Source organism: Mixophyes fleayi, chromosome 4 (assembly GCF_038048845.1).
Source record: "Mixophyes fleayi isolate aMixFle1 chromosome 4, aMixFle1.hap1, whole genome shotgun sequence".
Classification (NCBI taxonomy): Eukaryota; Metazoa; Chordata; class Amphibia; order Anura; family Limnodynastidae; genus Mixophyes; species Mixophyes fleayi.
The window spans coordinates 16,511,950-16,572,897 of NC_134405.1; the positions used below are offsets into that span (position 1 = coordinate 16,511,950).

Sequence of the window (60,948 nt, forward strand, 5' to 3'; positions counted from 1 at the left end):
CTGAATGTAATAGACTCCCACAATAAATGTCAACAAAGGAGTCTAATCACTGCTGATTTTACTTAACCCTTTATAGCTTTTTCCTAAGATCCAGAGCATTGTACACACTTATGGTGAATGCTAGTCAGCTATCTGTGTGCATTTTAACAGTACCTGCAGTACAAAGAGGGGGCAAAAAAAGAGGTGAAAAGTATCCCTCATTCACTGTGGGAAACAAATAGTAATAGTAACCCCTCGTTTTGCCACTTACCTTACCTTGAAAAGCTCCGGCATCCTGCTCCTCTGGGCGGCGCGGCTAGTGACAAGAAGACAGCCGCGGTAGAAACTCCTTCCTCCTCCCCTGCTGAAGTTCACAAAACACTACCGCGCAGGCGCTAAGAGCCAAGGCACGGCTCTCTGCGCCTGCGCGGTAGTGTGTTTCTAACACTGCCGCCGCAGACGACCGTCTACGAGGTGCTCCCTGCAAGCTCCGCCCCAATGTTGGAGGGGGCGGGGCTTAATCGTGGCCGGGCCTACCGGTCTACAGCCCGGCTGGCCGGCAGGCCAGTCCGAGGCTGGATAACTAGGAGCCTGTGTGCCAGTGTGGGACAGTATATTGGGGTCCTATTGCCCGTACTCAATAGGTGGTGGCAAACCTGAAGTGTCTGGGGGTGTGAGAGTGCTGTGTTTGGGGGAAATTCTGTAGGTCTATAACCTGTGTGATAGGTAGAGAGAGATTGCGGGCTGGAATCGTGTGTGACCTCATACAGCGAACACCCCAAAGTCACGGCAGCTGGGAGCGCATTCGTGACACTCTCCCTTTGCTTTTCAAGCTCCTATTTGTTTCTGGCGGGAAAACATGCTTGTACAAGTACCACATTTGGGGGGGGAGGGTATTAGACTCCGCACCTCCAGAGTCAATAGTGGCAGTACCAGCAAGGAGCCATAATTCTACTTGTCCTGAGTGACACTATTGGAATTGAAGCAAATGTCTGTCTCTTGCAGATGGCACAGAGTTATATACAGGATAGATAGATCAGGGCCATGACCCAAATGATTCATGTTGTAGATAAATTCGAGAACTAGTCAAGTGTGTGGCAACTACAGTTCAACTCCAAAACACGCAAAATCATGCACTTAGTTCTCAAAGTGTCACAGACTGAATGTAGTATTAATGACAAAAAATGGAAAATGCTGAAGAGAAAATGAATGTAGGAGTCTCTAATTCTAAAGATTTTAAGAGTGGCCCACAATGCAACAAAGCAGCAATGAAGGTTAGCTAGGGTTGTGAGATTTGTTTGGCTAATCAATCTAGGTTACAAAATGAAGTCCAGCAGCCAATAATATATTTATATGATTCTCTTAGTCTATAAACTAGATTTTGCAATCTGCTTCTATCCTAAATTCATCACTTGCCTGTCTTACGGTTTCTCCTCTATAATTACTCACCATTAAAATCCCCTAGAACATCTCTTTCAGCCTTCATATCTTTAAATATTCTCTTTAAATGTTGTTCAAAGCCCTAACATACAACCACCAGTCATAGTCATACTGGAGCATTATCACCACTTTCACCATTGTCCCAAACTTTTCTCTGAGCCACACTCGCTTATCTTGTTACAACTTTACTCTTGCCCACTAGATTGTGACCTCTTTCACAAGTAGGGCCTTTCATACCAATGATTGTCATGTCGGCATTTATCATGTCTACCTTTCATGATCTAGTTTTATGTATGCTCTGCTTTCCATGTTGTTTGGTACTGTGGAGCACTGTGACACCTTGCACATTTAATAATAATAATAATAATAATAATAACAATAACAACAATCTATATATATAAAAGAGGAAATGTATTTGTTTGTTTATTGGCGAATATCTTCAACACCAATGCACCCATTGTGAAGAAAACAACGCAAGGTGGTCCAGTTGGATCGTAGCCAGGTTTTAGGTTTGGGTCCCACTCGGATCTCCCGTTGGTGTACGCTGGCCATCACTTTGACCCAGAGAGCCTGTTCTGGGCCTTCCACTGTTTGGATTTGGTTTGCTTGTCTGTCCGGTTATACATTCGAACACTCCTGCACCGATTGGGATGAAGCCAGTGTGAGGTCCTCCATTTGGATCCTGCCCAGGTTGTAAGGGGGTTAGGTTACCAGTCGTACCTCCCGTTATTGTATGCTGGCCAGAATTTTGACACTTTTTGGCTTTTTTTAAGCAATCCACTGGATTGCTTTGGATGAAAACTTCACAGCCTGGTAAAATTTGATCCCAGAAGCCATACTAGGGGTTTGAGGTCCCGGTCGGACCTCCTGTTTGTGTACGCTAACCAGAACTTTGACCTGGTGAGCCAATTCTGAGTCTTACACTGGATGGATATGGATGACATCTTACATAAAAAATTCAATGGCCTGTTTGTTTGTTTGTCTGTCCAGTTATACATTCAGACAACCCTGCACTGATTGAAATTAAACCGATTGGATGTGGTCCAGTTGGATTCTGGCCAGGTTTTAGGGGGGTAGGGTCCCAGTTGGACCATCCGTTAGTTTACGCTGGTCAGAACTTTGACCCAGGGAGCTTGTATTGAGTCTTCCACAGGATGGATTTGGATGATAACTTCACAGACTGGTAACATTGGATACCAGAAAACATACTAGGGGGTTTTGGTGCCAGTTGGACCTCCCGTTGGTGTACTCTGGCCAGAACTTTGACCTGGTGAGCCTATTCTGAGTCTTACACTGGATGGATATGGATGACATCTTACATAAACAAATCATTGACCTGTTTGTCTGTCCAGTTATGCATTCAGACAACCCTACACTGATCGAAATGAAACCAATGGGAGGTGGTCCAGTTAAATTCTGGCCAGGTTTTAGGGGAGGTAGGGTCCCAGTTGGACTACCTGTTAGTTTATGCTGGTCAGAACTTTGACCCAGGGAGTTTGTATTGAGCCTTCCACTGGATGAATTTGGATGATAACTTCACAGACTTGTAACATTGGATCCCAGAAGACATAGTAGGGGGTTGAGGTCCTGGTTGGACCTCTAGTTGTTCTGCACAGGCCAGACCTTTCCCCCAGGAGCCTGTTATGGGCATTCCACTGGATGGATTTGGATGACATTTACCTCATGGGTGTGTTGGAAGAGCTGCTAAGCTGATAATTATTTTTATAATGTTGAGCATTACATCCAACTCATTGATAACTTAAAATCTTAAAGATTTAAACTCACGCAACGCCAGGTACTTCAGCTAGTAATAATAAAAAGTAGAATGAGAGTTTTACCAAATATACAGAAACATAGAGAAATTATAGGTTGTGTATTTTTTTCCTAACAATTCCCATAGTTCTGCATGACTAAAACAAGGTTCTATTTAGAAATTATTTTCAAGATTTCATTCCCCTTATGAAATACTTATTGGAGTTTATTTAAATCCGAATTTTATTTTTTTATGCTTTCAAATGATTTTTTTTAAGTCATTAATCATTTGTTCAACTGCTGTCTTTATTTCTTTATTTCTCAGACTGTATATAATTGGATTCATCAGTGGGGTGACCACAGTGTACAACAGGGATAAGACTTTGCTAATGTTCCATGACTGTCTTCTGGTTGGAACCAAATAAACACAATCTAGGCTTCCATAATACATAGACACCACAGCTAGGTGGGAGCTGCAGGTGGAGAAAGCTTTTTGTCTCCCAGTAACAGATGACATCTGTAGAATGGTAACTATAATATAAACATATGAAATAATGATTATCAGGAATGGGACCACACCAATAAAAACACTCAACAAGGTAACTTGTAACTGAACTAAGGTGGTATCTGAGCAAGAAAGCTCTAGTAGTGGAGCAAGATCACAGAAAAAATGGTCAATGATATTTGGTCCACAAAAATGCAATGTGGTTATTGCTAGAATTTGGAATGATACTAATGAAATGCTTAACATCCATGTTACAATAATCACTTTAAGGCATACATGAGTATTCACTATAGAAGAGTAGTGCAGTGGTTTACAGATGGCCAAATATCTGTCATAGCACATCAAGGTAAGAAGAAGACACTCTGAGATTTCTGAGACATCAAAGAAATAAAACTGAGTGATACAGTCAGTAAATGACATTCTGTTGACTTTTACCAAAGCAGCATGAACCATATTAGGAAGAATATCTGTTGCCAGTAAGATGTCTGATACAGCGAGTTGTGTGAGGAAGATGTACATGGGAGAGTGGAGGTTCTTGCTGTAGGACACCAGAGTGATGATCAGGAGGTTCCCACATATTGTCATACAGTAAATAATAAAGAAAAGAAAGAAGAGGAAATATGTTATACTTTGAGGACTCTGAAATCCCAGAAGATGGATCAAGGTGATGATGGTCACATTTGTTTCATGCATTATCTGAAAATAGAAGAAAAAAAATAAATGCTAATAATATTTAGTGTTAACCCAATTAACTATATTTCCCTATTTAATATACTCACCATATAAGAATAAAATCAGTTGAATTTCCATTAATACAGTATATACTAAGGCCAGCAGAAATATTGTATCCAACGTACATATATAAATCATTTTGGAAAGGGGACACAGCCAATCAGAAGGCAAATCATACAATCTCTTATTTCAATAAATCCTCTTCCATCTTTCCCATAAGTGCTGCTGTCATTCTATTGTAAATTAGTGACATAAAAGCATTGTTATTAGGCAAACTACCTTACAATGACAAAGTAGGTGCTCATCTATATATAATACATTTGAACAGTAAGTAATATTATTATTATTTGTATTATTGTCGTAGATTTTTTAGGCGCAACACTGATCCGCAGCACTGTACAGTACACAAAACAGGACATACATAAAACAAGGACATACATAAAACAAGGACATACATAAAACAAGGACATGCATAAAACAAGGACATACATAAAAGAAGGATATACAAGGCAGACAAAATAAATGCAGACATGAAAACAATGGGTAAATGAACCTGCTCATTATAGAGCTTCCATTGTAAGCAGATGGGGGAACAACTAAAATAAGAGGAGTGACTGTTTGCAAAGTGGTGCAGCAGATGTGGAGTGGTGAGAGAGAAAGATCAATCTTGCAGTAACATTTAGGATGAATTGAAGTGTGGATATATGGGTACCAGGAATGCCAGCTAGAAAGAGGTTGCAGTAGTCAAAACGGGAGATGATGAGAGAATGGATAAGAGTTTTGGTAGCATGCGGAGTAAGAAAAGGGCATATTCTGGCAATGTTTTTAAGGTGGTAGTTGGAGAGAGAGGCTGGATCGAGATATTTTTAAGAGTTGGTGAGATGAGCACATATTTGAAGGAAGGTGGAAATGTGCCAGCGAAGAGAGACAGGTTGAAGAGCTGAGTTAGAGGTGATTATTATTGATCATTATGCTGGAATATTGGAGTGCACTGTTATTTTTTTTTTGGGGGGGGTACAATACCTTGATTCTAAAATGTAAATGAAGCTGTGATCAAAATAATTAATCATGTGTTTGCAAATAGATTTTTAAAAAAACATTAATCTATAGCACTGAAGATCTAAAATCTGTAATCTCTCTCTCTCTACTGGTAACTGCATGCAGTGACTACTACTATTCTGAAATACAAAATTCTGACCCAAACGCTCTCTCACATTAGCATCCCATCTCTCAGCTCCCATGCCCCTCCAAACTTCTAGAGAGACTTGTCTATACCCACCTCACATACTTCCTTTCCATAAACAACTGATAGGATCCTCTTCAGTCAGGGTTTAGTTTTCAACACTACACAGACACTGTGTTGACTAAGGTTGTCAATGATATAATAACATAAAGTTCAGAAAAAAATTAAATAAATTGCAGCTGGAGGAACACTACAGAGCTGCAACATTCTGTTCATGAAAATAAATAATAAATTGTGAAAACAGGTACATCAATTTCATTTTGTATTGTCAAATTAAAGAACTATAATATATCAACAAATATTTGAATATGTGGCATCAGAAATGGAAACAAAACTACCAAAATCTTTGTAAATAAAAACAACAAAACAAAACAAAATAATCACATCATATAATGACATAATGTAAGTAGTTAGAATAAAATGATCATATCCAAAATAATCTATTTAAAAATAGCTTGACAGCAAATAAAAATACTGATAAAGTAACACAAGTCACATAACAATACTGAAAAAAATTAAATAGCAGAAACAATCAAAACAACATGGAACAAACATAAGGTCACTAAAAACATACTGGGTATCATATGCAATATACATGCCTGGTACTCCATCACATTGTATTTTAAAGACAATTAAGAACATTGGAGATCATCACTTACATATAATAACATCTGTATCGTATTTGGCAGTGAGTGTGATCGACCCTCTCAAAACATGATTGGTATTCAAACACTTTGAATACACCTTGATTAATTTGTGAATCCAATACACTTTGCATCACAATAACATATTATTCCAATCACGGGTTGAATTTTTGATGCGGTCAATGACCGTCCCTTATAGTTCCTGTGCTTGAAGTTTTGCATTCACAAAGTGCACTAATTTGTTAACAGGAGGATACTTTTATATCCTCCAAGGCTAGATGTTACCCTAATATATATGAAATCTTATTACAATTATATCATTTGCAACTACACTTTGAAGTCTTTTTATTCCAAGACAATTTTATTAAAGACAAAATCCAATGGGCTTTATCTTTAATAAAAATATTGTTTTAAAAAATGCCTTAAAAGTGCCGGGAATCGGCGGCTTTTATGGATCCACCACATAGAAAATACACCCCTTAGAGTCACATAGTAATGACTAAACATACCATATTGCTTCTATATTACAGACAGATCTCTGAGATCACTTTGTCTGCCCTGATTATTTTCTCTTGCATGGGTAATCCAACTTTTTTTGTAGATCATCATTGGTATTTCCTTGCAGGAGAGAGTGACTCTAGGTCTTATGAGGCCAAAATGCCCATATGGTTAGAGCATGGATTAACATGCTCTAACAAAGGTTATTAATTTAGAGGATACCCAAGTTTATTTAACATATATATTATTTAGATTTTATTTTCTAAAGTGTCACAATATTACACACTATATATTGAGGTGAACATGATACAAATAAATTACATACAATGACATAAAACAGAAGATAAATTTGGCCCTGCTCTTATGAGCTTACACTCTACTAGATATGGGGATCACATGATATATGAGGCAGTAGACTAACACTTGTTGCTACTAGTGGCTACTATAAGGCAGAAGCTATATCAGCCACTACATTAAAGCTGCCATTGGATCAGTTTAAATATGGTGAGACAGTGGAAGTTAGAGACATGAAAGATGAATTAATCATTGTAGAAATCTTAAGTCAGTCAATTCTGCATTTATCTTCACTGAGCCTGCTTCCTCTTCTGGTGCTAGAGAAGGGTTTTTTATTTGTGCTACTTGGCTTCACTAGTGATTTTCCATCAGCTCAGTGCAAATATGTGTCTGGTATTTTTGCTTTGGCATCAAACTTGCCTCTGGACACATAGTAAGAAAAATTGTTCACTATCTTCATAGAAGTTGTGGCCAACCGAAGAGGCCGCGGACATCACCAGAGGAACAAAACAAAAGCGTTGAAATTACTGAGTCTAGCTGCTAAATTGAGATTGTATTCTAGTAGGTTTGATGTGGCAGGTGGTGCACAGAGCTGAAGTAAAGAGCGTCCATCCCTAATTGTCATCTGAATATATATTTTTTTCTTATATGAGGATAAAAAATATGAAAAATAAAATACAAGTAAATCACACACACAAATACACACAGAACACTTTACACAAAACCATTAAGGAAAGTAAGGCAAAATAATGAGTAACTCCGAGACAAACCTTGTTACAATGCAAGGGGTGGATATTAGCTTGTTATTTTGCATATAAGTTAAGCACTGGCTGTTTTTTCAAGTAGCACACAAATACTTGATAGTTGTATTTTTACATTAAAATGTAAAGTTGATCGAAGACCTGCCCTATCCCAAATATAAATCTGTCCCCACATTTTAAACTTACCTCCCCCTCCAATGCAACATGGTTTTGTCCAGGTGCAAAGTTGCTCATTTTTTATTCTTTGCTCTCCTTAATGACTCAGGCTCATAGAGTATGAATATATGCACTATCAAAGTCAAAAATAAATTTTGGTGTATATTTTGTTAGTTTAATTAAATTTGTAAATGAAGCCAACACAAGGATTAAGGAAAAATGCAATTGTGAATAAATGTTTCCTGTTCTTCCCTGCATGTTGCCTTTTAATATAAAGATAAAGTCACTACATTATGGTATCAACATAAAAATGGAAAAAAAAATGCGTATTGTAGGATGAGTAAAACAAAGTTATTTCTGCAAAACACACTTCTTGTTTCATATAATTATAAAAAGAATCTAAATAACACACATTTTAAAGCTAAGTGAACAGCTCTCACCTGGTAATGAAGATATTTTATGCCTATTGATTTTATCATAAAAATTCAGCAAGTGCAGCTCTGAATATTTGTCTATAGTAAATGCTGATCTCAGGTAAACCTTTTACAGTATCACAATTTATATAAATTAGCAGCATTAACCATGCAGGGCAGAGGGGAATATACAACACATGGTGTTACAAAGATATAATGACCGGAGTTTACAGGGGAATATTTAATAAGCTATTTTCCATTTGCAAATACTTTCAATGAAATATAGATTATATATTTATTTTTATTTATAAGTATTTGTTTCTGAAATATTGGCTTACCCTAGAACAATGCTATGCTATGCCTCTCCGTTCTGCCTCTGACCGTCGCCTCTCTTCCCCCCTTATAACCTCCTCCCACGCGCGTATCCAGGACTTCGCCCGCGCTGCCCCCCTCCACTGGAACAAGCTCCCTCCCTCCATCAGAACTTCCCCTAATCTGTCCAGTTTCAAACGGGCCCTAAAAACCCACCTTTTTCTTAAAGCCTTTCTGTCTCCCACTTAACTTCCTACCTTATCTTCTGCCTCCGTCCCCCTACTCTCCCTCTCTCCCCTGCGTCTCTCTGTCTGTCCACCCCTCCCCTTAGATTGTACGCTCCTCTGAGCAGGGCCATCTCTCCTCCTGTTTCCACCACTTCTAACTCTGCTCTCCAGCTACTTAGCCCTCCTCCTCGAGGGTCCTCCACCCCACGTCCACTCTCGCTCCCCCCTCCCCCCTGGGGGTCTCCCTGTCTTTCGCGCCCTCCTTCTTGGGCCCCGTCATTTGCGGGTCCTCCCTCCCCCTTCCCCGCCCTCTCTAGCTGTGCATTGAGCTTACTGAGTTGCTGTGTTTACTGTACTGTGCTGTCTCCCATTGTATTGTAATTTTGTTTGTCTCTGTACGGCGCTGCGGATGCCTTGTGGCGCCTTATAAAGAAATATTAATAATAATAATAATAATGTATATTTCTATGCTCTTACTTACAGGAAATTAATTGCAGAAAAGTTAATTTAAGGTTACATCTTAAGCACAGGAAATGGCCTTGTCCTATCAAGGATTGCTAAATTACATCATTCATATAACAAATGACATAAAGATGTCAATCATGACATCACATACAATATTTCAAACATTGCTACATCACAGATGCCTGACATCACACAATATCCCCTATGACATCAACAATCACATCAAGTCACCATAATAAATATTAAGTAAACAACAAATCAGCTCAGTCAGCTGTTCTAAGATCTACTAAACTACCATCTCTATTCAGATGCTGGGCCCACAAAGCTGAACTGTCATTGTTGTTGTCATATCTGTTTGGCTTTTGTTCTCACTGACTTCTACTGTCATCACTGTCACCATCTCCACTGTTATTGCTGTTCAAATATCTGTTCAGCTGCCCACCGAGCTTAATTGTGATTGCTGTAGCCATGTCTGCTGGACCTACTAAGCCCAAAGTGTCTAAGCTGCAGGCACTGCTTACTCTATAATCCCAACCAGGGGACATTAAACTACACTTTACCTCATCTATAGCCCTTCCCAAATTGGATCTACCTATTAATCCAAGTGCATCCACAAATCACATACTCCTCCATGATGCACCTACTCAATTTACACTCACGCTTTCTCCTACTCACTTTCAAACACTTCTCTCCAACCTCCTCATCTCTCTCCGGCATCCTATTACTCCCTCTCCTATTCATTTTTCCCTTCACTTCTTCCCTCCTCACTAGACTGCACTCATGAGTCTTTTAGTTCCTGCACCCACTGCACTCACCAGCATGCTTAAACAGAAATAAATCTTACACCCCCAAAACTTCCCCGTGTCCTGCCTACTCTCATACTAGGTGATTTCCACATTTCCATTGACATCTCCACTGTCTCTACTGTCAAAATAATAATAATAATGTACTTCCTCCTTTAGCTTCTGCCAGTGGACCTCTCGGCCACCATGATGAACACTCCCTTGACCTTATCTTCTCCTGCTTCTGATTTATCTATAGTTTCTCCATTTTGGCCATCCTATTATCTGACCACATACTGCTTTTATTCAGCCTCACCTTATACATTTTCTTTAACCAACTGTCTCTCGGCTATCTCCACATGGCCGTCCCAACGCTGCCTAAAGCTTAACATGCCCAAAACAGAGTCTTCCCTCTGTTAGGACGCATTCTGTATTAGGCCTGTAGTACCTCTGTGCTACCAGAGGCGATGCTGTTGTACTTGGACAGTTGTCCTTGCCTGTTAGGTTTTAAGCCCTAATTAAATGAGCTGTATCATACTTACCTGGTTTTGGCCTTTAAGAGACTGCCTTTTCAAGCAATCTGTAACAGTTTGTTTGTCTTTGCTGCTGCTGGTTACTCAGTGTACTCCTGTGGTCTGATCGTCACTGACTTCCTCGTAATTGACTCCTGCTTGTTTCTACTTTCTGCAACTCCTCTTGTGACCCAGATTCCACATTGTTTTGACCTTGCTCCTGCCTATTCCCTGGTACATTTGTGGATTTTCCGGCTCTGACCCCTGGCTTTTCTGACCTTCATTTTTGCCTGATTCTCCAGCGGACACCAGTCTTACCTGCTCCAGTGGCTAAACCAGTTCATCAGTTGTGCCTGGGACCCTGCACCTCCAGCCTCAGAGCCAAACCTGGCAAATCCTGCAACCCTGTGCTGCAGTTCACCCCTTGTGTCTAGGAATCTGCATTTACCATCGTACCTGTATGTTATTATTGCTATCATGAACCTGCTGCTTCTATGAACTAAGATTGCCAATAACCATTCACTGCATCCATTGCTTTCTGTGTCATCCATGTATACCTGTTATTTTTGCCATTGACTCCTACTGCTGCTATGAACAGAGTTGCTATTTAGAAATTGATGTCAAGATTGCATAAACAACATTTCTAAACCATAAATAAATCATCCATTTACCACAGCTATTTAACAGCATGGAAATTGTGTATATTAGGCACACGGAAACATTTCTCTTCAACTCACAAATAGATTGGCAAAGGCAAGTGCCACCACAAATCTCTTTGTGGCACCTAGAGATGAGCAAAATAGTATCCTTATTAAGGCAACATATTAGGGGTTCTGCTTGCAAAAGTCTGATTAGCTTAATATGGGAAAAGATCACTTTCAGTTAAAATGGGAGAAGGTGAGTTGAGCTCTTCTTATTTAATTGTTTTTTTTTCTGTCTGATTACACTAGGACTTATTAAACCTCTCACCAATGCTAGACTCAGAAAATCCTCTCCTTGTAATTTTCATTTTATAATTGTTTTTATTTTTAGATTTTAACTTTGCTGACTATTTGAGTAATTTAGTCTCAGTCTCCTTTAATTATTCTGTAATCTGCTCCTTAACTTTCCAGATAAAATGTAAGTACCATAAATCCATAATAAGCTGAAAACCAATTGATTTTTGACTTCTCTCATTACATCATTTTGTTGATGGCCAATAGGTTCCTGCTATGGAATGATGTCAGCCAGAAAATATAACAGAGTGGTACATTAATGAGTGTCTGTAGTTATCTGTGAAGATTGGTGGAGGTTCCTTGCAAGTTTGTGGCTGCATTTCATCAAATGGAGTTGGAGATTTGGTCAGGATTAATTGTGTCCTCAATGCTGAGAAATGCAGGCAAGCACTTATCCATCATGCACTACCATCAAGGAAACATCTGATTGGCTTCAAGTTTATTCTGCAGCAGGACAAGGACACCAAACATACAGCCAATGTTATTAAGACCTATCTTCAACGCAAAGAAAAACAAGGAGTCCTGGAAGTGATGATATGGCCCCACAGAGCCCTGAGCTAAACATCATCAAGTCTGTCTGCAATCATATAAAGAGACAGACGGGTTTGAGTTAGAGATGAGCGGGCTCGGATTGCGCTAATCCGAGCCCACCCGAACAGTGCGGATCCGACGGGATCCGAGCACTGTTCGGGTATTTCCAGTGGCAAAAAAAATGAAACAGATGCTCTGACGTCCAAGTCTCGCGCTGGATCTCGCGAGACTCGGATGTCATAAATTCCCCGCTTGCGGCCGCCATTTTCATTTGGGCTCAGATCAGGGAAGGTTGTAGTAGTGGTGCTCCTGTGTCCTGTCTGTGTCCTGTCACTCTGTCCTCCTAATCCAGTGGTTACTTTGTGGTGTGCCCTGTCCTGCTGATCAGTCCAGTGGTGCTTTGTCCAGTGCTCTGTCCTGCTAAGTCCAGTGGTGCTTTGTCCAGTGCTCTGTCCTGCTGAGTCCAGTGGGGCTGTGTCCTGTGCTCTGACCTGCTGAGTAAAGTGGTGCTGTGTCCTGTGCTCTGTCCTGCTAAGTCCATTGTTATTACAAATTTATTAAAAAATTATAAAAAAAATAAATAAAAATTATAAAAAAATTATACAAAAATTATTTAAAAAAAATATTAAAAAATTATAAAAAAAGTATTAAAAATGTTCTACTGCAATATATAAATATGTTCACTGTTCCTGCAGTCCAGAAATATTAGTACTGCAATATATAAATACGTTCACTGTTCCTGCAGTCAAGAAATATTAGTACTGCAATATTACACTACGTTTACTGTTCCTGCACTCCAAAATATTAGTACTGCAATATATAAATACATTCACTATTCCTGCAGTCAAGAAATATTAGTACTGCAATATTACACTACGTTTACTGTTCCTGCAGTCAAAAATATTAGTACTGCAATATATAAATATTTTTACTGTTCCTGCAATCAAAAATATTAGTACTGCAATATATAAATACGTTCACTGTTCCTGCAGTCAAGAAATATTAGTACTGCAATATTACACTACGTTTACTGTTCCTGCACTCCAAAATATTAGTACTGCAATATATAAATACGTTCACTGTTCCTGCAGTCAAGAAATATTAGTACTGCAATATTACACTACGTTTACTGTTCCTGCAGTCAAAAATATTAGTACTGCAATATATAAATACGTTCACTGTTCCTGCAGTCAAGAAATATTACTACTGCAATATATAAAAATACGTTCACTGTCCCTGCAGTCAAGAAATATTAGTACTGCAATAGATAAATACGTATACTGTTCCTGCAGTCAAGAAATATTAATACTGCAATATATAAATACGTTCACTGTTCCTGCAGTCAAGAAATATTAGTACTGCAATATATAAATACGTTCACTGTTCCTGCAGTCAAGAAATATTAGTACTGCAATATTACACTACGTTTACTGTTCCTGCAGTCAAAAATATTAGTACTGCAATAGATAAATACGTATACTGTTCCTGCAGTCAAGAAATATTAATACTGCAATATATAAATACGTTCACTGTTCCTGCAGTCAAGAAATATTAGTACTGCAATATATAAATACGTTCACTGTTCCTGCAGTTCAGAAATATTAGTACCAGAGATTAAACTATAATGAAGTACAAAAATTTGGAGGATAAAGTAGAGAAAGATCAAGACCCACTTCCTCCTAATGCTGAAGCTGCTGCCACTAGTCATGACATAGACGATGAAATGCGCCTACTACTGTCGCTGCTGCTGTTGCTGCTGGTAGTAGGTCATCTTCCCAGAGGGGAAGTCATAAGAACGCTACGTCTTTCACAAAACAGTTGACCGTCTAACAGTCGTTTGCCATGAGCACAAAGTACGACAGTAGTCACCCTATTGCAAAGCGGATAACTGCGGCTGTAACAGCTATGTTGGTGTTAGACATGCGTCCGGTGTCCGCCATCAGTGGAGTGGGATTTAGACGGTTGATGGAGGTATTGTGTCCCCGGTACCAAATCCCGTCGAGATTCCACTTCACTAGGCAGGCGATACCCGGGATGTACAGAGAAGTATGAAAAAGTGTCCTCAGTGCTATGAAAAATGCGGTTGTACCCACTGTCCACTTAACCACGGACATGTGGACAAGTGGATCAGGGCAAACTAAGGACTATATGACTGTGACAGCCCACTGGGTAGATGCATCGCCTTCCACAGCAACAGCAGCAGCTGCATCAGTAGCAGCATCTCGTTCCAAGGCAGGCAACGTTGTGTATCACCGGTTTTAATAAGAGGCACAACGCTCACAACCTCTTAGAGAAACTGAGGGAAATAATCTCACAGTGGCTTACCTCACTTAGACTCTCATGGGGATTCGTGGTGTCAGACAATGCCAGTAACATTGTGCGGGCATTACATATGGGCAATTTCCAGCACGTCCCATGTTTTGCCCACACAATAAATTTGGTGGTGCAGCATTACCTGAAGAGTGACAGGGGTGTGCAGGAGATGCTTGCGGTGGCCCGCAAAATTGTTGGACACTTTCGGCATTCTGCCACTGCCTTCCGCAGACTCGAGCAACATCAAAAAGCCTCAACCTGCCCTGCCATCACCTCAAACAAGAGGTTGTGACGCGCTGGAACTCCACCCTCTATATGCTGCAGAGGATGGAGGAGCAGCAAAAGACCAATCAAGCCTACACAGCCACCTACGACATAGGCAAAGGAGTGGGGATGCGCCTGAGTCAAGCGCACTGGAGACTGATTTCCGTGTTGTGCAAGGTTCTCCAGCCGTTTGAACTTGCCACACGAGAAGTCAGTTCCGACACTGCCAGCTTGAGTCAGGTGATTCCCCTGATCAGGCTGTTGCAGAAGCAGCTGGAGAAAGTGAGGGAGGAGCTGTTAAAGCATTGCGATTCAACAAAGCATGTAGCTCTTATGGATGAAGATGGTGGTCACTCTTTTAAAGTCAGAGGAATACATTCTGGCCACCGTGCTCGATCCTCGGTTAAAAGCGTATGTTGTGTCTCTGTTTCCGGCAGACAAAAGTCTACAGCAATGCAAAGACCTGCTGGTCAGGAGATTGTACTCTGAAGAGGACCGATACATGCCAACAGCTCCTCCTTCATTTTCTTCCACACCTGTGGCTGCGAGGAAACAGCTGAGATTTCCGAAACGACCCGCTGGCGGGGATGCAGACAACATCTGGTCCTGACTGAAGGACCTGCCAACCATTGCAGACATGTCTACTCTCGCTACATTGGATGCTGTCACAATTGAAAAAATTGTGGAGGATTACTTTGCTGACACTCACCATCCAAGTAGACATGTCAGACAGTCCATATTCTTACTGGCAGGAAAAAAAGCCACTGTACAAACTGGCTCTATTTTACCTGAGTTGTCCCCCCTCCAGTGTGTACTCGGAAAGAGTTTTTAGTGCAGCAGGGAACCTGGTCAGTGAGCGGCGAAGGAGGTTGCTTCCGCAGATTGTTGAAAAAATGATGTTCATAGAAATGAATTATCAATTCTTAAATCAAGACCAGCACTGGCCTCCAGAGACTATAGAGGGACCTTTGATTGTGGAGTCCAGCGGGGACGAATTGATAATGTGTGAGGATGAGGAAGTACACACTGAAGGGGGCGAGGAATCTGAGGATGAGGACAACAACTTGCCTCAGTAGAGCCTGTTTAGTCTGTACAGGGAGAGATGAATAGCTTTTTTGGTGTGGGGACCCAACAGGACCAAGGGATTTAGGTGTCCCTGTCGCTGAAATGATTGGTTTGTTAAAGCGTGCATGTCCTATTTCAACAACATAAGGGTGGGTTGGAGGTCCCAAGGACAATTCCATCTTGCCCCTCTTTTTTTTCTTTGCCAGCTCGTTTTGGGGGGGGGGGTCCAAACAAACCAATCATTTCAGCCACAGTTTGGTAGGCCCTTTCGCTGAAATGATTGGTTTGTTAAAGTGCGCATGTCCTATATCAACAACATCAGGGTGGGTGGGAGGACCCAAGGACAATTCCATCTTGCAACTCTTTTTTGGGCATTATGTGCTCTTTGGGGCCTAGTTCTATCTCCATCAGAGATAGTCCTGCAGGACATGTCACCGGCACAGCTATATTGGTGTTAGACGTGCGAACGGTGTCCGCCATCTGTGCAGTGGAATTTAGACAGTTGATGGAGGGATTGTGTCCCCAGTACCAAATCCCGTCGAGATTCCAATTTACTAGGCAGTCCAGAAATATTAGTATCAGATATTAAACTACGTTCACTGTTCCTGCTACATCAAAAAAGCATGAACCTGCCCTGCCATCAACTAAAACAAGAGGTAGTGACGCGCTTGAACTCCACCCTCTATATGCTGCAGAGGATGGAGGAGCAGCAAAAGGCCATTCAAGCCTACACAGCCACCTATGATGGGCCACGTGTTTGTGCCGCCCACTTGTGGCGCTTAGCTTAGACATCCAGCTACCTCGGTGCAACCTTTTGGCCTAAAAATAATATTGTGAGGTGTTCAGAATAGACTGGAAATTAGTGGAAATGATTGTTATTGAATGTTATTGAGGTTAATAATAGCGTAGGAGTGAAAAAAAAATAAAAATGGATTTTAGCACTTTTTATGCTTTTTTAAAAATAAATCAGAACCCAAAACCCTAAATCAGAACCAAAACCTTTCGTCGGGTGTTTTGGCAAAACAAATCAGAACCCAAAACCTCAATCTAATCAGAACCCAAAACACAAAACACTAGAAGTGGCCGGTGCACACCCGTAACAAATCACAGAAAACTTTACACAAAAATATTTGGCAGCTCTATAAATGTTCAAAGTCACAGAATAAATGTTGGGGTTTATATTGTGTGTTTTATTTAATTTATATATATAGTGTGTACCTAACCATAGAATTAAGGAAAGGTGTGCTTTTTAAAACCAAAATATTTCCTGTTGTTCCCTATATGATGCCCATAAATGAAAAAAATATACATTCATTTTACAGTGGTCCCAAAATAAAATAAAAATGGTTATTGCAGGTTGAATTTTTTTTTTATTAATTATTATTATTATTATTAGTAGTATTATTATTTATTTTTACAGATATTCATGCAAAATACACATGGACTTGTTTTAAATAATTGTAAAAATAATCTAAATAACTTACCTCTTCCTAAGCTAAATCAATAGCTAACACCTGGTTATTATGTTATTTTCTTGTTATACATTTTATCATGAAAACTCAAGTTAGGTCTGATTATCTGTCTACACTAAATGCTGAGCGTAGTGCCAGGCTGTTGGAGTGACTGTGCTGTGGTTTACTAACACACTACGATGGAAATATACAATTTATAATATAATCTTTACTTTTATTGTGTGCAAATAAAAGAAAGAACATACTTATGTATCGCTATATGGACAATACATATATGCGTTAAAATTAATTGCATTAAGGTTTATTAATACCTTATGCAAGAGATATACAATTCACAATACAATTTTTGTGTATATTGTGCACAGATAAGGAAAGGCAAATGTTTATGCATCGTAATATGTAGGATGTATAACAAGCGCTGAAATTAACTAATGAACTAAATTAATAAACTTATATTTGGTTGGGAATATTAATAAGGAATTATCCTTGAAATTATTAGTGGAATACACTTTTTTCATAACCTATTTGCCTTATAAACCTAAGTGCAGCAGTCCCTGTTATATTTGTCCTCTGATTAATTTCAGAAGTGACATCCTGGGTTTTATTCTAAACCACATGCTAGTGTTAATTACTGGGACACACCAATCCAAGACCATAGATTTTCATTCAAACTTTGCCTGTCCTATTATAAAATCTATTACACGCTCCAGATAATTTGCAGGATATATTTCCGTCGCAACTGACATTACAGAAGCAATGTTATAAGGAAATCTATCAAATGTTCTTCCCATTCTTTACATAGTGTCTTTAGTAATATGTAGATAATACCAAAATTCACACGAACAATTGCAGCGCTATATAAACTATATTTAGTGAATATCTAATTCACCAGCAACAGATTCCTTTTCAGCCTGCTTATACTCAATAAGCATATTACACTGATTACTCGGACTGCCTTCATATTTCATAAAGGGATCATTATGGAAAACACTATATATTGAGTTGCAACATATTAATTACCCTATATGATTGACCAACAAGAGCTTTATGAGACATGACCAGCTTTTAAAGTAATAATTTCACTAATCTATTTTATTTTTGTTAGATATTTCGCTGTTTTAGTAGATCTTAATATTAATGTAATAAAAGTTACGTTTTATATGGAAGAATCCCTAACTATTTAGAAATCAGTCAAACAAGTGGAGTGCTTAGTGCATCTTATCAAACTAATATCTCTTTCTTCTCCTCTCTTACAATACTGTAGGCTTTGATGCACCCTTTTAAGATAAGATATAAAGGACATTAAAGATTATCCAAATACAAATTTCATATTAGAAGGGTATAATCACTCCCTAAAAAATTGATGCGACCACTCCCTTTCCCCTTATTTTTACATATTTCCAATACCTCTCAGATTTAATGGCACAAGCACAATTTTGAATTTCCATATAACTTACTACACAAATATGTCACAAAACAATGAGTATTGATGTCCTCTTATTAATATAAATTTTGAACACATGGGATTAGTGTAACCTGTATATAGAAGCTTATTATGATTTTTACACTTAAATGTCTGATGCACACTGGTTAGCATTGCTACATCACAGAGCTAGGGCCATAGGTTTCCCTTCAGCCAAGGCACTATCTCTGTGAATTGATGTTCTCCCCATGTTTCCATGGGTTTTCCTGGTTGGTCCAGTTACCCCCAACTGTCAAGAATAACATACTGGTAAGTGAAGATTACTGTGTGTTTGTGTAGTGGAGACTTTAATCTATAAGCTTCACAGGAAGATTTAGTAACTTTTGTAATATGTTATTGTTATATAACAAAAAAGTCATGATAATATAGTCCAGAGTTCGTCTTAAATGACTTACTCTGTAGTTATACATGTCAAGTATTTATCCAACAAACACAGGTCAGATGTCATTGCTCCTTAAACTATTTCAGAGTACTTGAATCTTTCCAGAAAAATGATTTCCTTGTAATGTAGTCTTGGGGCACTCACAAGGTTTTCAACCTGCCGTTTGCTCATCCTCAGTTATCCTCTACTAAGACTGAAATAGCAAGTTTACCATTTACATTTGGTCAACATAGTGAGGGTATTGAACGATTCTTTCAGAGACTACTCATTTTCCTTTCATTCTCATTGTAGTTACACTATGATTTAAATATCAGCATTTACATTTCATCATCATCTATTACACTAATTTTGCAGCGCTGTACAGAGAACTCACTCACATCAGTCCCTTCCCCATTGGAGCTTACACTCTAAATTCCCTAACACACACACATAGACACACAGACTAGGGTCAATTTGATAGCAGCCATTTAACCTACTAGTATGTTTTAGGAGTGTGGGAGGAAACCGGAGCATCCGGAGGAAACCCACAGAAACACAGGGAGAACATACAAACTCCTCGCAAATAAGGCCATGGTTGGGAATAGAACTCATCACCCCAGTGCTGGGATGTAGAAGTGCTAACCACTAAACCACAGTGCTGTAGCAATACTTCTAAAGGCCCTATCAAATGGTCCAGTCATGCTCCAATATACATAATTATTACTAAATCAGAGTAAACATCCTAAATGAACAAGGGAAATGTCAGAATTGCTGGCGGAACCCTTTCTGGCTCTTTCGCAACCTTTCTGTTTCTGGCAAGAACCCATGTGTGTGTTCACTACACTTGTTGTTAATGTTATGAAAGTCATTTGTGAGCCATGCCAAAGCTGTCAGCCATTTTCCTCCTTTTAGAATACAGATTAAAAACAAACAAACATTTAAAGCTTTCTCTTCAACAATTACTTTTATTTAGATAAGGGAATAAAATAAATGTTTATTGAAACAAAATTAAAAAAAATGCAAATTCAAACAATAGAAATTAAAATGTATTATAAGAAAAACATCATCACTGTCAGAATTAAAGAGTGAAATCAGTTCTAAAACAACTGAAAGTGACACCAATCATTGTTGTCACTTATTAAGGTCAATTCAATTTTTCACTGATACAGATACCTTACACCTGTGGCTGACACTTTATCAATCATCATTTTCACTTTTCAGCTCTCCTCCCAATTTTGTGTTTGTGTGTAGGTAGGTAGATAGATAAAAAGATAGATAGATATGAGATGGATAGATAGAAAGATAGATATAAAATTAAAGAGATAGATAGATTTGGAATAGATAGATAGATAGATAGATAGATAGATAGATCCAAACACATGTTCTAGCATATATACACAGCTGTCATCAGCACTTACACCAGACTTGAAGCTGGTGCAAATGATTCAACTGAAAAACATGTACCTTTGAGATGCCCTAAGCTTGAATCGGACACAGCTGGGTGCCCTTTACTGTACATTGACTATGTGCATATGCCCAGTCCCCTCCCGCTTCAGCCCATGAAATCGTAGGATGTCGTAAGGGTCCTTTGCGCTTGAAGATAAATTAGATAAATTGTATGCTGCTGCGTTCTCTGGTGTATGGTTAGTTTCCGGGCATGCGCAGAGTGGTTTACGCAAAATACATCACGTATCGCCATTTACATTCCTAAATGAGTCAGACCATGTATGTTCTATCGGTGTTAGTGTGGTTTCCCCCGTTGCTCCGGTTACCTCCTACTGTCTAAAAACATACTAGTAGGTTAATTGGGTCATTTAGATTTTTGTAAATTATTAAAATTTTATTGCATAATATGTTGGTGCTATATAAATTAAATAAATAGTAATAATAATAATTATAATAAATTAATATTTAATTTAATATACTTATATGAACTGACTCCTATTATCAGAGTAGAGGGGCACCAAATGTATTATTGAGATATTACATATAACTCAGAACTGCTCCAAAATAGACTAAAGTTGACCAGTTGACCAAGGACTTTGGTGCAGAGATGAAGGTATGAATTGTGCATGATGGTAATGATTCATCTAATCTCCATGCAGTCAGTCGTTTTCTCCACCTTAACTCCCCTCCATCCACACCCCACTATGGATAGTTACTGAAAGCAAACAGGGAAGAAAGAGTTCAAAGCAAGCCACTCTTTCCTCAATATTTGCCTTGATACATCGACCCTTAAATGTACTAAAACATATGAGAACAGTATTCGGTGAAACAATTGATGGCCTTTTTGAAAGCATCATTCATATCTTTATTTCTCAAGCTGTATATGATGGGATTAATTAATGGAGTCGCCACTGTGTACAGCAATGATACAACTTTGCTTGTGTTCAAAGATTGTCCATTGGTTGGGAAACCATACGTAGATATCAGAGTGATATAATAAGTGAACACCACAGTCATATGGGAGCTACAGGTGGAGAAAGTTTTCTGTCTCCCGTTGACAGATGGAATCCTTAGTATAATCAAGATAATATGAACATAAGATACTGTGATGATTACAAAAGGGAGGACAACTACAGGAACACTAAGAAGTGTAACCTCTAATTGAACTATGAAGGTGTCTGAACAAGATATTTTTATTAGAGGAGAATAATCACAGAAAAAATGGTCAATAATATTAGGCCCACAAAACTGCAACAAACTTAAAGATACTGTGTTAATCATTGATACAACAAAGCTCAACAACCAAGACATAATGATCAATTTCAGGCACAACATACTGGTCATTACAGTAATATAACTCAGAGGGTTACAGATGGCCAAATATCTGTCATAAGACATCACTGTCAGAATAAGACACTGTAAACATTCTAAAAATGAAAAGAAAAAAAATTGAGTAATGCACCTTGTGAAAGGTATAGCAGTCACCCCATTTAGCACAACGTGAAGCATATTGGGGACAATGTCTGTCGTCAGCATGATATCTGATAGAGACAGTTGTGTGAGGAAGACGTACATGGGAGTGTGAAGGTTCTTGCCGTAGGCCACCAATGTGATGATCAGGAGGTTCCCGCATATTGTCACACAGTAAATCACAAGGACAAGAAGAAATAGTAAAACTTTTAGTTTGTGTAAATTCTGGAATCCCAAGAGGATGAATTCAGTAGCCAAAGTAGTGTTTGCCTATAGATGCAAAAAATAAAATTACAGATATATAAGAATTTTCTTCTTAGTACTATCATACACATAAATTTAGTATTGTCTTCTGATTATAGGGTTAAAGAACTTTTGCTACATTTGGACACATATTTTAACCAATCTCTGTTAACTGATGTTTATCCAGGTTCATCTTCAGAAGAAAATCAGGGAGGAGGACTAGTATGTTATATTCCCATATGACTGAATCGGTAGTTAGAGAACTTCATGGAATCACTTCTTTAAAATGTCTCACTGATCATTTATAAAAATACTTACATGATCCAAGCAGCATGAATTTACATGTCAAATGTCAATGAATTTAGAGGATTTGTTTTTACTGGGTGACTATAGAATTTATCACAGTATTTGATATCATATATCATAATCATTTCATGAAGAACAATAAGTCTGAAAATGTGGAACCCAACTTCTTCTTTATTTGCCCAAGTGTGTCCTACTTGTCCTCCCAGCACATATCTGGACACATGCCAAAGTCCTGGTCCTTGTGTCTACTTTTGTGGATCCACTTGAAAATGCACATGTTTGGAAGAGTAATAATGTGACTTCAATGTCCAACTTACCACCAGTACCACTCCCTTCATTTATTACACCTTTTCTGCCTTTCTAGTAAACTTAGCACTTACCAAGGTGCACCCCTATCCAAGCAAGTCCTCCCTTTGGAAAGAGCAAATGTTTGCACCTACCACAAACGACGACATATTGGCCATCAAATCTTTACTCATTTTCATAAAACAATCCATAATTGTGCAACAGTAGAAGTTTGTGTGCTCAAAAATTACCTTTACAATATTGTAGGCAATACATATTGGTATGTACTTCTGCAAATGTCACTATGAGTTTTTTTCAATAAGAGGGAGGATACTCTAGATGTAGTAGTGATTTACAGACAATAGTGTAGAATAAAGGATGGGATTTATCAATAACAACAAAGAAAAGGACTCAGAAGTTTCCATTTCAACTGATGAATTCAATGAATTTTAGCAAACAGTGAAGTAAAGCAAAAGGAAAATTGGAGACCTTACTTCGGTAATGTGTGTCCCGAAAAGACGTTTAAAAAATCTATATTAATTCAGTAATAGGGCTAATAAAATGGTGGATGGACTTGGAAATAAAACTGATTTGGAAAGAGTTCTAGAATTTGATGTGTACAGTGTAGAGCAGTAATGGGCAACCTGATTAACTTCAGGGCCTCTAACCTTCAGAAAGGGCCACACATTACCCTAAAACTCATTAATAATTTAAAGCAACACATTTAAACAATTAAAGAGACACCTATCTGCAGTAACATATCAGCAGGCATATACAAGTGTTACAAGCTATAACAAACTAATCTGACAATAAAGCAGGAAGGAGCTGGGGCTGAATGCGAAGGCTCGGAATTCTGCCTGTTGCCCATCACTGGTGTAGTAGAAATAAGGGACAGGGGTGATACGATACAAACTTTCAATATATTAAGGGTATTGACAAGGTTTAGATAGGAGCCATATTTAAACATAAAGGAACATCTAAAACAATAGGCTATAATATGACAATGAAGGGAGGGAGACTAGAGAGCAACAGACATAAGCACTTCTTACAGAAGGGTGATAATTACATGGAGCAACAGAGGTGCTGGGAAAACCTGCCACAAAAAACAAACACACATCAATTAAAATTTGCAAACATCAAATTATCTACTTCTTTATTGTCACTCAGTGATCTGTAGTTATATGGGGGCCTATTTATTAAACCTTAAATTGGCGTCTATTCTCTGAAAACAGCCGTTTTCAGGGAATAGACACCAATTAAAGTATTTGCCTCATCTATCAACAGTGCATCACAGCAGATATCATAGATATCTGCTACTTTGTACTTTTTTTCGTAATACATAGCAGTCCCCATAGACATCTATGGGGTCTGCTATGTACCGCAATTTAACAATGAATTGAAATGGTTTAACACATATGATAATGTGCGCCAGCTCAGGCTGACATACATTACCATGTCTGCTATTTTTCAGCACTGTTCAACTCTGTTTCGAAGAGCAGCATTTTACAGCGCATATGTGGAGGGATCACATGACCCCTCCCTGTCATACAGCGCATGTGTGGAGGGATCACATGATCCTTCCCTGTCACACTCCGCTCTCTGCAACATTGAAGTGCAGAGAAGTTTTCAGACGGATCATGCTCACAAGACTTCTGTGAATCGCACAGCAGCTTCGGGAACGGAGAGGCAGTGAAAAAGTACGTTTTTAACTTCACAGGAACAGCAGTTTTTTGTGACTGCTGCTCCTGTAGAGATTTTATAATAAATATGAGAAATAGTTCAAACCTTATCAATGCAATAAGGATTGAAAACTATTTTTCATTTTAATGCGGCTGTTGATGAATGTGCCCCATGGTGCGAGATGGAAATGAAACAATGAAATGAACAGTACAGAGATCAATTAGTGTTTTGCAGGTTTGTGAGGTTGGGATATTAATTGCACATTAAGAGGGACACTGAACTCATATAGAGTATCTTCAGATAGTGATGTCCACTGATGGAGCAATTCTCACCTTAGTGAGAATACTAGTGTTAATTATATATACGAAAACAAAACATTGTATTCCAAAACAAAGAACTATTTCCATGGAGGTATGAATATCTTGGTTAGAGGATGAATATATGTAGACTATTAGTGAGCGGTGGCATTTGTACCCATAATAATCATTGACAACTCTTTGGCTGGTTGGTGTCATAGTGGCTGATTTAGAGTTAGGTGCTAGTGTTGCACTGCAGGGGGTATGAAATAAAGCATTTTTTGTATGCAAAATAAATACAGCATCTCTTGCATCCTGCATTCACATACTGGTCCAGATTTTGGTTTAAGTTGTATTTTAAAGCTGGGCTTAGCTGTGTTCCCCTCTGTCAACTCTAAATCAGTTTATGCATTTTTCTTTTTCCACCTTGCAGCACAAAATGATGTTTCCAGAGGCAAACTATACACCCAGTAGCTGAATTTGTAACTAAGGGGTATATTTACTAAACTGCGGGTTTCAAAAAGTGGACATGCTTCCTATGGCAACCAATCAGATTCTAGTTCTCATTTATTTAGTACATTCTACAAAATGACAACTAGAATCTGATTGGTTTCTATAGGCAATATTTCCACTTATTCAAACCTGCAGTTTAGTAAATATACCCCTAAATCAGGCTCATTAAGTAAAATTGCTGATGCTGCAAGTTTTTGAAACTACCCTTCTCAGAAACAATAGACACCACATAGAATATGTCTTCAAGGAGTACACATTTATGCGCAAAATGGTACCCATTGACTATAAAATGCAGATAGCATCAAGTTAAATTAAGCTGGTTAAGAATTATATCAAAAGTGACAAGAAATGGTATATTAAATAAATAAGTTTTTTTAAAACAAAATATTTATCTAGCTATGTTTTCTGTCCGTAGAGTCCAGGAACCTCACCTTAGAATTCAGCATCATGTTTTGAAAATGTTGTCCTGATGATACAGATTTCTTCTCACTCTGATAGTGCGATGCTTTACTCAATGTCACATGAAAAACACATAACACTGTCTTCTACTACTTCACTTAACACTCTATTCATATTATTATTTCTATAGTATTAGTAAGATAAGAAAAAAAAACTTTAGTGCAAAGTTGAACCATTTAGGTAAAATTTATGGTGGTTTGTGATGAAATTAAATAGAGAATAATTGCCTTCAACAAGTCCAATTTAGTGAAAGATTTAAAATGTCATAAAATATATAAAAATAAGGTGTTACATTTGCTTTTACGTATAATTAATGATACATTTGTAAATAAAAAATCTAATTACTACTCGAGTAAACAATGATCTTTAAAGGTCTGGGTAAACAAAATCAATAAACAGAGAATACAAACCCAAAATATATTGTGTAGGTGATAGCTGAGATGTAAAACAAAAAGAATACATTAATTTTTATTCAAATTTTGTTTCAAATATATACTGTATACAGTCAGTCTTATGCATGAGAGACGTATTACTTACTTTTCAGATGGAATTCTTCTGTAGTTCTGTTAGAATAGTAAACACACATACATAATAACTAGATTTTATAAAGATAAGGATTATAAAAATGTACACACAACTGCAAAATGTAACAGGAAATAATAATAATAATACTACTACTAATAATAATAATAATAATAATAATAATAATAATTCTGCATGTATCCAATGCCCTTTACATGTAAAGCCTCGTGGAGATTACCATGCAACTTAATATTCGGCAAATAAGTAACATTGTCATAATACAGTGCCAAGATACCTTATATACATTGCACGGTCAAGGGCAAAACTGTATAAACTAATGATGAGTCTATGGAGAGTCTTGTTACATTCTCATGTGTTCTTTTAATCAAACCTCTCGACACGTAATTTGTGGTTAATTAAAACACATGAAAAGTTATTTACTGACAAAGTGCAAAGGTGAAAATGTACAGTAACATATATCAATACATCAGTACTCGGTTCATTATACAATAGATCAATCAATAGTACTTCCTGATTGGATGTTATGGGTTGCAACAAGCTTGCAGTATTTTGCTAGTTCATAACCCTCTTCTTTCTATAAATGCATTTTAGGAATATGCTAAATTCAGGATTCGGTCTAACAAGGAGGATTATTAGGGAGATCCTGGATCATACAAATTTATATTAACATTTACAATGTTGTATTTAAAAAAAATGCTCTGGCAAAATAAGAAAAAAACAATTGTTAACATTTCACTAACGACAGAGTATCAGGGAGGAGAGCTCAAGTTAAATATTTCAATGTGTTTCTTTCTGGTAGACCAATCATTTTCATCTAGAAAGTTGCCCATTTTTTCATATAACACTTTAGTATTATGGAGATGGTGATTAGTAGAATAATATAATTCACAGACTAAGTGATGTAACGAAGACCCTCAAAGACCCCAGTTCAAAATTAGAACTAAGAGCCATCCTCACTCTGCCGGACAAAACTCCCAAACAGCCACTCACAACACTGACGCCAGGATAAAGCTCACATTATATCTAGGACACACACATTATATATAAAATATATAAATATATAAAATATATGTAAAAACACATACATATGTATGAAAACTGTTACCCACTTATATCTCCTATAGAGGTTTATGACCAGTTGTATGTTTTGCATATTTCACTTACCTCTCTAAACTATACAGTTGTCCTATAATGAGCCAATCCTTTCTGCTTATAATATTGTAATATTTGATATTTTGGGGTATATTTACTAAACTACGGTTTGAAAAAGTAGAGTTGTGTCCTATAGCAACCAATCAGATTCTAGCTGTCATTTTGTAGAATGTACTAAATAAATGACAACTAGAATCTGATTATTATTATTATTATTATTATCCTTTATTTGTTAGGCGCCACAAGGTTTCCGCAGCGCCGCACACAGTACTAACAGTAGACTATACAGGGTATAACAGTACAGAACAATAAACAAAAAGTACCAATACTTCAGAAACTCCAGGCAGGCTGATGCAATAAACACAGAGCAGAAGAACAGGTTAGGAGACAGGAGGGAAGAGGGCCCTGCTCATGCGAGCTTACATCCTAAGGGAGGGTTAAACAGACCAGGCACAAGAGCAGTCAGTTGAGGCAATGGGAAAGAGGGGAGAAAGAGTGGGGAGATGGGGGTTAAGTGGATGGTTGGTAGGCTTTGAGAAAGAGGTGCATTTTGAGTGCACGTTTGAGGAGCACAGAGTAGGAGAGAGGCGGATGGAGCGAGGGAGGTCATTCCAGAGAAGGTGGGCTGCATGGGAAAAGTCCTGGATTCTGGAATGGGAAGAGGTGATCAGAGTGGAGGAGAGGCGGCGGTCATTGGCCGAGCACATGGAGCGGGCTGGAGTGTGAATGGAGAGGAGGTTAGAGATATAAGGGGCAGTAGAGTGGGAGAGAGCCTTGTAAGTGGTGGTGAGGAGTTTTAAAAGAATTCTGTAAGGGAAGGGGAGCCAGTGTAGGGCAAGGCAGAGAGGGGAGGCAGAAGAGGAGCAGCATGAGAGGTAGATGAGTCTTGCAGCCGCATTGAGTATAGAGCGGAGGGGGGAGAGATGGGAGTGGGGGAGGCCGGTGAGGAGGAGGTTACTATAATCGAGGCGGGAGATGATGAGTGCATGGATGATGGTTTTGGTGGCCTCCTGAGAGAGAAAGGGACGCATGCGGGCGATGTTGCATAGTTGGAAGCGACAGGCTTGGGCGAGGGAATGAATGTGGGGGGCAAAAGAGAGAGAGGAGTCAAGGGTGACACCCAAGCAGCAGAGTTTGGTGACAGAGGAGATGGTGGTGTTTTGTCAACGACAATGGAGAGTTCATGGTGGGATGGGAGGCTGGGATGAGGAAAGACAATGAGTTCAGTTTTGGAAATGTTGATTTTGAGAAAGCGCTCCGACATCCAGGAGGAGATGGCGGAGAGGCAGTCAGATACCTGAGCGAGGAGGGTGGAGGAAAGATCAGATGAAAAAATGTAGAGTTGAATGTCGTCAGCATAAAGGTAATACTGAAGGCCAAAGGAGAAGATGAGAGCACCCAGGGAGGAAGTATAAAGCGAAAAGAGTATAGGCCCGAGAACGGAGCCCTGTGGGACTCCTACAGTGAGAGGGTAGGGGGAGGAGGAAGAACCAGACGTGGATACAGAGAAGGAGCGGTTAGCAAGGTATGAGGTGAACCAGCCGTGGACAGAACCAGAGAGGCCGAGAGAGAGAAGAGTTTGCAGCAGGAGGGGGTGGTCCACGGTGTCAAAGGCCGCGGAGAGGTCAAGGAGGATGAGTAGGGAGAAGTGACACTTGGATTTGGCCGATAAGAGATCATTGGTAACCTTGGCCAGGGCAGTTTCGGTAGAGTGGAGGGGGCGGTAGCCGGATTGGAGAGGGTCAAGAAGAGAATTGTCAGAGAGGTGCCTGGTTAGGCGGCTACAGACAATCCGCTCAAGTAATTTTGAGGCATAGGGGAGAAGAGAGATAGGGCAATAATTGGCAAGAGATGTGGGGTCGAGATTGGGTTTCTTGAGGATAGGAGAGATGAGAGCGTGTTTAAATGAGGAGGGTACTACACCAGATGAGAGTGATAGGTTGAAAAGGTGTGCGAGATAAGAGGAGGCAATGGGAGAAAAAGAGCGAAGGAGGTGAGAGGGGATGGGATCAAGAGGACAGGTATAGGTTGGAGAGGAAAGAATGAGAGAGCGAACTTCTTCACCTGTTGTAGGGCAGAAGGAGCACCAGAGATGGGTGTTGGTGGGAGGTGAAGCGAAGAGGGAGGCAGGAGAAGGGGAGGAGGAGATGTTCAGTCTGATGGCCTCAATTTTGGAAGAGAAAAAGGTGGCAAAGTCAGAAGCGGAGAGGGAAGACGGGACAGAAAGGGGTGGGGGGAGAGTAGGGAGCTGAAGGTGGCAAAGAGGCGGCGGGGATTGGAGGACTGAGAAGAAATGAGGGACTTAAAGAAGGATTGTTTGACGAGGGAGAGGGCGGAGCTGAAAGAAGAAAGGATGAATTTAAAGTGAAGGAAGTCAGCCAGGGAACGAGATTTCCTCCAGAGGCGTTCAGCAGCGCGAGAGCACTTTTGGAGGAAGCAGGTGAGTTTAGAGTGCCAGGGCTGGGGAATAAGGCGGCGTCTGCTGACAGTAGAGGCCGGGGCGATAGCGTCCAGGGCAGTAGTGAGGGAGAGATTGTAGAGAGAGGACACCTGGTCAGGACAGACCAGGGAGGGAAGGGGTGATAGGAGAGTTTAAAGAGAGGAGGAGAAAGTGGTAGGGTCAGTAGCGTCAAGGTTGCACCTGGTGAGGGTGGCTTTGGGCGAGGCAGGAGCAGGGGAGGAGGACAGAGTGAAGGAGAGGAGATGGTGGTCAGAGAGTGGGAAGGGAGAGTTGGAGAAGTCAGAGAGATCACAGATATGAGAGAAGACAAGGTCAAGGGAGTGACCAAGACAGTGGGTGGGGTGGGGGAAGAGGTCCACTGAGTGAGGCCTAGGGAGGAGGACAGGGCGAGAATTTTGATGGTGGCAGGGTCAGAACAGTTGTCAATCGGAATATTAAAGTCACCAAGTATGATGGAGGGAAGGTCAGAGGAAAGGTAGTGGGGGAGCCATGCAGCGAAGTTGTCAAGGAAAATGGAGGTGGGGCCAGGGGGCCGGTAGATGACGGAGACACGGAGGTGGATGAGGGAGAAGAGCCGGATGGAGTGTACTTCAAAGGAAGAGAAGGAGAGGGAGGGTAAAGTAGGAATGACCCGAAAAGTGCTGTTAGGGGAAAGAAGGAGGCCCACTCCACCTCCTGGAAGCTCATCCGGTCTGGTGGAGTGGGTGAAGGAGAGGCCCCCATAGGAGAGGGCGGCAGGTGAGGCAGTATCAGAAGAAGTGAGCCAGGTTTCAGTGATGGCAAGAAGATTTAGAGAGTTGGAGATTAATAGGTCGTGGATGGAGGCCAGTTTGTTACGGATGGACCTGGAGTTCCAGAGGGCATATGAGAAGGGGAGGGAAGAAAGGTGTGTTAGGTGGTCCTCTGTACTGCTATTTCTCGTGCTGTGCTGTGCTGTGCTGTGTTCTGCTGAGTCCAGTGGTGCTGTGTTCTAGTGTCTGTCCTGCTGAGTCCAGTGGTGCTTTAGTCCTGTGCTTTGTTGTGCTAAGTCCATACAAATTTTATAATTATTAAAATCTCTTAAAAATTACTAAAAAAAAAATATTTTAAAAATTAAACAAAATTAAGAAAAAAAAAAATATTTAAGCAGTTCTAAAGAATAGGTACTGCAATCTATATTACATTTACTACCTTCAATTTTTAAGCAGTTCCAGAGAATAGGTACTGCAATCTATATTACATTTAATAAGTTACATTTTTAAGCAGTGCAAGAGAATAGGTACTGCAATCTATATTACATTTAATAAGTTCAATTTTTAAGCAGTGCAAGAGAATAGGTACTGCAATCTATATTACATTTACTACGTTCATTCTTTAAGCAGTTCCAGAGAATAGGTACTGCAATCTATATTACATTTAATACGTTCAATTTTTAAGCAGTTCCAGAGAATAGGTACTGCAATCTATATTACATTTACTACGTTCATTCTTTAAACAGTTCCAGAGAATAGGTACTGCAATCTATATTACATTTACCAGCTTGAGTCAGGTGATTCCCCTGATCAGGCTGTTGCAGAAGCAGCTGGAGAAAGTGAGGGAGGAGCTGGTAAACCATTGTGATTCCACCAAGTATGTAGCTCTTGTGGATGAAGCCCTTCGTATGCTTTGCCAGGATCCGAGGGTGGTCACTCTTTTAAAGTCAGAGGAATACATTCTGGCCACCGTGCTCGATCCTCGGTTTAAAGCGTATGTTGTGTCTCTGTTTCCGGCGGACACAAGTCTACAGAGGTGCAAAGACCTGCTGGTCAGGAAATTGTCCTCTGAAGAGGACCGTGACATGCCAACAGCTCCACCTTCATATTCTTCCACAAATGTGGCTGCAAGGAAAAAACTCAGTTTTTCTAAAGACCCGCTAGCAGGGATGCAGACAACATTTGGTCCGGACTGAAGGACCTGCCAACCATTGCAGACATGTCTACTGTCGCTACACTGGATGCTGTCACAATAGAAAAAATGGTGGAGGATTATTTTTCTGACACCATCCAAATAGACATGTCAGACAGTCCATATTGTTACTGGCAGGAAAAAAAGGCAGTTTGGAAGCCCCTGTAGAAACTGGCTCTATTTTACCTGAGTTGTCCCCCCTCCAGTGTGTACTCGGAAAGAGTTTTTAGTGCAGCGGGGAACCTGGTCAGTGAGCGGCGAAGGAGGTTGCTTCCGCAGAACGTTGAAAAAATGATGTTCGTAAAAAAGAATTATCAATTCCTCAATCAAGTACAGCACTGGCCTCCAGAGCCTACAGAGGGACCTGTGGTTGTGGAGTCCAGCGGGGACGAATTGATAATATGTGAGGATGAGGAAGTACACACTGAAGGGGGAGAGGAATCAGAGGATGAGGATAAGGACGACATCTTGCCTCAGTAGAGCCTGTTTAGTTTGTACAGGGAGAGATGAATAGCTTTTTTGGTGTGGGGGCCCAAACAAACCAATCATTTCAGCCACAGTTGTTTGGTAGGCCCTGTCGCTGAAATGATTGGTTTGTTAAAGTGTGCATGTCCTATTTCAACAACATAAGGGTGGGTGGGAGGGCCCAAGGACAATTCCATCTTGCACCTTTTTTTTTTCTTTGCCAGCTCGTTTTGTGAGGGCCCAAAAAAACCAAACATTTCAGCCACAGTTTGGTAGGCCCTTTCGCTGAAATGATTGGTTTGTTAAAGTGTGCATGTCCTATTTCAACAACATCAGGGTGGGTGGGAGGGCCCAAGGACAATTCCATCTTGCAACTCTTTTTTTGGCATTATGTGACCGTTCAACAGTCGTTTGCCATGAGCACAAAGTAAAACAAAATTAAAACAAATTAAACAAATTAAACCAAAAGTATAATATAACTTATAAACACTACACTTGAAAGCTGGATCCTTTAAATGAAAAAGTCACTCTTCATTGCACGAAGATTTGCAACAGGGACAGTTTTTTTGTTCCCAAAGTCAACAAATAACACTTCGACCCTGTCTGTCTTTTACATACTTGATGGGATCTCAATGATGAATCCTCTGTACCATGGTTGGAGGAGGTATTGTGGCCCCAGTACCAAATTGGGTAGCGGGGCCACTCCACTACGCAGTCCAGAAAGATGCGTATCATATATTAAAATACGTTGACTGTTGCTGCCAAATCAAAATTTTATGAAAATGACCTGTCATCATCGAAAACAAGAGGTAGTGATGCGCTCGAACTACACCCTCTATATGCTGCAGAGGATGTAGGAGCAGCCATATGTGCAGTGGAATTGAGACCAGTTGGAGGAGGTATTGTGGCCCCGGTACCAAATTAGGTACCAGGGCCACTCCACTACGCAGTCCAGAAAGCTACCTCTGTGCAACGTTTTGGACTAAAAACAATATTGTGAGGTGTGAGGTGTTCAGAATAGACTGGAAATTAGTGGAAATGATTGTTATTGAATGTTATTGAGGTTAATAATAGCGTAGGAGTGTAAAAAAACCCAAAAACTGGATTTTAGCGCTTTTTATGCTTTTTTAAAAATAAATCAGAACCCAAAACCCTAAATCAGAACCAAAACCTTTTGTCAGGTGTTTTGGCAAAACAAATCAGAACCCAAAACCTCAAGCTAATCAGAACCCAAAACACAAAACACTAAAAGTTCCCGGTGCACACCCCTATATAAAATAAAGTACAATATGATAAAATTAAATTGCAGTAAAATTAAATTGCAGTAAAATAAATTGCAGTAAAATTAAAGTCAAATTGCAGTAAAATATGGTTAAACTAAGGATAAAATGAGCTAAAGGTAAGTTAGAAAGCACAAGGTGGTGAAAGTGATGTTGGGCTGCAGAGAGCCGGTACCGGGTCCAGGGCAGGAAAGTTCAGGGAGACCAGAGTTCCGGGCAGGTGAGTCCAGGGTGGGTCAGATAGTTGCCGGTGCAGATCATGAACAGGTGAGACAGGACGGTGGGCCACAAAGACAGGGCATATCCAGGGACTCTCAGCGGAGGGCGAGCTGCAGGCGAAGACACAAAGCAGCACGAAGTGTAGTGGCGCCAGATGAGGCCGGGACACCCGAGGGTAGGCAGCAGGCAGTGTTAGCCGCAATGAATACGGGAGACGGCGGCAGTGAGGAGCCGTGTGGGGTTAGAGACAGGGATCCGGCAGCGGGACGAGCAGCACCAGAGACCAGGGAGCAGCCTAGGAGAACCAGGACCAGGCAGCCGGAGTCAAGAATACAAGGCAGGCGGACCAGACAGCGGGTGTCCAGGCAGCGGAAGTGTTCAGGCGGGCCGGCATCAGGTAAGCAGGGTCCGAGTAGGCAGGAGAAGTTGGCCCAGGCACAGATAACAGTTAAAATCTTCTGTCACAGTCTGTCGGCATGGAAGGGTGGAAGTCGGCAGCCACGTGATGCGGCGGGAGTCCACAGGAGAACACCATTGGAACATGATTGGTTGCTATAGACAGCATCTCCACTTTTCAAACCCGCAGTTTATTAAATATACCCCTTTGTCCACAACTGTCAGCAGAGTCATTATATATTGTGTGATGCCATTTACACGTTGTTAAACATGTTTTGCATCATGTTTCTGGGCTGGATAGTATATTTCTCCTTGTCAGCCCCTATAATTATTATTTCTTACATCTTAACTATCCTTAAAAAGCTCTCTGTCCTCTTTATTTTTGACCCTTACCTGCAAACACAGTGTAACCATCAATGAGTTCTTATGGAGCATATATCTTAGTTGTAATCCTAATGAATACTAATATTTACAAATCAAACCATTAAAAAATATTCAAACTAATTTTTTCCATTCCACGCGTTAATTTATTTGTTCATTCCTGGATTAGCCTCAAATCCATGATATTCTTCTTATGAATTAGTTCTCAAGCTTGTCTAATTTTAAGATCTAAAAATGTCATTCTTATTTCATCTAGCAGTTATGGTTGACAATTTCTAGTTCCTTCTGGACCAGTTCTCCACCAGAGTATTGTAGTCAATATCTTGTCTCTTCCACCTCTGTTTTCACGAAAATTATATGCAGTTTACAGGTCTATTGGTTGCCTGTATTTATTCCATATAATTTAGTGCTTCTTCCAGCATTTGGTTAGAATTGCTATCTCGTGGTGCACTAAAGAAATAATTACACACGTTTAAAAAAATCTGATTTGGGTGTAATTTTATTAATAACATGGCAAAATATTAAAATATACAGTGAGAAATTGTGCGAGAAAGATAATGACAGATGTGTATGAAAATTTGGGTAATCTTCCATCTCTGAATTCATTAATTGTCAATTATTCTTTTATTGAATCATGAATATACATTAAGAAGCACACTATCTGTTAATCAATCTCATTATTGATGGGCTAATTCATTCATCTCAAATAGCACTTATATCTTTAATATATTTGAAGGGTTAACAGATTGTAATGTAACATCTAATTTCTTATTCACAATACACGACATATAATCTCAAATCCCCTCATATATTCTCAATCATCGTTTCATAGTCCATCACGGTATTGAAAATATACTATGTTCGTTTTTTTCAGTTGCTTAGATGCTTCCTCTTCACTTTTCTTTAAGTATTAATATATTGATTTGGTATTATACTGTTTAATATTTTATTAATATATCTCTGTTATGGTTATCATGAAAGACGTAGTTCCTAAATTGATTGCTGTAAGGGATTTCCACAATTGTATATTATGTCCCTAACTATATTATAAGGAGAAAACTGTTTACAAATTATTTCAGATCAGATATATTCTATAGCCATAGTATTCAAATCAATTCTTTATGCTATTATGTTTGAATTGTTTTACATCCTTATTGTCATATCATATCAATTAGTTATTTTAGATTGCAGAATTCTGGGTTTATAAAGAGGATATTATCCAATCAGAAGACGTGATGTGTAAGCTGCGTCATTAAGTCTCTATGCTTTTTCAGTTGATCCAACTCTATTACACACAGTACTACCAAATTTACTCCATCATTACTACACAATCTCCTATATAGCTCCAAAGATGCTTCTATATAGTTCTATTCCATATGGACCTCCATATAAATCAGACATATATCATAAAACTATCACTATATTAATATATCACAACTATCTCACAACCACAGTATCCAGTAGTATTAACCTGTTGCAGATTTTTATTACACATAGACTTTATCAATGCACATAACTCCATTTATATTACAATTACAAGTCATCATCATCAGCTATTTTTATAACGCCACTAATTCTGCAGCGGAATAGAGAACTCAGTCCAGCTCCCATAGGAGCTTACAATCTAAATTCCCTAATATACAGATACACACACACACAGACCGAGACAGACTAAGGTCAATTTAATAGCAGTCAATTAACCTACTAGTATGCTTATTGAGATAGGGAGGAAACCCACGCAAACACGGGGAGAACATACAAACTCTACACAGATAAGGCCATGGTTGGGAATGGAACTCATGACTCCAATGTTGTGAGGCCCACTATCCACTGTCTACTATTTGTAATACATCACAAACTATATATATTTCATTCACACACAACACTACTAATTCCATTGCTTACAGTCTCAGATTATAACCACATGTATCCCTAACCTTTTTTATCTCACTGCTCCCAGCATTACTTAATAACAACAATCACACAGTGCTGGCTTTGTAGTCAATGTACTTAGCCATGTCTTGGACAGGTAACCATTTTGGAAAGAAGACCCAGGAGCCATGAGGAAGGAGGGGAAGGGGAATAGGGGTTATGATGTGTTTCTCAGGGGTTCATCTGGGCTATAGAGACTAAATTTGTCTTGGGTAATGTTTCGTGTACTTCCAGCTCTCTTGGGAGAAGCCCAATACAGGCAGTGAAAAAGTGTTTGAAGTGCCAGCTGTTGTGTGAGGTGGCTCACAGCTCTGTACATTGATGTTTAAAGGCAGGTTGTATGTCCGTGTACACCAAACTAGTTTCTCATGTGTCAGTGAATAAAGTCAAAATGGCTGATTCTACCATGTGTTTTGGGACAAAACTAACATGGTTGATTCTAGAGCAGAATGGGATTTCCCTCATCAAATAAAGAAATTGGCTTATTGTAATTATCCTCATATTAGTGTTGTTATGCACGTCTAGTTGCTATCCAATAACGATTGTCGATTGCCGATGTGTGGTTCCAAAGCACAAATTATTTAATAGCCAAAAGTAGCAGAATAACAATGTAAAATAAAACAAGTATAGTCGTTACTTATCGCAGGCGCTCTGGATCCAGTGTACAGTCATTCAGATCTGAAGGCTGTGGTCAAGAAGACTGGTCACTAGGTCCAGAGCCCTTGCTTATATACAGTCAGTGAATACAGTAGAACAATGCAGATGATGTGGCGTGCTTCTATTGGTCCAGGCTTCAGGAAGGTCCAGTGTACTGCAGGTCATAGGCCAGGTCAAACCAAAATATCCAAAGGCGGGGGTCAACTCTCCAGGGGATGCACTCCGATTTTCCCACCAAAAATCCAGTTTCAACTAGTCTAGTTGCATTATATAGTCAGTATCACTTTAAACATTTATTCCCTAACATCGCTAACTAGAGTATGCAATGTGTGATCTCTTCGGCGAATGAACCAGACAACTGCTGATGAATAGGGGATTAAAATGATACTAAACATGACATAGTTCCTGCAACCCGAACCTTTGGTTTGACTAACATGTATATACTTATAAATAGCGCTACATTTCGACATAAATAACTATGTGTTGCAACTACAATTAATGTGTACTAATTACAAATGTGTATGTTCGTGTGAATGTGTGTAAAAGTGTAAAACCTATTATTGCTAAGTGTTGCGGCTGGATACGCCCATTCACGCCGTAGCGTGCTCTACGCATAATTTCAGACAAAGACAACCAAATTTGCTTGATTATAATTGAAATGACTTTATCCAATTTGCTGACTTCGACAGTGTCTAAAGTGCTCTCTTGCTTTCATGTCACTAACACAGGATGTCACCTAATTATATAAATGATAACACACATGATATTATAACTAAAAAAAAAACATAATTTGTTAATTACAAATCACAATCACAAAAGTAGAAGTGGTGGAGGAAAAAACACCCATGAGGGAGTTAGTGAAGGAGCCACCCCAGGTGATTTTGAGGTTAAAGAGGTGGGTGAACCTCCAGTGGACCCTGAACAAAGTAAACATTATATATTTGAATTAATAGATAGCGTAAATGTCACGTGTTACAGTCCGTATGAGTGTATATTTCTAACTTCAGGGATTCTATTGTATTTTATGCTTTCCCCATAATTGCTGATTCATTTGTCCCTTGTGAAATAATCTATCCAGGTGCTGCATTTGTCTGAAAATACAAGTCACCCACAGACTGTCTAGTGAACCCGCTTTAAATCAACTTCTGAAACTATGGCATTATGCAAGCTGCATGTTTATTTTAAATCAACTTCACTAAACATTATTAAGACATGTAGTATATTGAAAAGTAATGTTATCCTTAGAACCTGTATTGCTTTTGTACTTGGGAACAAACCTGTTGCTTTTTGTAATAGAAGTTCAATTTGTGCCTTAAAAAATAACATCTTAATTAGCAATGCTGCAAGAAAGAACATAAATGTATATAAGAAGAAAGAATGTTGATCAAATTACTTTACAAATCATATAACCTCATACACATGCACTTTACAAACAGTATTGTTAGAACGGTGGAGTTACAGCAAGCCAAACGAATGATACAATCCCTTGACCTGTATTGTTAAAAAAAAAAAATAGCTTCTTCTCACACTTTCAGGGAGCACAGTAGTCTGAAGAGGCAAATCAGGTCATATTAAGCCAATTTGTGTTTTCATGCATAGCAAATTAAATGTTGGAGCTGGCCAATATGGTTTCAATTACATGGCACTGGAGGTATTATTTGAAATAACATTTTATATTTGTTATATTAAAAAAATATTTTTTGTAGTTAATAAAAGCTCAAGTTTCATTTGCATATTTATTGTATTATTTTACTCATAATTTAGGTAAAATTGCAAAAAAGTAGCAATGTATAGAGTTTGAATAATAATAATAAAAATAATAATAATTATTATTATTATTATTATTATTATTATTATTATTATTATTATTATCATTATTATTGTTAATATTATTATTATTATTATTATTATTATTTAGAAAGGACCAATCATATTATACAGCATTGTACAGAGAATATGTAATCATTCACATCAGTCCCTGCCAAATTGAAGGCAGCAGTCTAGCAGGTATATTTACTAAACTGCGGGTTTGAAAAAGTGGAGATGTTGCCTACAGCAACCAATCAGGTTCTAGCTGTCATTTTGTAGAATGTACTAAATAAATGATAACTAGAATCTGATTGGTTGCTATAGCCAGCATCTCCACTTATTCAAACACGCAGTTTAGTAAAATCCTTACCACACACAAGTTCATACCTACCAGTATGTTTTTGGGCTGGGGAGGATACCAGAGTATTCAGAGGAAACCCAATACAAACACAGGGAGAGCATACATCCTCCACACAGATAGGGACTTGGTCGGATTTGAACCCATGACCCCCAGTTCTGTGAAGCTGTAATGCTAATCACTGTGCCTCCTAATAAAATTGCAATCACATTTGTTAGGCCTAACTGATCTTTTAGGAAATTAAATTGGCAGAATGTTATTGAATATTTTTTTGTTTACATATAGAACTTGCACTACCAAGGTCAGGTATGAAAATTAACTCTGCATAAAATATACTCTATATATTTATTAGACATTGTTGGTTCTTTATGAAAGTATGCTGACACAGTGTTATCAAATAATTTATATAATGTATTTCAACATTTTGTCCATCAGAGTCCCTTTGAATAATTCATCAATGGCTGAAATCAGGTGCACAGATTTATGAATTCCTTGTTCCAATTTTATTCCCTCTTTTAAAGACTTGCCACATCTTGTTTCAGCCTCTCTTCTGTCGCTCACTTAGGTAAGAGGTAGCACATTTAAGAAATAAGGGTCTATTAATTATCAAACTTATGTCACTTAGCATACATGGGTGAATGGGTTGATGCCACCTTGGTCTGTTGCTTTAACCACCTTAGTCTTGTTTAGGTATAACTACACCTCCTCCTGTGTAAGTAGCATTTAATGATGAGCATAAGCTAATGCTATATAAACTCTTTCCTGTTGTGTATTCCTTTTTTTATGAATAAAAAAGAATCAAAATGTAACACTAATTTTCTACAATTACATTTTTATTTTAACATAAGGAAATAAAAGAAGATTTACCCTGAATTTTTTTTTAAAAATTTAAAATTTTAAAAAGAGACTTGACACCCGAGACTGACACTTTATGTTAAATGATAATTAGACTTTTTCAATCATTTTTCATCATCCCCAATTGCATGTGTATATCATTATTATTATTAATATTATTATTATTATTTGTATTATTATTATTACTATTATTATTATTATTATTATTATTAGAAGTAGTAGTAGTAGTAGTAGTAGTAATATCTAATAATAATAATAATAACAATAATAATAATTATTATTATTATTATTATTATTATTTTTTATTATTTTTTATACATTCATATTATGTCCTATAGGGTTGCACAAGCTTCCACATTTGGTAGAGAGAGGGTGAGCTCACAAAATACAAAATGTATTACTTATTCAAAACATATTAAACAATATTCCATGAAACAACCAACAGCTTTTTCGAAAGCATTCTTGATCTCTTTATTTCTCAAACTGTATAAAATGGGATTAAGTAATGGTGTTGCCACTGTGTATAGCAGGGCTATGACTTTGTTCCAATACATTGATAGCCCTCTGGTTGGAAGAACATACATAGATATCAGGGTTATATAAAAACTGAACACTACAGTCAGATGGGAGCTACAGGTGGAGAAGGTTTTCTGTCTCCCAGAAGCAGATGGAATCCTTAGTATAATCCAAATAATATGGACATAAGATACAGCGATGATTACAAATGGGAAAATAACTATAGGTAAACTAAGAAGTGTAACATTTAATTCAACTATAAATGTATCTGAACAAGATATTTTTAATAGAGGAGAATAATCACAGAAAAAATGGTCAATGACATTAGGTCCACAAAACTGCAACAAACTTATCGATACTGAGTTAATCAGTGACGTAGAAAAGCTCAATAACCAAGTTATAATAACCAATTTCAGGCACAACTTACTGGTCATTATAGATATATAACACAAAGGGTTACAGATCGCCAAGTATCTGTCATAAGACATTACAGTCAGAATAAGACACTGCACACATTCTGAAACTATAAATAAAAAAAATTGAGTAAAACACCCTGTGAACGATATAGTTGTCACCCCATTTAGGACAACGTGAAGCATGTTGGGGACAATGTCTGTGGTCAGCATGATGTCAGACATAGAGAGTTGTGTAAGGAAGAAGTACATGGGAGAGTGGAGACTCTTGCTGTAGGCCACCAATATGATGATCAGGAGGTTCCCGCATGTTGTCATACAGTAAATCACAAGGACAAGAAGGAAGAGCAGAACTTGTAGTTTGTGTAAATTCTGAAATCCCAAAAGTATAAATTCAGTAGCCAAAGTAGTGTTTAACTGTAGATTCAAGACCACAAACATAACAATGTATTATCCTATATATTCATATATTAGCATAATTTTTTTTTAGGTCAATGTCTCAAGGCATGTCGTCTTGCCGATGACATTAAGATTTTTTACAGTGTTGTAAGTCCAGATGTAGTAGAGAATTAGAGAAAATAGAGAAATAGAACTAAATGTGGGATCTATCAACAACAACAAAGAAATGGAACCTAGGAGCTTTCATTTCAAATGACATGACTCAAAAAGAGTCATATACAAATAGTGAAGCAAAGCAAGGGGAAGAGACAATAGCTTACTTAGAGATCTAACCTTGATTATTGTGTATCCCAAAAAGACATTAAAATATATGTATTAATGCAGAGTGAGGGCTAGTAAAATGGTGGATGAGCTACAAAATAAAACTAATTAGGAACGGATTAGAGTGCTTGACATGTACAGTTAAGAGGAAAGAAGGGACAGAGGTCTTATGATGTAACCATTCAAACACTGTATATTAAGGTAGCTTTCACCCTAGTGAGAACACTAATGGAAACATTATATATGAAAGCAAAACATTGAATTCCAAAGCAAAGAATAATTTCCTAACCAGGAAGTACAAAAGTATGAGTTTCTTGGTTGAGGCTGAATATACGTAGACTATTACTAGCGGTGGCAATGGAATCATTGAAACCTCTTTGGCTGTTGTTGTCTTGGAGGCTGATTTGGAGTTAGGTGCAGGTTTTGCCTGACTGGAGAATTTGTAGCTGCACAAACCTTGTTGCATTGCAAGGAGCTCAAAATCAGGCTGGACATTTTACATTTTCCACCTTACAGCACAAAATGATGTTTCCATTTGCATATTATGCACCCAGTATCAGTTGTGCATAAATTAGTATAGTGTCTCTGTAAGTACAGTTTCCGATTGTACTTGTTTTTGGAACTCCCCTTCTCAGAAATAGTAAACGCCCAATAGATTAAGTCACCAAGGAAAATACAAGGTCAAAATGGAACTTAAGGACCACATGCAGATATAATGTCGGTAAATAAAGATGGTTAGGCACAATATCATATGTCCAATGAATATTATATTTATTAAGTATCTTACTGGTGATACCTTATTGTCTTTTGATATAAATGTTCAAGTTTTATTAGGACATTGTATTTATGCAGTGTGCAGTCCATAGTATATGACAGAAGAAGGAAGATCTTACCTTAGAATTCAGCAGCATCTTTTAGTATTGTTTACCAGCCGGTACAGACATCCCTACTTCTCACTACTTATGTTATTGTTCTATAGTATAAGAATAAAAGTTAATCACAATTGTCTTCATCTACACCAAATGAGTGGAAGACCTAATAAGCCATAAAATAAATAAAAATGAGGTGTTGGTTTTAAGTATAATGAAATATATATTTGTAAACCATGATCAAATTACAATATGAGTGGACAGATATGTTTGAAGGGCTGGGTAAACAAAATCAATAAACTAAGCAACCACTCCAAAAATGTATTCTATAGCTGAGGGTGGAGACGAAAAACAAAAGGGCATATGGATGTTTCTCCATTTTTGTACATATATACTAGCAAGCAACATGCCAAGTAAATCTGAAGCAGGAGTGAGATATTACTTATGATTCAGCTATAATGTTTCTGCAGCTCTGTCTATAAAATAGGGATAGAAAAAGCTCACACAGCTAAACAATAAGTCAGTCAATAATAATTCTGTATGTATCCAATGCCCTTTACATGTAAAGCCTTACGCAGAGTTCCATGCAATTTAATATTTTGCAAATCAGTAACATTGCCATAATACATTGTATCCACACCTTTTATATACGAGGGTCAAGGTCTTTACTGTAAAAATTACTGATGAGTCCATGGAGAGTCTTGTTACATTCTCGTGTTTTCTTTTAATGAAACCCTTGTGACAAGTCAATTTTGATTAACTAAAACACTTTAAGAGTTATTAACTGACAAAGTACAAAGATAAAAACATAAAGATGTATATCAAACAATTAGTTATCTGCTCTTGTTATGTTTTAGACCAATCAATAGTACTTTTTTTTATGTTAGTAAGGTGCCCTACTTATTGTAAAATTAAGGTTTATTTTAAATATATGCCAAATCCAGGATTCAGCCAAATTATAAAGATTATTGGGGAGACCCATAATATCTGAAACTTGTATAAAACATGTTGTTTAAAATTCTGTCAAAAAAGTCTTCAATTATTTTTTTCTAGTAAACCAACAGTTTTCATTTACAGAAAGTTGCCATTTTTTTCATATAACGCTGCCATTACAAAAAGGGTGATTAGTACAATTTTCTAAATGGTTGTAAGTTACGGTGATTGACAGATGGTTTAATGAAAGACTCCAGGCCCCACTGTAAAAGGAAAACTAAGGATCATCCTCACTCCACTAGACAAACTCCTATACAGCCCCTCATGACCCTGACATGAAGAGAAACTCACTTTGCATATAGAACGTGTACAATATTCTTACCTCTTTACCTTAAATTATGCTATGTTGTCTTCTTTTTGGAGAGTGGGCATTTTACATTTAAATTATGTGCCTCTGTGGTTATTTTGTCTTACTTAGTCATTCATTGTTCTCTGCCTCTATTTTCTGCCTCTGTATTTTGTCTGTACTACTTTCTTTAATTCATATTTTTACATTGTGTTTCTGCGTTGACTAGTATATTTCTACATGTCTCTTGTGTAATGCCTATATGTACCCATCTCTCTTGACAGCCACCTGTAACTCTTCTTGTCCACATCTTTAACTACCATTAACTACATCTCTGACCACTATAATCCTCTCCCTTACCTTGTAACCTTTCCTATCCATCCATAAGTTCTTACGGAGCATGATGCCAATGTGTAATTCTAATGGAAAATATTTACAAATCTATCTATTAGAGATTATTTTAACACATGTTTTCCATTCTAATTATTTTATTTGTCCATACCTGCATTGGCCTCAAATCCAGAATATAATTTTTTACAGATTTGGAATTTATATATATCTCATGGACCCTGTCCAATGACAAGACCCCTTACCATATTCGAAACACCATGCATAAGAGAGGCCACTACCAATGGACTTGTATTCAATTTGTATGCCAAACTCTGTCCCTGACAGGTGATCCCCATGAACTACTGCAGGAGTCTGATAGTGATGAACCCTTAGATAGAGAATAATGGACAGATATTTAGGAGCTCACCTATTTCAGACACATACAAACTGTTGTACCACATGTACTACATGCCCAGTAGATTAAGTAAAAGTATTCCTGATATTTTAGAAAGATGTTGGAGAGGTTGCACATCCCCAAGTTCCTTTATTCAAATGTATTCATATTTGATAGCCATGACCCAAATTTTCACTCTACTGGTCTGCATTGAGAAACCCGATGTGTTCCATCTTACAAACTGACCAACCACTTATATGTAAGTATTACTTGCTTTCCTTAGTCCCCACAGGAGTGACAAAACACCAAATCAAGCTCATGTGTCACTTATTTACAGCTGCCTCCTACCAGATTGGATGTCTCAGTGCTCCCTCTCTTTTGTCACATTTGTTAATAGAACATGATAGGGTTACCACATTCAATACATGACTTCTATTACAGATAACTCAACAGTTGCATGAGTGTATTTATTTACTAAAAAGGGGGCTTCATTCTGTTCTGTTGCCCCACCTAACCTGCCCTTATAGTGACCTTCATTCATCATCATCATCATCATCATCATCATCAACATTTATTTATGTAGCACCAGCAAATTCCATAGCACTTTACAATTGGGAACAAACATTAATAAAACAAGAGGTAAGAGGGCCCTGCTCGCAAGCTTACAATCTATGGGACCATTGGAGTTTGATACACAAGGGCATGTGCTACATCATATTGCACTTTGGACCAGCTAGAATGCAAAGGTAAAAAGTATTGAGTGGGCTGTGTGATCAGTCACACAGCAATTTTATTTAGAGGGTTGTTGTCTTGTGTTAGTTGTGTAGAGTGTGGTAATAGGGTAACCTAGGGAGATTAAGATGGTGGTTGAGGAATATCATAAACTTTTCTGAAGAGGTGGGTTTTCAGACAACACTTGAAGATTTGAAGACTAGAGGAGGGCCCGGTGCTCCCATTAGGCAAGGTTAGGCACTTGCCTAGGGCGCCGGGCTCTGGAGGGCGCCTGGAGGGCGCCACAGAATGAAAATTACTTTAAAACTGTGCGGCGACCGCTGACCATACCTGTCACGACTGCCACACAGCATTCAGATACATCCATGGGGAGGGGGGAAGAGGCTATTGCTCACCACCGCCGCCTCTCTGCTCCGTCTCCTCCCCTCCACTCACTGACTGTCGGGCCGTGACATCATTATCACGGCCCGACAGTGTCAGTGAGTGGAGGGGAGGAAACGGAGCAGAGAGAAGGTGGTGAGGCAAGGTAAGGAAAGACGGGGTGAGGGGGGAGAAGGGAGGAGGGAGCCGATTTTTGCGGGGGGACGGGGATGCCGATTTTGACAAAATGCCTAGGGCGCCATGGACCCTAGCACCGGCCCTGACTAGAGGAAAGTCTTACTAAGTGAAGGAGGAAATTCCACAAAATGGGTAGGAGCCCAAAAAAAGTATAGTAACCGGGAATGGAAGGATGTGATGAGAGTGGAAGAGATAAGCAGACCTTTTGCAGAATGGAGGTGTCGAGTTGGGCAATAGATTGAGACAAGTGGGGAGATGTATGTTGATGCAATTTTGTTGATGCCCATAGAATGTTAGTAGAAGAATTTTATATTGGATTCGTTAAAAAACAGGCAACAAATGTAGAGATTGACAGAGCGGTTCAGCAGAGGAAGAACGGTTTGCCAGAAAAATCAATCTAGCCGCTGCGTGTAAAATAAATTGTAGGATTTCAAGTCTGATTTTGGGAAGACCAGTAAGGAGGGAATTGCAATAATCGATGCGGGAGATGATAAGTGCATGAATTAAGGTTTTTGTGGTGTCTTGTGTAAGATATGTGTGTATTCTGGAAATTATCTTTAGTTGTATGTAACATGATTTAGATATAGAGTCGCTGTGGGGAACAAAGTATAGTTGTGAGCCAGGATTACACCTAGGCAGCGAGCTTGTGGGGTGGGATTTATGGTCATGTTATCAACAGAAATAGAAATGTCCGGCAGGAAGCTTTTGTTTTTGGGTGAGAAAATTATTAATTCAGTTTTTGAAAGATTGAGTTGGCGAGAGGACATCCAAGATGAAATGGCAGAAAGACAGTCAGTAACGCAAGACCAGATGGTAAGAGATCAGGAGAGGATACATAGATATGTGTATTATCCGCAGAGATGATACTGACATCCAAAGGAGCTTATTAGTGGTGTAGATGTAGAGTAGCAGAAGTAGAGTAGCAGAGAATGAGCCTTGTAGTACTCTAACAGATAAAGGAAGCAGATGAAAGATGGATCCAGAAAAATTAACACTAAAAGATCGATTAGATAGGTAGATTGAGAACCAAGATTAGGGATGAGCGGACTCGGATATCTGAAATCCGAGCCCACCCGAACCTTGCTGATCCGAGCCGGATCTGAGACAGATCCGGGTATTCCAGCCAATTGCAAAACTGAAAGCGAGGCTCCGAGTCATAATCCCGCTGTCGGATCTCGCGATACTCGGATTCTATAAATTTCCCGCTGGCCGCCGCCATCTTCACTCAGTCGCTGATCAGGGTAGAGGGAGGTTGTGTTAGGTGGTCCTCTGCCCTGCTATATCCTGTGCTGTGCTGTGCTGTACTCAGTCCAGTGGTGCTGTGTCCTGTGCTCTGTCCTTCTGAGTTCAGTGGTGCTGCTGGGTCCTGTGCTGTGTCCTGTTCAGTCCAGTGGTGCTGTGTCCTGTGCTCTGTCCTTATAAGGGCATTGTTATTTCCCCATTATTCCCAAGTTATAAAAAATTAAAAAAAAAAGTTATAAAAAAAAATAAAAAATAATTATAAAAAAAAAGGAAATTAAAAAAAAATATCCAAAAACAATCCTGCAGTATAAGTCCATTGGTACTACAATATTACAAAGTTCACTGATTCTGCAGTATAAGTCCAGTGGTACTGCAATATTACAAAGTTCACTGATTTAGCAGTATAAGTCCAGTGGTACTCTCCTGTGCCGCATATAATTTTTAAAGGCTTTGCCGAGTGTGTGTGGCTTAGGGGTACGCTCTCTTGTGCTACATATAATGGAAAACAAAAATTTGGAGGATAAAGCTGAGAGGAAAAAGCTCAGTTTTCCTAAAAGACCCGCTGGCGGGGATGCTGATAACATCTGGTCCGGACTGAAGGACCTGCCAACCATTGCAGACATGTCTACTGTTGCTGCATTGGATGCTGTCACAATAGAAAAAATGGTGGAGGATTATTTTGCTGACACCATCCAAATAGACATGTCAGACAGCCCATATTGTTACTGGCAGGAAAAAAAGGCAGTTTGGAAGCCCCTGTACAAACTGGCTCTATTTTACCTGAGTTGTCCCCCCTCCAGTGTGTACTCAGAAAGAGTTTTTAGTGCAGCGGGGAACCTGGTCAGTGAGCGGCGAAGGAGGTTGCTTCCTCAGAACGTTGAAAAAATGATGTTCATAAAAATGAATTATCAATTCCTCAATCAAGTACAGCACTGCCCTCCAGATAGTACAGAGGGACCTGTGGTTGTGGAGTCCAGCGGGGACAAATTGTTAATGTGTGAGGAGGAGGAAGTACACACTGTAGGGGGAGAGGAATCAGAGGTTGAGGATGAGGACGACATCTTGCCTCAGTAGAGCCTGTTTTGGACTAAAAACAATATTGTGAGGTGTGAGGTGTTCAGAATAGACTGGGAATTAGTGGAAATGATTGTTATTGAATGTTATTGAGGTTAATAATAGCGTAGGAGTGAAAATAAACAAAAAAACTTGATTTTAACACTTTTTATGTTTTTTTCCAAAATAAATCCGAATCCAAAACCTTTAAATCCGAACCAAAACCTTTCGTCAGGTGTTTTGCGAAACAAATCCAAACCCAAAACCTCAAGGAAATCCGAATCCAAAACCCAAAACACGAGACACCGAAAGTGGCCAGTGCACATCCCTAACCAAGATAGGACAGTGCCCTCAAGACCTAGAGATTGTAGCATTTGTATGAGGAGATAGTGGTCAATAGTGTAACATGCAGCTTAGAGATCCAGGAAAATTATAAGAGAGTAATGGACTTCAGTTTTTGCTGTGATCAAATCATTGACAATCTTGGTCAGTGCAGCCTCTATGGAATGTTGAGAATCAAAGCCTGACTGAAGAGGATCCAGTAGGCTATTTGCTGAAAGTGTGTGAGGCGAGTGTAGGCAATTCTCTCAAGAAGCTTAGAGAGGCATGGGAGCTGAGAGTTGGGGTGGTACTTTGAGAGAGAGTTTGGGTCTGGATTGTGTTTTTTCAAAATAGGAGTAATCACTGCATGCTTAAATAGTGATGGAAAGATACCAGTAGAGAGAGATAGATTTTAGTTAAAGGTGGCATGAGCACAGGAGAGAGGGATCAACAATTTGCGAGGGAATGGAATCAAGAGGACTGGAGGTAGAGTATGAAGATAAGAATAAAGCAGAAACTTCCTCTTCATTTGTGAAATCAAATGAAGAGAGAGTGTCAGATGGTGCTACAAAGGAATTGAGCAGATTGCTTGTCGAGGGAGATGATATAATTTCAAGTCTGGTCTTATCAATCTTGTCCTTGAAATAGGAAGCAAGATCCTGGGCACTGATGTTAGTTGGAGGATTTGGGGTGGGAGCGTTTAGAAGATATTTAAATGTGTTAATAAGGCATCTGGGGTTAGATACCTGAGCGTAGAAGAGAATGATTGGAAGTATGTTTGTTTTCCAGTGTCCAGAGCATTTCGATAAGAGTGGTAGATAGCAGTATATGTGATGAAATCATTAGAGGTACAGGATGTATGCCAGTGACGCTTTGCTTTATGAGGACATTTTTGTAGAGTTTGTGTTACAGTAGTGTGCCACGGTTGGCAACGAGGTCTACGCAGAGTATGAAGAGTCACTGGTGTCACTTGATTAAGGACAGTTGCTAGAGTTTTGTGAAAATGAGGAGTGTTAAGGAAATGAGAAATTGAGCATAGTCTAGGGAAAACAAGATTAAGACAGTGGCCATCCTGATGAGTAGCGAATTCATTCCACTCAGAGAGGTCAAGTGAGTAGGTTTGAGAGAGTAGTTTGGAAGCAGCATTGGAATGTGGATTAGCAATAGGGATTTTAAAATCCCCCATGATGATGTAGTTTATTCATGGATGTCTGGATAGTGTGAAGTAATGATGTGGGGAGCCATGTGGGGGAGTGGGTGGAAGTGTTGAATGGAGAGTAATAAGGCACAGGTGATGGAGTAGCTGAGTTCTTGCAGAGTGAGGAGAGAGGAGAGTGGTTTAAACTCAGTTTAATTTCTTCATACTCATGATGGCAGACAAATCCTTGAGTAGAATTGGAAGTACAATGATTAGATGGAGGACTGAAACAGCTGTAGCATGGGTAGGCAGTGGCTAAGCAAGTAGTACAGCAGGCTGATTAAACAGAGAGGATGTTGCAGTGAAAATAAACTGACAGATAAAACAAACTTCCATGAGCAGAGTAGAAAATAAGATCAAACTCCAAAACTGTCTTCTTGTGGTGTGAAGCTTGTAGCAAGGGAGAGATGTAAACATCAGGAGTAGAATATGGAGTTTCAGATGAATACTGACTGTTGTCCTTTTGCATCTGTAGTAATAGGCAGACTGTTCTACTCCTGTTTCCTCCTCTTTAGCTATGGTAATTATGCTATTTAAATCTTAATGCACTTATAACTTGTTAAGGTAATTTCCAGAATAAATAAATATTGTCCAGTCCAATTGAAGATTTTGCAATAAAAAGAGATTTTACTTCATTTTTAGATCTTACATAGTTACCAGCCTGCAGACCAGGATTCTTAGCAGAGTGTCTGCACTCAATTGAGTGCAAGTCAATTTAAAAACTTTCACAATGGTGGGTGTGTTCACAAAATGATGTCATCACAGAGGTCAATGGCTTACAGAGAATCAGTATTACATTCACGGATCTACTTTAGCAGTAGAGATATTTGCACAAGATATAGTTCCTAGCCTTTTCACAGTATTTTACCAGCAATTCCTCAATATAATAATATGTATTATAACAATAATATATAATAATATTGCAAATCAGGTTGCTGACAATAAACATTATTATTATTATTATATATACAACTTCAACAAACTACACACACTAGCTATGCAGCCATCATACAATGATTATATATGGTTAACAAACACATGTGATTAGTATCTTTAATCAGACCCTCCATAAACTCCCCCAACAAACATTAGCAATACAAATAGTAAACAAACAGTGAAAGGACAGCATACCATTAGAAATAAAAAAATGCACTTTCTTTATATAGCTCTGACACTGGTGCAAATAAGGTAGAAGTAATTATCTGATGATGCAAAAGAGGAATCAGAGGTTAGTCACTTCTCATAGCCTGGTTTAGAGATAACTGATAACTAATAAGAAGTCTGGTATAACTCCGAATTATGCTAACTTTTTAATTAGCTTAAATCATTTAAATTTTAATACACTTGTAACTGCACACTTAGAACTACACACACTAGCTATGCAACCATCACTCAGAGAGAAATGTTAAACTGTGATATTACTGAAGCAGAGGTAAGACTCATAATCTCTTTATTTTACAATAACACGTCGCTAGGTCCAGATGGGCTCAGTGCAGAATTTTATAAAATATTACACATGAAAGTCGTCCCATTCCTAACCCCCTTTATACCAGAAATCACATAAAGAATGTCGCTTACCCTACCTTTAATGAAGCCCACACAATTTAATATAGAAAAAAAAAAAATTATTTAAAAACTGATTACTTTACTCAATCAAGACTTTAACATCCTGGCTAAATTAGTTGCAAACAGATTGCAGTCTATTGTAGGAGTTTCACAGAGAAAATCTCGTTCCACTACAACGACACATTTAACATTGATGCTGAGAAGGCATTTCATAAGGTTTTGTGGGTTTATTGTTATTATTATTATTATTATTATTATTATTATTATTATTATTATTATTATCCTTTATAAGGCACCACAAAAGGTCTGCAGTGCCTTACAAGACATATACAAAATACAATGATCCATAATAAATTACATGATAAGTAAAAAACTAAAGACAAAGACCAGACATACTGAAAAAAACAAATAATATACAGATAACACAGTAATGCAGATCAAATTGTTGATGGGACAGCAAGTGAGAGTGATGGTAATGACCAATGTGAAGTGGGCCAGAACTCAAAAAAACAGGGCTGGGAAGCAGGCCAAGAGGTACAGAGCATGATGGAATAGGAGAACGGTAACACAAGGAAAAAGGAACCTGCTCATGAGAGCTTACATCCTAAAGGAAAGGGAAGACACATATAGGGTGGTATAGATTGAGCAGGTGGAGGTGAAAGCCGAGACAGGAGAGTTAGAAGGAACAGTGATAGGCTTGAATAAAGAAATTAATCTTATTTGCACGCTTTTATTTTTATAGCACCAGCAGATTCCGTAGCGCTTTACAATTGGGAACAAACAGTAATAAAACAATACTGGGTAATACATGCACACAGAGAGGTAACAGGACCCTGCTCGCAAGCTTATAATTTGTGGGACAATGGTTTGCTACACAAGGGTAAGTGCTGCATCATATTGCATATTTGCCCAGGTGGAATGCAATGGTTGCAATGTATTTAGAAGGTTGTATTTTCAGTCATACAGCAATGTTGGTCAGTGGGTTGTCATCTTATATTTGATGTGTAGAGGGTGGTAATAGGGTAATCTAGGGAGATTCAGAGGGTGGTTGAGGAATATTATAAGCATGCTTGAAGTGGTGGGTTTTCAGAGAACGCTTGAAGATTTGAAGACTAGAGGAAAGTCTTGTGGTGCGAGGGAGTGAATATCATGAAGTGGGTGCAGTCCGAAAAAATCCTGTATGGAAGGAAGTGATGAGAGTGCAAGAAAGATGCAGATCTTGTGCAGAACAGAGGTGTAGAGTTGGGAGGTACTTTGTGATAAGTGAGGAGATGTATGTTGGTGTAAATTTGCTGATGGCCTTGTATGCAATAGTGGGAATAGTTAATCAGTGAAGTACTGAAGCTGTGTCACAAATCGGGGTCTTACCTCTATTTAGACACTTGGCAATATCATATCACCGTGTACCATCCTCCTGTCAGAATGCAGTATTCTAAATCCTGGGGAAAAAGCGTGACTTCTGCCTGCTGTACTGCAGGCTGCCATCTGCTTATTCTGAGCACCTGACTTCATACACCAATTAGCTCCCTCTGTAGACTATAAAAGTCACCTCCTACATTTAGCTAATTGTCAGTGCAACACTTTCCTAGTTTCTGGTTCCAGCTAAATTCTTTGCTTCATTCTGCCTACTGTAATACAGACTTCAGCCATTAACCCTCCGTGTGAGGGGCATGGCTTGGAAGCCGTTCAGGATAGTCGCACTTCTTTTGAGCTCCCTGCACAAAGTGTTAAAAACAAAGTTAATTGGCAATTTGTGGGCATCATAACCACATACAAATTACTAAAATTGCCAGGGATCATTAACCTTTAAAAGCGCTTTCTCCCTTTGGGAGAATCTGACAGTTTGCCTGATGTCCCCTTAGCAGTAGCGGGCGCCATCACCAAATACAGTGGACTTTCTGCGGGAGTCAACCCGAAACTTCAAAAGACCCCTGTGATCTTTCCAGCTGCCGTATGGTGGGCTAACCAGCACCTACCTTTTCCCCGCTCCAGACTTCCCCAATAATCCAGGGATACTGAGAGGCACCACGCTTGAGTTGCTCTGACTCTCACGATAAGGGGACCCTGCAGTGAGCTTATTACCTCCTATACCATCCAGGCTCTAGTCCGCTTATCTGAGACTCTCCGCTGCCTCCACTGAACTGAGGTGCCTTGGAGAAGCGGGACCGGAAGTCTCTAGATGCCATTGACACCTTCTTTTCCGGGGAGCTGAGCCCTGTAGTGTCTGCTTGGAATCCTTCAGAAGCATAGAGAAGGGCGGAGTAACGCTGCGCTGGTAAGAAGAAACTTTCTTCTATAAACACACAGCTGATCCCAGCGACTCTCTCCCTCATACCTCCTACACCATACATCTGTGATCTTCTTCTCTCGGGACCCAGCGTGTCTAAGCAATTTACCCTTGTCTGCCTCACCTCAGGAAGCTCCATTCACCAATGAACTTGTCAGTTCCTCTCAATTTCCACTTTGTTCAGTTAAAGTGGCTCGTTAGATTCAGGATTAACTGATAAAACGTCACAGAGTTCCTATACAGCTCTCACCTGCATGCAACAATTAAGAAAGTTTGCCATCTAGTGACGGTTTCTAAAATCCTCTTGCTATATTAAATTTTCACTAATTTCATGGTGATATCACCCTTTATCCAAAGAATTCCTTGCTACTAGTAAAACTTGTGGTGTGGGAAGAGGCACTATATCCATACGATCAAGTATTCGCTACCCACCAAGCAGTGTTCCTGTTACAAATGCTGCAAATACTCTGAATTACATCCTATACCTTCAGTTGATGTAATAATCTCTCAGCTGCCATGCCCCTCCAAGATTCTAGAGAGACTTGCCTACACTCGCCTCACACGCTTCCTTTCCGCTAACAACCTGTTAGATCCTCTTCAGTCTAGCTTTCGTTCTCAACACTCCACAGAGACTACGTTGACCAAGGTTGTCAATGATCTGATCACTACTAAAACTGAACGCCATTACTCTCTCCTAATTCTCCTGGATCTCTTGGCTGCATTTGACACCGTTGACCACTCTCTTCTCCTACAAACACTGCAATCCCTAGGTCTTCAATACACTGTTCTATCCTGGTTCTCATCCTACCTTTCTAATCACTCTTTCACTGTTAATTTCTCTGGAGCCACCTCTGCTCCGCTTCCCCTATCCGTTGGAGTACCACAAGGATGATGCGGATGATACCCAAATCTATCTATCCTCTCCTGATCTCTCGACATCTGTGTTGTACCGTGTAACTGACTGTCTTTCTGCCATTTCATCTTGGATGTCCTCTCGCCAACTCAAACTTAATCTTTCCAAAGCAGAGTTAATAATATTCCCACCCACCAACAAGAGCATACCTGACATTTCTATCTCTGTTGATAACATGACCATAAATCCCACCCCACAAGCTCGCTGCCTAGGTGTAATCCTTGACTCACACCTATCCTTTGTTCCCCACATTGACTCTATATCTAAATCCTGCTACATACTCTAAAGAACATTTCCAGATTTCGCACATATCTCACGCAAGACACTGCAAAAACCTTAATTCATGCACTCATCATCTCCCGGAATTGACTATTGCAATTCCCTCCTTACTGGTCTTCCCAAAAACAGACTCAAACCTCTACAATCTATTTTGCACGCTGCGGCAAGACTGATTTTACTTGCAAATCATTCTTCCTCTGTTGAATCACTCTGTATGTCTCTACACTGGTTGCCTGTTTTGTACCGAATCCAATATAAAATACTTTTACTAACCTACAAGGCCATCAACATAGCTGCAGCAACATACATCTCCTCTCTTGTCTCAAAATATCTCCCAACTTGGCAACTCCGCTCTACACAAGATCTGCGTCTCTCATCCACCCTCATTACATCCTCCCATTCCCGGTTATAGGACTTTTTTCGGGCTGCACCCACTCTATGGAATACTCTCCCTCACACAGTAAGACTCTCCTCTACTCTACAAACTTTCAAGCGTTCTCTGAAAACCTACCTCTTCAGACAAGCTTATAATATTCCTCAGCCACCCTCTTAACCTCGCTACCTTTAGCCTGTTACACAATTTCACACAAGACAACTACCCCATGACCAACATTGTTGTGTGACAGGTTCATTTAGCTTTTGAGTGGCTTTTACCTTTGCAGTCTGGCTGGGCCAAAATGCAAAATGTAGACTTAACCTCATGTATCCCATTGTCCCATAGATTGTAAGCTTGCGAGCAGGGCCTTCTCACCTCTTTGTCTGTTTTACCCAGTTTGTTTATTAGTTTATTATGCTTGTCCCCAATTGTAAAGTGCTACGGAATATGTTGGCGCTATATAAATAAATGATGATGATGATGATGATGATAATAACCTCTGCATTTATTTACTGGTGATTCCTTTGGTGATGATTTATCAGAAGCTCGTCTGCATCGCTAAACATGTCTCACAAACAGAAAAAAGTGATTAATCCTCCAAAACACACCATTATTAAAGCGCTGGAGAAAGCTAACGGTCGTCCTAAAACAAATACCAAACAGACACGGATACAGACTCTGATGACACATCTGTTACAGACTAACCCCTAACTCCAAAAGAAGTAATTAATATTGTCACAAAAACCATCCAATCTGAAATGCGTTCTATAGTGGCTGAGATACGGTCAGAAATTGCTGAACTGGGTACTCGCACAGATCAGATTGAACAACAACTGGATACAGTTGCGCAGCATCAGCAAGCAACTGACAAAGAAGTTGTTGACCTCAGGGCTGAATTCAACACCTACAAAGATCACCTTAAAGGATCTTAAAAATCGCAATAGACGGAACAACATCCGCATTAAAAATGTTCCTGAATCTGTTACCACAGACGCCCTCCCTGACTACCTCAATGGGCTTTTCTTACAACTGATTCCCGAAATGTCTTCAGATATGCTTCACCTGTATAGAGCCCACAGGGCCCTCTGGGCTAAACCTGCCTCAGATCAACCTCCCCGGGATGTAATTATTAGATTTCATTACTTCAAAACCAAAGAAAAGATAATGACGTCCGTAAGAAATGTACAATTGATCTCTTATGTGGGGACTAATCTTCAACTGTACCAAGATCTGGCCCCCTCTACTCTCAAGAAAAGAAGGGACTTGATCAACATCACGAAAGCATTACGCAACCACTCCATTAGATATAAATGGGATCTTCCCTTCCAACTGCTAGTCTCGAAGGATGGTCGCACCCACTCCGTAAAAACACCCGACCAAGGCATCGACCTGCTCAAGCGCTTCGGTATTCTTTAAGATGCTGAATCTATGGCAACACCTTCACCAACCTCGCAGAGATCGCCTGCCCCGACACCAGTCTGGCAACGGGCGTAGAAGTCTCCGGGTAATGGTCTCCAGATCCAGATTACATCTGCAGCTCTCCCTCCAGGTTCAGGTTCCACCTATGTATTTTGTCTCACTATGACTTCATATATTGTTCCCCATTTACACTATAGCCTCTCACAGGTTCTTAATACATATTTTATTGTTGGTCCCTTCCCTGGACTGCTAAATCCAATGTTCAACCACACATGCTTTCATCTCATGATTATAAGAGTTGATCACTGGAACCTTTCTGGACCCATCACTGGACCCATTCCCTTCAACCTTATTAGTACAGTTTTGCTGCTTACAACAATACAGGCACCATTGTTATATTTCATGTTATCTGTTTTTAGTTAGACATGCTTACTTAGTATATCCTACAACTTTATTGACTTAGTCGTTGATATTTAATGTTATTAGTCACTTGCTTGCTGAGGGGTCGGGGTGGAGCGTTTTTCAATTTTTGATAATCTTACTCTTACTGAACTCCTATGAGAGTTTAGATATTAGACTCCAACATTCTTTTACTGAGATGGGTCATGGAGTATTCATGAAGCCTGATGCTCCTTCTCGCCTCCCTACCCCCCCTGACGATAACTATCTGCTGAATGCCCAACTATTTATGAAATTAATGTTTCCTCTGCAGTTTATTGCCTTTCTTCTGACATTCACCTTTGTTTCTAAAAGTGGCAACATTATAACAGTATGTCTTCTACAATAGACACACATTCACTGCTTAATACACTTTAGACCTATTCCCCGATACCACTACCCTCTTATACACTTACTCTTCTATGATGTAATAGATGTAATAGAACTGTTATATATATGTATCTTCAGCTACTCAAAATTTGCCACATACACCCCCCTAGCACAGAGATGGAGTTCTTCTTTTCTCCGCCTCTTTCCACTCCGGTTCCCAAAACTCGAAATGAGTTCAGAACCTTACTCCCTTTTTCCTTCACTCCTCTATGTATGCCCCTTAACCCATTTGTCCTACGGTATCTGGAACCACAAGTCACTCATCTCCAATTATTTTCTCAGCGACCTACACTTTTTAAACCACCGTGAAGTTTAGACTTCTCACGTTGAATGTCAACGGTCTTAATTCCCCCTCAAAACGGACAATAGCTCACCAATTTATTAAAAAACAGAACCCTGATATAGTCCTCCTTTAAGAGACCCAATTTAAAGACCCCCACCCTTCACTTGCATCCAAACTCTACCCACACGCTTTCTATTCCTCTTCCAGTGTGAAGTGCCATGGCACCGCTCTTCTTGTACATCAAAGAGTACCCTAACCATAGACTCCACGATCACAGATCCACATGGTAGATTTTTCATCCTAAAAGGCTTGCTCAATCAAACTACTATAACGATAGCCTCAGTCTATGCCCCGAACGTGCGGCAGGGAGCCTTCTATTCCGGGTTCCTTCAGCAACTCTCCTCATTCACGATTACCATTGTTTTGGGGGAGATTTTAATGCTGTCCTTGACAATTCACTAGACCGTTCTCGACCCAAGCAAATACATTCCACACAATCCAGAGACTCGACAAGACTGAAAGCACAACTACATTTGTATAATCTGTACGACGCCTGGAGTCTGACATATCCTACTTCTAGATCATATACACACTATTCACCTCCTCATAACTTGTACACGAGAATTGACTACTTTTTTGTAGACCATCTGACTACACAGAAAATAGATGAGGTCCAAGTACTCCCTGTTTCCTAGTCTGACCACGACGCGGTGGAATTGACACTTCGTATAACTCAACAAAACGCTCGCCCAAAATGGAGACTAAATGAAACCCTTTTGCTTAAAAAAGATCATATCTTAGAAATAACGTAAACAATTACAGAATGTGTTTCCCTTAATTCTTCTCCAGATATATCTCAAGCTATTCTGTGGAAGGCGCATAAGGCCACAATACGAAGAACCATTATTAGCATGTCATCGAAACAAATAAAAAAGGAAATCAATCGTATAAAATCCTTAGAATTAGACATTCATCGAACCACACTTCTCCATCAGCAACACCCTAAAAGACGCATTTATTTAAAATTGTTATCTCTTAAAGGCCAATTAAATCAAATTCTTTCTAAAAAGGCGGCCAAAACTCTGCTATGGCTGAAACAAAAGTATTATAAGAAGGGCGATAAAGCAGATTTTATTTTAGCGCGCAAATTAAAAGCTCGATATCACGGCTTTGTACGCTAATGATGTCATCTTATCACTGACCAATCCCCTTATTACACTCCCGAATCTTATAAAAGAAATTGACACATACAGTTCCCTATCCCACTATCAGATTATTGCTGAGATTTTAAGTTTAAATATTGCGTCTGCGGAAACTCAGACACTCAAAACTAACTTCAAATTTAGGTGGCAACTTAAACAACTCAAATATCTAGGCATATACCGAACTAAATCTTACTCCCACCTTTATGCTGCTAATTTCCCAAAACCCATTAGCACAATAAAAGCTGAGCTCACACAATGGTCTAAACTTACGGTCTCCTGGTTCGGCCGTATAGCCACTATAAAAATGAATATATTACCTTGCCTCCTCTATATATGGCAGACCCTCCCCATTCATGTCCCCACACATGTACTTAAAAACTTGCAGCAATCCCTGTCAAAATTCATATGGGCCGGTCGTAAACCAAGAATCCGACTTCGGGTTTTATGTAAGCACCAAAATAAAGGAGGCCTAGGTGTACCCAATTTAACAAAATACTATCAAGCTACTCATTTAGCGCAATGCGTCCTTTGGCACTCTCCCCCAGATTGGTGTGTCTGGACGCATATAGAAGCTGATTTACTTAACATACACTCACCCTCCTCGTTAATTTGGACCAAACCCCAATACAGAACCAAGCACTTAAACCATATCCCCACAGCTAAATTCTCTTTAACCATTTGGGATCGAGTGACACGAACTTATGAACTTCGTTCCCAATACCCGTTGCTTGTCTCACTATGGAACTCCTCTGATTTTCTCCCAGGGATAAACCATAAAGCCTTCCATTACTGGACTCGACATCTTCTTCTATTTCCATGGGACATTGCTCCCATGAACATCTTCCCTACATTTGCGGAACTTAAAAAAAGATACAATTTCCCCAACTCAATATTTTATCAATACCTGCAAATTAGACACTTTTACAACTCCCTACCTAAACCTGCCCTCACAGATCAGTGTTCTCCCCTTAGAATCACTCTGTAAACACCCAATCCCAACGAGAGGTATCATATCCACATTATACCAATTAATAAATAACTTTGGCCTTCCATCAAAAGAATCATAGGAACTCACATGGGAGAAAGACACAGGAGAAATTATAGATCCTAAAGAATGGACCAAAATTAGAACCAATCTGGCTAAAACCTCTATTTCTGTTTGAGTCAAAGAAAATTAATTCAAATATATAGTAGATGGTACTTGGTTCCATCGTGTCTTCATACTATATTCCCAGCCTCCTCGGACAGATGCTGGAGGGAGTGTGGTTGTAGAGGCTGCCTGCTGCACGTTTGGTGGTCCTGTCCCAAGATTATTATTATTATTATTATCTTTTATTTGTTGGGCGCCACAGGGTTTTCGCAGTGCCTTACATAATACGAACAGTAGACCACACAGGGTAAAACATTACAGAACAATAAACACTAAGTATCAATGCTTCGGAAACTCCGGGCAGACATATGGAGTGAGGGCGGAGCAGAAGAGTCGGTATGAAGACAGGAGGGGAGAGGGGCCCTGCTCATGCGAGCTTACATCCTAAGGGAGGGTGGACAAAACAGGCACGAAGGGAGGCAGTGATGCAAGGGAGGAAAAAGGGACCACAGGAGAGGGGGGAGAACAAGCAGAGTGGATAAGGGGTTAAGTGGATGGTTAATAATTTCATACTGGCAACAGGTCCATAAGTTAATATCCTCTATTACACATATTCAAATTCCTGGTACGCCGCTCTTTTCATCACTCCCTAGACCTCTCCATAATATACCCCGTCCAACCCAAAAGCTAATTAGACATATATTAATTGCAGCTAACTGCCTGGTTTTCCTCGCACTGGAAGAGCTCGA

At 39.3% G+C, this 60,948-nt stretch overlaps 3 protein-coding genes across 3 annotated transcripts; all 3 read right to left on the reverse strand.

The window, feature by feature from the left end:
- Positions 1–3,430: 3,430 nt before the first annotated feature.
- On the reverse strand, positions 3,431–4,369 carry LOC142150475 (olfactory receptor 10A7-like). Its single transcript, XM_075205670.1, has one exon. The coding sequence runs from the start codon at positions 4,367–4,369 to the stop codon at positions 3,431–3,433; it is 939 nt and encodes a 312-aa protein (XP_075061771.1).
- Positions 4,370–21,443: 17,074 nt separating this feature from the next.
- On the reverse strand, positions 21,444–23,119 carry LOC142150476 (olfactory receptor 11L1-like). The gene is made up of 2 exons (XM_075205671.1): positions 23,105–23,119; positions 21,444–22,385 (listed from the first exon to the last, which is right to left on the reverse strand). The coding sequence occupies exons 1-2, from the start codon at positions 23,117–23,119 to the stop codon at positions 21,444–21,446; spliced, it is 957 nt and encodes a 318-aa protein (XP_075061772.1).
- A 17,610-nt stretch (positions 23,120–40,729) lies between these two features.
- On the reverse strand, positions 40,730–41,698 carry LOC142150477 (olfactory receptor 11L1-like). Its single transcript, XM_075205672.1, has one exon. It carries the CDS (start codon positions 41,696–41,698, stop codon positions 40,730–40,732), a length of 969 nt encoding a protein of 322 aa, XP_075061773.1.
- Between the last annotated feature and the right edge of the window lie 19,250 nt (positions 41,699–60,948).

What these genes read in the sequence shown, in the direction of transcription:
- LOC142150475 (XM_075205670.1), bottom strand. Translation starts at nt 4,369, where the DNA reads ATGCATGAAACAAATGTGACCATCATCACCTTGATCCATCTTCTGGGA.
- LOC142150477 (XM_075205672.1), bottom strand. Translation starts at nt 41,698, where the DNA reads ATGTTTGTGGTCTTGAATCTACAGTTAAACACTACTTTGGCTACTGAA.